Genomic DNA, 61,957 nt, shown 5'->3' on the forward strand with positions numbered 1-61,957 from the left:
ACAGTGCCTCAGTGAGGAGGGGGAGCTTTTGGAGCAGCCTGTGCTGTGAGCTGCTGCCAGTGTGTGTAGATTGCCATCCCTGTGCCTCATGGTGGGGCATGCAGTGAGGGAGAGGAGAGGTGGGGATGGAGCAGGCTGGCCTGTTAGTGAGAGGCTGCCTTGACCCCAGACTCATGGCTGCTCCCCACTCAGTTCCAGGATGGAGAGGCTCAGGCAGATGCTGTGGAAGAAGGTGCCAGAGCCAGTGGGCAGCAGCTGCCAGCTTCCCCAGGAGGAGAGTGGCTCCTCTGTCCCCGCTGGCGGGGAAGCAGCTTGTGGCCAGGCCAAGCGATGGACGTGCCTGGCATTCTGGAGGAGGAAGACACCAGCTCCCAGAGCAGGCCCTGAGGCACCTTCTGGGCCAAAATGGAGGTGGTCCAGGGTGCAGCTGTGCAGGAGGGAGCCAGGACAGGGTGGAAGCCAGGCAAGGCAGTTCTGGGGCTTCCTCTCCAGGAAGCAGAGGAGCCAGAAACCCAGCGCCAGGGCCCAGCAGGAGCCATGCCCCTGCCTGGCCACTAAAGAGCCCCCCGCCTGCCTAGGACAGGAGATGGGCAACCCCTGCACTAGCACCAGCAGCTCCACCTACTCCCAAGGGGCCAGCAGTACCTCCGAGGAGTGTGAGAGCCCTGAGGCTGAAGGCTCCCACAGTACTGGTGAGGGGAGACCCAAGGCAAAGGGAGAAGGACTGGGGTGGGGGTAGGGGGCTAGTAACACCCTGTGCCCATTGGTTCACCATGGTGTCTGGTCTCAGTTATGTGAGCCCCACTGACACCAGTGGGAGTGGCACAGCCACACCCTATGCAGGACATTCTGGACGGAGTCAGGGGAGCTCCAGCCTCCCGGTCCCCTAATGTTGTTGGGGGCCTGACTGCCATGGGAGGCTGATGGGGCTGTGGGCATTTCTGGGAGGGGCAGGGTGGGGCCCTCTCTGCCATGGGGTTCCTTACAGAGGAGGGGGGCACATTATCCCTTCTCTCTCCACTTCACCCCATCCTTCCCCTCAGCAGCAGCAGGAGTCACCCTCTCTCCTTCTCTGCCTGGTGCAGGGACCCGCAGTGTCCAGCTGGAGGACGAGGAGGAGGACGTGTCCCCAGAGGAAGCTGCCATCAGGGTCATCCAGCAGCAACTCCAGGGCAGAGCTGAGGTACAAAAATCCCGCAGCTGAGCTGGCGCCAAGTCTGTCCTGCCCTTTGTTCCATCCCCACCCCCAGCAGGGGGGGTCTTGTCCCAGAGAAGCCATAACCCCCTAAAGGGGGGCACTTCTCCCATGTTATCTGAGACCCCCCAAGAGGGGGTGTTTGTCTCACACAGCCAGGGTCTCCTCCCCCCACAGACATTGTCCCAGTTACAAACCCTGCCTTTGCAGGAGGACACTGTGGATTCGGGAAGGGGGAGCTTTTCTTGTCCAGCCCCATGGAGGACCTGGGCCATGGAACCAGTTTGGGTGGGGCAGGGAGGTCCCTACCTAACAGGCTCTCTCTCTCCCCCAACCACACTCCTAGTGGGTACAGGACAGGGCCAAGCAGCTCCACTTCCTGCACGGTATCCCCACTCTGTGCTTCTCTGCACAAAAGCAGGGGAAGGACACCCTGGAGCCCCACTGCTTCAAAGCGGCCCTCATGGGGAGCATTGCAGTGAGTGAGACCCCGTGCCCAGCCCCTGGGGGGAGGGAGCCAGACATGGGACGAAGAGAGGCCTCCCCTGGGCTTGGGGGAGGGGGGAGATGGTGGAGCTGGAGGGGGCAGCAGAGGACATGGATTCCTGGGGCTGAGGATTGGGGAGCAGAGAAGCGGGAAATTCTGGCACTGATCTGGAGCTGGCAGTGGGGGAATTGTAGGGCCGGAGGGGCAGCTGAGGCTGAAGGGAGGGAGGAATTGGGGCATCCCAGCTGGAGAGAGGGAGGGAGGGGAGTAAATTCGATGGGTGGGAGAAATGGGGGGGCCCAGCTGGATCGGGTGGGGGGGAGTGGGATTATGCTGGCTGTGTCTGCAGTGCACTTTGGCCTCCTCCCTGGGAAGCCCCTGTGGGTCAGTGGGGCCTGAATCTCACCTGCTGTTTTGTCTCCTTTGGGTCTCCCAGGAGCTGATTGAAGACCTTCCCCTGGAGTCTGAGCCAAGCTTCATCCTCTCCAGCTCTATGGCCACAGTTTGCCACCTCAGATACCAGGACCCTCCCATCCAGCTCCCTAATCCAGGTGCTGTTCAGGCCCAGACCCCAGACTCACAGAACCTCCCTCTCCTAGGTCACCCCCAATAGTGACTGTTCTCATTCTCCGGCCAAGGAGGTAGAATGTTCCCTCTTTCCTGGCTGGGTGGTTGATTTTACTCCAGTGATGTTACAGTGGCCTTAGGGAGAGGATCACCTGGGGGTGTATAACAGGAGCAGCAGGGTCCAGTGGTGAGATCAGGGGAACGAGCCCTATTCCAGCGCTGCCACTGACTGGTTCTGTGACTTCAGCTAGGTCACTGCGCTCCTTGGCACCTCTGTTTCCATTTTTGCTGGCCTGTGCCTATTTCCCTCATGTTTCATGTCCATGGTGGTGCCAGCGTTACTCTGTTGTTGCAAAGTCTAATACAGGCTCCTCTCTCCTGCCAGCAAACTGAAACAGCCTCTGGAGCTGGAGCTGGAGCTGGAATCAGGCCTCCTGCGAGCTGTCTTGTACAGCGTTTTTACCATGTGCCCAGGGAAGGACACCGCTCACTTCCGGGTAGGTCACCATCCTCCTTCTCTGTCCCAGCAGCAGGAGCAGCCTGTGGTCCCTGCTCCCTTGGTTTGATGGAGCCGCTGAGAATAGGGGAGGAGTGAGCAGAGCTGGGAACAGGCCCAGGGGTTAACAAAATGGCAGGGAGGGCCACTTCCCCCCAGAAGGGATAGCGTTACCCGTCCTTGGCAGATCCTCTCCTTCCCTCCTCCTTCTGTGCTTTGCTGACTGGACTCTGTCCGGGCGACTCGTTCCCATCCATTTCAGTTTGGATGTTCAATTCCCTGCTGGGTACCAGCCCTGTACAGAGAACTGCTAAGGGCAAGGATTGAAGAGCCAGCTGACATCCGGCCATGAACTTTTGCTAAGTGTCCCTGGGGAGATGTGAATGGGAGAGGCCAGGATGTGTCTTTGGGGTCTTGCCAGGGCTCCCCAGAGAATCCTCCTAATCATCCCCTGTCCGGTGTAGCCCCAGATCCCATGACTGATGGGTGCCCCCTCCTCTTGCAGGGTCTGCCCAAGGCCTATTCAGATAGCCTGGACATCATGCTGAGGAGCCTGCTGACGGAAACCCCCACCACGGACAAGCTGGAGCACTTCTTGGAGGTGAGCACAATGGCAGGGTCTGGGGGGAGTTTTCCCTTAACCCCATAGGAGGGCTGCAAAGCAGAGACTGGAAGAGCCACATTTCCATTGTGTCCGCCCAACTGGAACCCAGTGGGCCAGACTTTGCCAGAGCTGTCAGTGAAGTGCAATGTTGGGGCCCTTCCGCCTTTGGGAGGAAAGAGGGAAAGAGCTGGGACTGAAAGCCAGAGCTCTGCATAGTTCTGTTAAGCACTAACAGTGGGCACCAGGCCTGGCTGGGGACTGAGAGACTGAAAGTTCTGTGAGATTCGGGACGTGGGCCTCTGAGAAAAGTCACTGGCTCCTTTCTAGGGAGACCCTGAGTACAGGAGGATCCTCAGGGAATCCGCTCTTCTGTCCTACAGACACAGCAGTGCCCAGAGGGATTGTCCTCATGGCCACTCCCTCCATCCCACCAAGGCCTTTGCATCTGGGGAGGGGCCAGGACATGTGCCTTAATCCTGATGTGCTGTTCATGGATCAGGGGTTCAGAAAGGATGGACCAGCCCCAAAACCAAACATCGTCGTCTGGAGAGACAATGACAGCTTTTGCCCAGAAGGACCTGGGCAGCGCCCTGGGTGCAAGAAGCCCCTTTTAAAGTTCTGCGATTAGCCAATTAGCTATTCCACCCTGAGCACAATGTCTCAGTCCCATGGGGAGGGGGAGAGGCTCGTTTGTAGAGCGTGTGCACCTGCCTACTGACCCTCACCTGCCTCCTTCTCCCACAGAACGTCAATATCCGGATGCACTCCAGAGAGAAGCAGGAGAAAGCCAGGGCCATACGGAGCAGAACTGCCCTGCTCCAATTCGCTACCTGCCTCCCAGGATTTGATGTAAGTGACCTTTGACCCCAGCATCCTGCACAGCTAGGGCTGGCTCTGACAGGCTGTTGGATGAGCAGCTGCAGGGGTTCTAGATTGAGAGGGCCCCTGGGGAAGGCAGAGGCAGAGTCAGAACTGGGAATCAACTAGGCTTGAGTCAAGTTACTCTTCTCCTGGCTAAGTAGTTCCTCCAGGGACCATAGGGGACTGTGTTCCAGAACCCACTGGCTGGCAGATTCGTGTGTGGCCTCTTGTTATTCTGGAGCAGCTGGGGAGCAAGTCCTCCTAGAAGGTGGTTGCCCTGGTCCCTTTGCTCCAAGCTTCCTTGGGGGCAGAGAGAATGAGGGCGCTAGCTCTAGCTCTTCTCCCAGGGCCTCCTACAGATGGAGTTGGAGGAGAGAGACTCCTGGCCCAGGGCAGATGGAGAGCTGAAGGGAGAATGACGATGGATTCCCCTGTCCTTCTTCCATCAGAACTCATCTGACTTCCCCAAGGTGGGCTACCTTGTGGCACAGCTGGGTCTGTATATCACTGATCCAGCAGATGACATCAGCCGGCAAGCCAGGGGGAAATTTACTTACTCTACCAGCTACTGCTGCAGAAGAGGGGTAAGAAACACAGCGGGGCAATAGGACCCTACAGAAACAAGCCCCTCGGAGACTAACTCCAGCTGGACATTGGAACTCATATAGAACTAAGGCTTCTTGTTTTAGACCAACTGGAGCTGGGCAGAGGGACCCCAATAGAAACAAAGCCCCTCCTTTGAGACTCACTCTGCTGGATAATGGGAATCTAGAGAAAGAAGCCCCCTCCTCTGAGACTGACCCCAGCTTAGATGCTGATTCTTTCTCTTCCCCGCTCCCTGAATTAGGGAGATGAGTGTGAAAATGTCAGGGAAAATGGCTGTTTTATCTCAGAGCCCAGCTCTGTCCCCCACCCCAGGGAAATCAGCCCATCCATGGGGCTGCCAGCTGGTGAGGGGACAGGAATGAAGCGACTGAGACACATGGAGAGAAGTGAAGTCAGGGGCAGGAGCAGGGACCACAGGGGAAGGACACAAAGCTTGTAGGATGTCACCAGTTGGGTACCTAAGGCCAGATCCTGACTTCAGTGGAAGTGGGGGTTCCCAGAACACACAGACAGTAAGGGTCACTGTGATGAATGGAGCAAACCCCCCTCCAGGTACTAAAACACCTGGTGGGGACCCTGCGATTCCATTGGGGCATGGATGCTGCAAAGGTCCCAGCCAGTGTGCACCCAGCAGTGGGAACAAAAGGAGACAGGCACTGAAACCAGAATGCCAAACTTCACAAATGTGTGTGTCTTTCTCTCCCAGGGCTGAATATCAGATATGTTAACAAAACAGAGATGTTAACGGGCTCCAGGACATCAAGTGCCTTGGCTACAGGAATATGGCCAGGGTGGGGGAGGTAAGGACGCTCAGCCGGTGCATTGCAGCAGCTCAGGTGTGGAGCTGTGCCTCCCCCTGCACTAGCTGTGTCATGGATGCAAGACAAGAGCCTGCTACTTATTTCCAGCTGACTGTTCAGCTGCGAAAGGCTGAGGATCCTGGGTTTGTGTGTGTTACATGAATCCATTGCTAAGTGGCATAAAAGGAATCCCCTGAGGGGGTTGAATTAATGGAGGATTGTATCTCAAGGGATAGAATCATAGAATCATAGAATATCAGGGTTGGAAGGGACCCCAGAAGGTCATCTAGTCCAACCCCCTGCTCAAAGCAGGACCAAGTCCCAGTTAAATCATCCCAGCCAGGGCTTTGTCAAGCCTGACCTTAAAAACCTCTAAGGAAGGAGATTCTACCACCTCCCTAGGTAACGCATTCCAGTGTTTCACCACCCTCTTAGTGAAAAAGTTTTTCCTAATATCCAATCTAAACCTCCCCCATTGCAACTTGAGACCATTACTCCTCGTTCTGTCATCTGCTACCATTGAGAACAGTCTAGAGCCATCCTCTTTGAAACCCCCTTTCAGGTAGTTGAAAGCAGCTATCAAATCCCCCCTCATTCTTCTCTTCTGCAGACTAAACAATCCCAGCTCCCTCAGCCTCTCCTCATAAGTCATGTGCTCTAGACCCCTAATCATTTTTGTTGCCCTTCGCTGTACTCTTTCCAATTTATCCACATCCTTCCTGTAGTGTGGGGCCCAAAACTGGACACAGTACTCCAGATGAGGCCTCACCAGTGTCGAATAGAGGGGAACGATCACGTCCCTCGATCTGCTCGCTATGCCCCTACTTATACATCCCAAAATGCCATTGGCCTTCTTGGCAACAAGGGCACACTGCTGACTCATATCCAGCTTCTCGTCCACTGTCACCCCTAGGTCCTTTTCCGCAGAACTGCTGCCGAGCCATTCGGTCCCTAGTCTGTAGCGATGCATTGGATTCTTCCATCCTAAGTGCAGGACCCTGCATTTATCCTTATTGAACCTCATTAGATTTCTTTTGGCCCAATCCTCCAATTTGTCTAGGTCCTTCTGTATCCTATCCCTCCCCTCCAGCGTATCTACCACTCCTCCCAGTTTAGTATCATCCGCAAATTTGCTGAGAGTGCAATCCACACCATCCTCCAGATCATTTATGAAGATATTGAACAAAACGGGCCCCAGGACCGACCCCTGGGGCACTCCACTTGACACTTGGATCTGGCTCTGCTCACTGCAGTGAATCCTGCTCCAGAAAGAGCTTTGAGAGGCCCTAGTGCCTGTGACCTCTTACTGAAGGCGGTTCCCTGGGTCATGGGTCCGCAAAGGTCCTTGATGGGAATTAGTTTTCTTTGCTGCAGTAGGACTTTTACCCTCCTCGTGAGCCATTAGAGGGATTTGGAGCCTGGTTCTGGGCAATTGCCAAGGGGTCTGGTGCGGTTGGTTTTAGGTCTTCGGAGAGATCTTCTCAGAAGGCCGGAGAAGATCCTTCCTGCAGGTGGCACTGCTGGCCATCCACAACCCCCGGCAGTGTGTCAACCAGGCTGGGCTGGTCCTAGCCTTCTCCATCATGGGGGAAGCCAGCCAGCTGATAAGGAATGAAGTAACCAGGGAAGGACTGATCTAGCTTTGGGATGAGACCCAGGGCCTTTCAGCTCCAGGCCATGGAAAGTCACTGCTATCCCATCTCCATTTGCTGACCTGGCAGAAAGGAGACGAATGAATCATGGCAGGTGCTATTGTTAGGTGCCAGCTTGTTCCCTGAGCAGCTCAAAGCAGTTCAGACCCAGCTCTCTAGCAAGGCTATTTCATAACAGGCATCACATCAACAGGACAAGCTGCCATTGCTCATGCTAGGGGCTGGAACTCCCCTAGTGATCTCTGCGAGCCTTTCTTGTCCCTCAGGACTTCAGGCCAGCTCCTAGTGGTCTAGTGTCCATGTCATCCAAGCCACCATCCAGAGCTGCCCCATCACGGGCAGCCTTGGAGGCCAAGGATTGAAAGGGCCATGAAGACTAACCAGGCTGGGCTCAGGCACGTGGGCTGCGGAAAGTTCGCCCTGCTGCTGGCTGGGCTGGGCCTGCTCTGGGAGAACTGGAGGATTCAGTCAGCAGAGGCTGCCCATGTGGCCCATTCACCAGAGCTACCATCCACAGCTTCACCATAAGGACTGGGGGGTCACTTGGGGAAAGGTGTCAACTTCCTTTCACCCAACTTCCCTGCTGCCAAAAGCCTCCCAGCCCCTCATCTGGAGGGGGAGGGAGTGGCTGAGAGGATTCTGGGGAGCTGAGCTGCTTCCCCAGGTGGGTTTGGAAGTAGAACACCTGTCACAGGGGGACTGAGAGGCATGGGGGAGGAGTTCACTCTGCAATGGTGGGAGTGGGGTTGGAGGTCACTAGAGAGGAGGCAAGACTTCATCTCAAGGGTTGGGTGGGAGAATCTGTCCCTCAGACATGGGGAGGGGCTGAGTGGAAATTTTGTTGGCTCACACGTCCAGCAGCTCACTTTCCCTGCTGCAGGTACTGCTGTGTCTCACTGTACATGGCTGCGTGAAACCCTCTCCCTTCTGGGTGTGGTAGACCCTTCCCTCTGCTCCTGAATTCCCTTTGTCTGGAGCATGAGGTTCTCCTCACCCTCCGTTTTCTTGGCCTTGGCCTCTTTGCCATCGCCCCTTCTCCCATGCCAAGCTCTCCCTGCCCAGCCTGATGCAGACGGGCCTGCATGTCAGGGCCAGGGCCCATGTTCCCCAGTGGAGCATGGAAAGCTTCACATTGGAGCAGGGGGAATGGCCAAGCTCCGCATCTGCAGCACTCCCAGACCTGGGGCTGCTGTGGCAAGACCCCTCTTTCCCTCCCCCATGCCAAGGGGCCACAGGAGGAATCTACCCTCAGGGAGCCAGAGCTAGAATGCCACCTCCCTCTCACTACCACGCTCATCCCAATCTTCCTGGGGCTAGGGCCGGGCCAGATACAGTCCCTGCCCCATGCCCAGAGGCCAGTTTAGGAAACATCAGGCTGACAGGGCTGTGGGGATGGCCCAGCCCAGGACAACAACAAATGAAAATGTCCGTAGAACCAGGGTTTATCATCAATAACCACTGCAGTCTGGGAGTGGTGGCCTGATGTGATCACTGCTCAGATGTTCCCAGGGCCTGTCACTAATGAGTTTGTGAATGTCTGACCCATCCCCCACCCAGGGCCCAATCCACCCACATGGTATCTAAACCCTTCCCAGCCAGGAATGAAACTCTCCACAGGCACCCTGGGGCAGGGAACAGTCCTCCCCATCTGACAGGTGGCCTCAGACAGAGCAAGGGCTGTGGCCCAGGTCACACTGGACTGGGTCCCAGGCTAGTGCCTTCCTGCCAGGGGCAGCTTCACTTTCTGCCCTTTATTCTCCCCTCCTGCTAGGGGGTCTCTGAGTGTGAAATGAAGAGGAGTTAGGGATGGTGAGGAGCTTCTGGCACCTAGCCGGGGTGGGAACTCCCCTTGGCCTGGATCACAGCCCAGGGACAGAGACATCTTTGTCATCCTGTTGTCCTTCTTTTATTCCTAGGAAGAGAGTCCCCAGATGAGGATGTGTGGGACGTGAATCCAGGTCTCTAGGGCTCCAGGTAGGCAGTGCCTGGGAGTATCCGCAAGTCATCTGGGCAACAAGGCAGACCCCTGCCCTGATGCTGAGACAGTGCCCATCTTGCTCCTGGTTCCTGTCTGCATGCACCACCCTGCCCTGCCTCCCCTCCAGTTCCTGGCTAGTGACTCTGTCTTCACCCTCAGCTCTGGTCTCTCGCTGCTGATCTTGGCGTGACCCTTGGCTCTCGATGTGGGCTACCAACTCTGGCTCAGCATTGTCAATCCCCTATTCTAGCCTCACTCCATCCCACCACTGACCCGCTCCAGCCTTGCCTCCTCCTCCTGATCCTCCCCAAGCCCTCGGACTCTGACTAACTGGCTTCGACCTTCTTCCTGTATCTGGACTCTGGCTTGGTATCAACTTGGCTTATCTTTGGACTCTGACCATCCAGCTTCAATCTCTGGCCTGCACCTGGACTCTGGCTCCAGTTCTGATTCTGGTTTGTCTACAGACTCTGATCTCGGTTTTGACCCCAGTGTGTCCCTGGATCGTGATTCTAGCACCATTCTTAGCCTAGGCTCAATCCTATGCCTAGCTATGACCTAAGCTCCAAGTGCTAGACGTAATTATCGGAGGCAGCATGTGATACCTGGTGGTGCAACTATTTGCAGAAAAGCAGACTTCCTGGAAGTAAGTGGCCCGTACACAAAAGGGGACACATCACACCAAGTGTGAACCACGGCCTCGCTATCTGAGCCTGTGGTGCCCCTACCAGAGTGGTTCAATGGAGATGACTGAAAATGTAGGGTTTTCCTTAACCAGCCTCCGCCCCGGACCTACTCTTCCATTCTTGGCTCTGACACCCGACATTCCTGATAAATACCAGGATTATGTGGACATCTTTGAAAGAAAGGCGAACATATTGCCTCTGCGCCGAGACTATGACTGCCCTATAGACCTACAACCTTGGCCGAAAGTTGCCTTTGGCCATATTTACGCAATGTCCGAACCAGAACTAGTGGCTCTCCTGTGTGCAGCCATGAAAACTGGTCCAAAAGGTTCATTCAATAAGCATTTCCCACAGGTGCCCCAGCTGACTCTACCCCTCTGTGTAGATTACCAGCTCCTGAACAAAGTGACGGTTTGGAACCATTACCCCCTGCTCTGAATCCCACAATTGTTGGATCACATGACACCTGCAGGGGTATTCATCAAACTAGACCTCCAAGAACTCACAATCTAACCCTCATTTGTGTGGGGGACAAATGGTAGACAGATTTCAAAACATGTTGTGGACACTTTAACTGTCTGGTAATGCCATTTGGACTGACTAATGGTTCCATGACCTTGCAACACTTCATCAGTGATGTATGTGAGGACATTCTGGATCAATACATTGTCATCTATTTAGATGACATACTTCTCTTTTTGGAGAACCCAGAGCAGCATGTGCCCCACAACAGACCCCAGAGAGGTTGTGGCAGCATGATCTCTATACAAAATCGGAAAAGCAAATCTTCAGCCAACTCTCCACAGAGTTTTTGGGGTATGTCTTCTCCCCAGAAGGAGTTAAGATTGATCCAAATAAGATGGAAGTCATTCCCAACTGGGAGGAAGCTTGAAGTACTCAAGAAGAGCAGTGCTTCCTAGGCTTCCCCAGTTTTACTGCTGCTTTGGCCCAGGCTTCTCAGTGAATAACCGCCATGATAGCTCTCCTCCCCAAGACTGCCACATTTGTTTGGTCTCTCAAGGCCTACAAGCCCTCAAACCGCTCAAAATTGCCTTCACCGTTTGCACCTATTCTGGCACACCCCAATCCAATTGGAGCATTCATCATGGAAATTAACACATCTAAAATAACAATCAGGGCCATACTCACTCAGCACCTACTGGGCAACTCCCATCCTTTCATGTGCTGTATATTTATACCTGCCTACTGTTTTTTTTTTTTCATTCCATTCATCTGATGAAGTGGATTCTAGCCCATGAGAGCTTATGCCCAAATAAATTTGTTAGTCTCTAAGGTGCCACAAGGACTCCTCATTGTTTTTGCTGATACAGACTAACACGGCTACCCCTCTGAAACCTGCACCTCTGGGGATACCGCTCCTGGAGGCTCACCCCACAGACCAAAACTAGGAGATCATTGATAATTAGTTGCTTCTGATTAAATCCTCATTTGAAGACTGGTGTCAGGAGCTGAAGGGGACTTGATAACCAGCACAAGTTTTGTACTGATCACAAAAAGCTCCAGTGTCTGCGTAAAGCCAAAGTACTGAATCATGGACAATTCAGCTAGACCTTATTCTTCTCCTGCTTCAATTTCAAGATTACTTAACTGCCCACCCGGAACTAAGAATGGCCAGGCTGATGCCCCATCCCCTAAGGCAGAAGATAACCAAGATGGGAGAAAGCTAGTCAGAAACAGCCCTTCATCCTCAAGCCCTACAATGTGCTTAACACTACCATACCTCAAGCTCTAATCATTCTAATTTAAAAAGCCTCCTGGGATGACCCGCTGGCCAGGGAATGGGGGATCCCTCTGGACAATCAGGAGCTGAGAATGAGAAACAGCATTCCATGTGGGACATGATAACATTTACTGAGGGCCACCTGTATGTTCTGCCAGGATGTCCACAGTTGAAGGTTCTACATCTGAACTGGGACAGCTCCCTAGCAGGGCATTTTAGGTGCCTCAAAACCTCCTGCCTAACTTCCTGCTTCATTTGGTGGTGCCGGATGTGGGCTGAAATTCAGACTGATGTTGACTCATGTGACTTCTGCACTTGCACCAAGGTACCACTAACCAAATATCTTGGCACCTCATGCCTCTGGAGACCCTGCCCCAGCCATGGGCAGCCAGTGCCATGGATTTCATTGCAGAACTCCCTGAATCAAATGGCCACACGGTGGAACTGACTATCATAGAACAACTGACCAAGATGGCACGCTTCATTCCCTATGCCATGTACCTGTGGCTGAGAGGACAGATCAGCTCCAAATTTGCAAACCAAAATGCCAACAAGATCTTTTTTTGCTAGCTATAGATTTCCCCCTGATTTCATCCCACACTACCAATGGCCTCTCCGAACTTCAAGGCTAGCGACTTGGTTCAACGAATCCATCACATTCAAGAACCAAGTAAGCACCTCGAGGACACTAGAAAGGACTTCAAATAATATGTGGTCTGCCAATGACAGAACGGGCCAGTCTTTTCAGTAGGGAAACTATTTGCTGAAGGGAGCTACTGAGCCCTTGGCAGTCACCGAATTCCTAAACCCCATGTGTGGCAGCAGTTCCTGCCCCATCCCCCTTCCTTGACCTTCTGATCCCATCCTCCTCTCCTGGCTGTAGTGGAGCAAACTCTGGGTCCCTTCCCCTGTGGCACAATCCATGCCCAGAGTGTCTGAGCCCCATGAAGTCAATGACACTGTCCTCTCCTCACCTCCTGGAGCGGGGAGGACACTACAACCCCCATTTTACAGATGGGGAATGAAGGCAATAAAGTGACATCTCCAAGGTCACACCAACAAACATGGGGTAGATCTGGGAACTGGACTGGGTTCTACTCTGGTGCCCTCCCCACAGGGGCAGCTTCACTTCCTGCACTTCATTCACCCTCCCCTCTTGGCCTTTCTTCGATGGGGCTCTGAACAGGAAATGAGCAGGAGCTTCCTCCCTTCTCTGTCTTCCAGGCTCTGGGATCTGGTTTTGCCTCCTACATCAATGCAGCCTGCAGCTGGCCTAGCTTGGGGAGCAATGACCTCAACCTGTCAAACCAAGAAGTGCTGGCTCTCAGTGATGCTTAGATGGAAAACCACACCCCATCAGAGAGGTAGGAACCACTCACTCATCTGGGTGACTGTGGCTCTTGGGACAAAGATCAGGCTGAGAGCATCCCTTATCCCTGGATCCCAGCCCTGGGACTGAGACGTTATTCTCATTGTGCTGTGTTGATTTTATTCCTAGGAAAAGCATCCCCAAAGGAGATGTAAGAAACCTCACTCTATTGCCTGCAAGAAGCTTCAGTCACTTACACAGATAGAGGTCACTGTCTTTCTACAATGTCACCATTTCCCCCACCCCCACCCCCACCATTAGATACTTTTCCTATGGGAATCTCACTAGAGCAGGGGGGAAATCTCTTAGAATGTGTCTGCTCAGTTAATCCACCCTCATTTTAGCTGCTTTGTTTATCTGAGATTAGCGGTATCTTTTGAAAACCCTTAGTATGTGGGGGTGGGGTGGAGCGGGAGACTGAAGCTCCAGCAGATTCCCCTGAAGAATACCACCCTGTCTTTCTGTGGTCAGGCTAGGGTTCACCATCCATTGTGGCGTTGAAGACTGGATGGGAGCTGCTGGATTGGCCTTGATATGCCATGTCCTTGTGTGGATGAGGGACCTACATCACAGAAATGGCCAGGAATGGGCTGAACAACCTACATTGATAAGCAAGTAAAACCCTGGCCACATATAGACATGATGGGCATTGGTAGGGATTGAACCAGGGTCCTTCAGAACAAGCCCCTCTCACTCAAGCTAAAGGGGTTACTCTAGGAGAGCTACCGGGTGAGTCTGATGGAATGAATAGAAAGGGGAGCCCGAGCTGAAGTTGATGGGTCCTTCGCAGTAGCAGGGAGATGCTGCGGGAAGGTGTGTCAGTAAGATGGGAGTGGGAGAGGAGGGGATGACTGAGGTGGAGATGTTTGCAAGGGAGATGTTTGCATAGGGAGCTTTGCATGTGAGAAGGAGAAGTCTAAGCTGGACATGGAAAAAGTCAGCCAGAGCCAGACTTGGGGAAGTGGGGAAGGCAGCACCAGGAGAGGAAGATCATCTCAGCAGCTGCAGTTTGGGTGACTGGCAAGGGGAGAAGTCACCAGAACATGATCTGGGGTCTTGTCAGTAGGAAGAGCCTGGATACACTGTCAAAGAGATCAGCCCCATTTTAACAGAGTGAGGAACATAGATGGAGTGGTGAAGAGTTCCTCAAGACCTAGAAAGGAGGCTGATTGCAACTCTGTTCTGATTCTAAGTCCTGTGCTTGGACCACACTCCAGTGCAACCATCTGTAAATTAATGTCCCACCTGAACAACAACCAGCGCTGTTGCTGCCTGTCCTGGAGCAGAAAACTGAGAATCTTGCAGGAGCTTCCTCAGGTCAGTGTCAACCAAGGCTGGTGGCCTGTTAGAGAGTCTGTCTGACTCATTTGGGAAGCAACCTCTTAGAAATGGCTGCTCCACATAAGGGCATGGGGGTTGCAAAAACCCTCCGATGCACAGAGCTCTGACTATCAAGGTATGACATTACTGACGTGAACTGTGACCATATAGATCATTGTTGCAACAAGGCCCTACAGTTGCACAAAATCTTGTACAAAGGAGGTCAAGTAATGTGTCTACAGAAAGATTGTAATTTGCTGGTTATGATTATGCTATCTGTATGTGTGTATCATTTTTGTATTGAAGTTATGAATATTTGTTATGTACTTGTATCTCAATGTATTTGATTCTAAGTAGCCTCAGTGAAGCATTTGGTCAGCTTCTTGAGAAAGGACTATTCTGAGTTAAGTGCCCAATGAAGAAACATTTAACTGACCATGGACTTTGGGAGATGCCAATCCACATCTGAGCTTTCCTGTGAACATTCAAACTAAAATGTAAACAATGGCCTGCAAAAAGCTGAATCATTCATGGACATGTAGCTTGTTGCTGTGATTTTGCACAGAAAAACACAGAGGTTTGCGCCCACAAGAGAGAGAATATAAAAGGCCCTGGAAGCTCCTCCATTTGTCTTCAGCTGGCTCAAGAGATGGCCTCTCCACCCCAAAGAGGTGCCTGAAAGAAACTGGAACAAAGGTCTGTACCTACGGGGGTGCGAGTGATTGCTGGACCCAAGCTATAAACCACAATGTTGGTCTGAAAAGGATTGGGCCCAGATTAGGAAGAAGTCTAGTCTGTGAAAGAAGCTTATTGGGACAACTCTGAGGATGAGATTTACCTGTATTCAGTTTCATACTGTATTAGGCTTAGACTTGCGTGTTTTGTTTTATTTTGCTTGGTAACTTACTTTGTTCTGTCTGTTATTACTTGGAACCACTTAAATCCTACTTTTTATACTTAATACAATCACTTTTGCTTATTAATTAACCCAGAATAAGAAATTAATACCTAGGGAAGCAAACAGCTGTGCATATCTCTCTATCAGTGTTATAGAGGGTGACCAATTTATGAGTTAACCCTGTATAAGCTTTATACAGAGTAAAACAGATTTATTTGGGGTTTTGGCTCCCAGAAAGACTGATTACTGGGTGCTGGGAAAGTCTCTGTTAACTAAGAAGCTCCTGAGCTGAGTGGATCTCAGTTTCAGTGAACTGCAGGGGGGCATGACTCAACCTCTTGATCTCTGCTGTAGTTAATTGGAGTGTCTTACTCAGCAAGACAGGAATGGAGAGAAGCCTTCTCTGGCAGGGAGGTTTGTTCTCAGTGGTATCCCAACACATCTAGTGACAGTCTTGAGAGAGTTTCTGTGACTGAACCCATCACACAAGGCTTGTGTTCTTTCACTAGAGTCCTGATGGCAGAGACCAGATGGTTGCCCCTGAGGTTGGGCCATGGTGCTCTGCACTGAGGAACCAGTCCGGACCGTTCTCTGCAGACTGCTGGGATCTGAAATCATTTGCAGCCCCTGCTGTTGCTGTACCCTGGAGAAGGTGTAGCTGTCTGGGGCTGAATTTGTGATACCAGGGCTAGATACAGCCGACTTTGAACACTGTCACAACAGTGAATAGTGGCAGTTCTGTGTGAGTGAGGTCTGTAGGAATGGGCCTCATCTGAATGGGTGATCTCTTACCCAGACAGAACTCTGTGGGCTGGACTGTACCCTGTGTGTGCAATTCCACAGGCAGTGGAGATGCACAAGTAGTTAGCTTTGGAGAGAGAGGCAGTCAAAACCTGATACCTTTGAGAGGCTTGGGTGGAAGGTGCTAGAGTGAGGCGACACTAACTCATGACCCCTCCCAGGCTCTCCGAAGTTCATCACTATTAGATGCTAAGTGACTGGCTGCAAGGTCACACACAACATCAATAACAGAAGCAGAAGCCAGTCCCAGTACGAATTACCAATCCAGCTCCACCCACTAGACCATGCCCCTTTCCAGAGCCACAGAACCCAGGAGCCCCAACTCTCAGACCTGTGCCTTGCATCACGAGGCCAAACCTCCTCCCGTTAAGGGAGCTATAGACAGGGCCATCTGCAGAGCCCCCCTCCACTATCCCACTGTCAGGGACAGTTGCTATGGGTGAGAAGCGCATGAGCAGAGATCTCCCCTGTGGGAATCCTAGGGGCTGCACACATGGGTTTCACAGGGAAAGCCTCTGGCAGCCACTGAGGAGATTTTCCATCTCTAACAAAGGGTTTCTGTTCTCCCAGATCAGCGGCCAGGTAGCAGAATGCATGGAGATGGGCTAGAGGAGTCATAGAAGTCATCATGTGGTGGTGCAGCAGGTGCAGTGCCTGCCATAGCCACGGGCCAAACCCTGAACTCCGGACAACCCAGGCTCAGGTTCCCTTGATTGCGAAGGAGACTTTGGCTTGGGGAATCGGTCGCTGGTGCCCATAGACAGAGAACTGAGATATTTTCATGAGGCTACTCAGTGGTACATGCAGCTCCAGCCAGACAAGTGGCAAATGTACGTGAAAGAGCAAGGCTTGGACCTCTGCGGAGTAGCTGCACTCAAGCATCCACAGCCAGGAGAGAGAAAATGGGAAGCTCGCTAAGATGGCTGGCCACAGTGCTGAAAAAAAGCAGTTTCGCAGCTAGTTCATTAGAATTAAATAGGAACTAAATATTGAAGGCTTTTCCCTGTCCAATAAAGTGTTAAAAATGTGTTTCTTTACAATTGCTCCAACCTTTATAATATCCTGGTATAATTTAAGGCAGGGGGGCGGGGAATTTCTAAATGTAATAGGTCATTTTAGGAGCATGAACTATCAGGTTCAATCTCTAAGCACCTAATTCTACAACTTGAGCTGAACCAAATAAATGCCTCGGGGGGTAGCAGTAGTCAGCTCCCATCCTCTTTGTGGACTTACCTCCAGGGAGGCATTCAGTACATCAGGTCATAGAGCAGCATGAGGTTCCCCTTGCAGTTGCCTGTTGGCAATGCCCTTGTTGGGAAGCACATCAGGGTACTGTGGACTGGGCAGGAGAGATGCCTCCAAACCTGCACAGCCTGAGGATCCAGAGAGCTCTGTCCAGATCCCAAAGCTTCCTCAGAGCAACTGAGGAGACAGACGGCACCTGGACTTTCCCTCTCTCCGTATCCGAGCAGCACAGAAGAAGCTGTTTATAGGCATGTCAAGTGCCATCTCCTGTGACACTCACATGTGGGTCACTGATATATTTGTAGAGTCCAGGCTGAAGGCCACACACTCCTCTGGGCTCTGGGAAGCAGAAGGACTTGTGCTGCAATAAATCTTTCTGTGCCCCTGCTGAGCAAGCAAGGTTTGCTCCGCTTGATGGTTTCCAGCTCCCAGAAAGCACCGAAGGGTAAGGAGACAGTGATACAAAAGTGGGTGTAGGAAGAAGCAGAGCTAAAGGGTAACAGACAGTCATGCTATAGTGTCCCCTCTAGATTCACTCGATCACCTCATTCCTTCCCATTGTTGAGTCAGGTTCCCCCACTACAAAGCTGCCTCTGGCTCACTACAGGCTCTCCCACTGCCCTGTTGTGAGAGAGGTAAGGAATGCCTTTTGCACCTGGCTTTTAAGTGGGGAGCCATGTGTGACCCCAGCTCCTTGACAGTCACTTGAGAGTATATCTACATTGCAATTAGACACCTGAGGCTGGCCTATGCCAGCCGCTTTAGGGCTTGCAGGGCTTGGGCTGCAGGGCTGTTTCACTGCAGTGTAGACTTCTGTGCTCAGGTTGCAGTTTCAGCTCTGGGACTCTCTGACCTCACAGGCTTGAACATGGGAGTCCCAAATCCACTTCACTGAGGTTGTAGGGAGGTTACTGAGGCAGAGTTGGTCCCCAAGAATGCTGCCTTGTGTTCTCTTTCTTTAATGTCTGTTCCTGGTGTCCCCTTGGTATGTGAGGCTGGGGATGGCAGGCTGTAAAGAGTTCATTTCAAGGTCACGCATATCCTCTGCTGGGCAAATTTGTAATTATAAAACTCACCTGAAACATCTTTAAAAGCAAACATATCCATTTGATCCATGATGGGTATGGGTAAGATCCATACCCATCCTGGGAAAACAAGTAGAAGGGCATTTGGGGTGGTGGTGGGGGGGAGAACCATGAGATTCTCTCATCCAGTCTCCTGATCTTCCATCTGTGGGAAGGGCATGGACCTACAAATGGCCTATCCTGGGACCCCATTTAAATGGGGATTCCAGCACAGACAGCTGTGGAGTGACCACTTTGTGGCCATGAGATGGAAAGCTACAGTATTATTGGTTATTAGTGGTTTCAAATCCAACAGAAGGACTTCCATTGATTTCAAGGGGCTTTGAACTGGCTGCACATGTCTTGACGGTTCTGCTAAATAAGATTTGCTTTTACATATAACCTTCTCATAGGCAACATGGCAGAAATGAGTTTTTAAGAGTTGTTCCCATAGGCCTCAATCCCACAAACATTAAAGCATACACATAGCTTTAGTCACAAGAAGTTCTGATGCATTCAGTGGGACTACTTATATGAATAACATTAAGCAAGTGATTGGACGTTTGTAGGTTCAGGGAGTTAGTCCTTCACCTGAAGGCAAAATAGGTACGGTTTCCCCCCTCCACTGGGTCACAAAAGTCAAAGACAAATCTCTCCTACCCTGTTGCTAAACTGCTTTCTCACTGGAAGAACTGAATTAAAATCCACCCTCCCCGCTAAGACTCCAAAGGTTTTAGAAACAGAAAATCACAAAAACTTGTCATGTCAAAAGACTTAATTTTATATCTCAGTTGAATTTTAATCAACAATTTATCCACATGCTTGCTTTTTTAACAAAAACCTGATCTTTAAAATAATTTTAGCAATTTTTCTTGGAAGCAGAGAAGAATCTGACAAACATGCACATGGCAGAGACAGGATAGTTGACTAATGTATGCATCAAATCATACCATATCATACAGAATATTTTTTCATGTGCATAAATCAGTGAACAGCCTATCAAGATTATTGTGCAACTGTTTTCTTTCCAACCTCAATCCTTATCTATACTCTGTGTCTCGTTGTATTGTCTGTGTCAGAGCCTTATTCCAGAGCCCTTGCCTTCATGAGCAGCGCTATTGAAGCCGGTAGGACTACACATGTAAAGGCCGCAGGTTTGGGCGATAAATCAGACATGAACACAGAATTCAGTGGCACTCAAATAATAATCAAACCCCACCGCATCACATCTTTTTTTAAATAAAAAAGGTCTTCCCTCTACATCCAATTTTTCAGTGAGCTATTTTGCATAATGCTGTACTCCTTTCCTTCCCCGCTACATACCTGATCTCAGAACCAGTGTACACGTCCCATTGCTCTTCCAGCAAATTTGTGCAACTTTTAAAGGGAAAGTCCAAATGTTGAAAAATAAAATAAAAGCTGTTCAAAGCCACCTTTCCCCCAACCGGTCATCAGTGCTGTCCTGTTCAAAGTGAGCCGCAATTGTGCCATTAAAGCATAGTTCTGCTGCATCAGATTGTAGGACGGCACAGCATGTTCCCACTGTACACCACGGGGGAGGAAAAATCGCGGCCATCTCCCCAGCCCTGGGGTCCTAGGAGGGAGCAGTCCCTGTGTGCCCCCCAAGTCCAGATCTGCAACTGTGCTGTCCCATTGTGTGGGAGAGCGAGGCAGAGAGGCCACAAAGGCTCCTTGGACACATATTTGTTCGCTAGCCAGCTACAATGTGTCCTTAAACTGAAAGCACCTCAGGGCAGAGCCCTGTTCATGGTGCTTGAACAGTACCATGCACACACATGGTGCTGTATGTAGACTTAATAAAAAACAGCCTATGACTAGCCCAATTTGCAGAAGTACTGAATCACCACTTACCATTTCATACAGATCTTGTTCAAAGTGTTGCAATTGTACCCAATTTTAAGACTGTCTAAAAGGCTGGACTAAAAATATTTGTTACTTGCTAACTGTGAATGGCAACAGCTCTTTGTGGGCATTGCCAAGAATTGCATTGGCAGATCTCGCTCAAAACCAACTCTTGAAAGCAGTAGCTCCATAAAGGTTATAGTGATTGGCTGGTAGTATTTCTGACTCTGCAATTTCATTTGAGCAAATAATACGTTCAGGGCAGTGCTGTGCAGAAGCATAACAAGAAATGGGATTCTTTGTAATTGCTCAGATTACTGCAGCCCCTTCTTTTTATGTCTCTTCTTTTGAAAATCTGTTTTTCGGGTCTGTACTGCCTTTGCTAGGATTTTTTTTTTATAAACATAAAACGATTTTCCAATTTCCAAAAAGTGCAGATTGGACAAAATCTATTATAAACTTCATGTGGTACAAAAAAATCCTTAAACCATTTAATGTGTCATTATTTGTTCTGGTCTCCCATGTTTAAAAAGGATGAATTCAAACTGGAGCAGGTTCAGAGAAGGGCTACTAGGAAGATCCAAGGAATGGAAAACTTGTCTTATGAAAGGAGACTTAAGGAGCTTGGCCTGTTTAGCCTAACTAAAAGAAGGTTGAGGGGAGATATGATTGCTCTCTATAAATATATCAGAGGGATAAATACAGGAGAGGGAGAGGAATTATTTCAGCTCAGCACCAATGTGGACAAAAGAACAAATGTGTATAAACTGGCCACCAGGAAGTTTAGACTTGAAATTAGATGAAGGTTTCTAACCATCAGAAGAGTGAAGTTTTGGAATAGCCTCCCAAGGGAAGCAGTGGGGGCAAAAGATCTATCTAGCTTTAAGATTCTACTCGATAAGTTTATGGAGGAGATGGTATGATGGGATAATGGGATTTTGGTAAGTAATTGATCTTTAAATATTCAGGGTAAATAGGACTAATCCCCTGAGATGGGATATTAGATGGATGGGATCTGAGTTACTACAGAAAATTTTCCTGGGTATCTGGCTGGTGAATCTTGCCCATATGCTCAGGGTTTAGCTGATCGCCATATTTGGGGTCGGGAAGGAATTTTCCTCCAGGGCAGATTGGAGAGGCCCTGGAGGTTTTTTGCCTTCCTCTGTAGCATGGGGCATGAGTGACTGGAGGGAGGCTTCTCTGCTCCTTGAAGTCTTTAAATCATGATTTAAGGACTTCAATAGCTCAGACATAGGTGAGGTTTTTTTGTAGGAGTGGGTGGGTGAGATTCTGTGGCCTGCGCTGTGCAGGAAGTCGGACTAGATGATCAGAATGGTCCCTTCTGACCTTAGTATCTATGAATCTATCTATGAATCTATTTGGGAGAGGAGGGAGGGATACACAGAGTATCATCATACTGGAGTGCAGGTTAATAATATAATCAGTTAACAGCTTATTGATCTTTATGGGTGGAAAATGGACAGAAGGATCAGAAAAAGAGGATAAGAATTCTTGTAATAAGCTACAGGGAAAATAGGGAGCAACAGCCACATGGGGCACAGCATCTGTTCCCTCTTCTTATTAAGTGAAAATATGAGAATTTCATCTTCTATATTGCAACCTATGATTTCTGTTCTATTAAATAAAAATGGCACTTCCTAGTATGGTCACGGTGATTGTGGTTCACCTGCTGGCCAGGTGAGGGCATGATCAGTAAAGATCTAGGAGGCCTGGGTCAGAAAGTTTCTGGGCTGCACCATGCCATTCTGTTGGTCTCTGGAAAAGAACAATCATACACAGAACATTTTAAAATACTATTTCTTAACCTTTACACATCACAATGAAACACTGGCTGAAGAAGAAAAGCACCACGGAAGAGCTAAGCATTATTGTACTCTCAGTCAGATGAGGGGGAACTGTGCTGTGCTGTCCCTCCACTGCACTGAAAAGCCACCCTCCTCCAATAGTGACGTGTCCCCAGAAGGCAAGAGGGCTTTGGGTGAGTGTACATGTGGTTTCTTAGTTTCAAAATAAAAGAGGTCTTGATTATCTCAACACCCTGACAGTATGAGTTGTGACATTTTGGAATGCACAATAGGAACAGATCAATAGCCAACTGAGCCTAGTATCTCTAGCAGTGACCAAAGCTGAATGGTTCAGAGGAAGGCATAATCACCCCTCCTCCACCATTCCATTATGGCTAGGTCTACATGTAAGTGAAATAAGTACCATCTCGTAGGAAGCTTTAGATGAAAAGAAAGCATTTTTACCCATTGCTGGTGTCGAAGCAGTTATGAGATCAATAAAGCCCTAAGACCCACATGTCACCTTAACAATTGGGGGAGGGGAATGGCCTCTTTTGACAGTAAGGTCATAGTTTCTATCAGCTTCTATAGCTTCTTCTACCTTTGAAATATTTTCCCCTTCCTAACAGCTTTGCCTCCACCTTACTAAGCAATTTGCCTCAACAATATCCTGCAGCAATGAGTTTCCCAAGTTAATTATACAGTGCATTAAGAACTTCTTTTATCACTTTTAAATTTAAGAACTTTTTCCTTTCTCATCACTGCTGATAGAGGATGTTGGTTTAATAAAAATGCCTTTTTGAGCATGACTACACTGCAATTAGAAACTCACAGCTGGCTCATGCCAACTGACTTGATCTACGGGGCTGTTGAACTGCGGTGTAGACCTCTGAGCTCAGCCTAGAGGTCAGGCTCTAGGATTCTGTGAGGTGGGAGGGTCCCAGATCTTGGACTGCAGTCCAAGCCAGAATGTCTACACAGCAATTAAGCAGCCCCAGGAGTCTGAGTCAGATGGCATGGGCCAGCCACAAGTGTCTAACTACAGTGTAGACATACCCCCTATTCTGCCTACTTCGCTCATCTGTCACTGATTAGTATTGGTGAGGTCTAAATTACTGCACTACTGAACCATACACACACATGCTTTTAAAGTTTATTATATGGTGGCCTCTGTGAAATGAGCTGTGGTTTTTTGGTTCAGGTCCTGGGTCAAAAAAAAAATAGAGTTCACCATTTGGCTCTTTGTGCCAGTCTCAGGGACCTGTTAGAGAAATAAATGGGCCTTGAGAGCAAACTACCTTTCACACCAAAATGTGATCTCTCTGGGGTAAGGTTAAAGAAGATGTTTCAGAAGAACTGGGTTTAGCTTACATTACATGCACATTGGTACTGCACCTGTTCCCTGCATAGAGGATGAATGTTCATGCTCATGAAAGGCACTGGACTAAGAAGTCACTTTCAAAGGAAAGGAACATATGTCCTCCTGTGATGCCTTATGAGGGTGTGTATGCATTTAACCAGGATTATGCAATAATTTGTGTTTAAATTAAACTAGGCTTATCACTGCAATGTATTCACAAAGAGGGCAGTGCTCAGTCCCCCCCAATGCAATGTATAGATCATAGATGTAAACACTGACCTTTATCAGGAGTCATCATTAAGGGCTACATTTAGACAGAGAGGATGGCAGTCTAAATTCAGAGACATAAAAGAAGCAGCTAACTTAGAAACTGAAGATATGTATTTCAAATAGAAATCTCCTAAACAGGACAGTCTGGGATCAGAGTTACAAGCTAGTTAAATGCTATTTCCAGAGTCAAGTGCATGTTTTTTACTGGTATCTCCAGGGCAATGGTAAAGCATATAATAATTCGTATTTCCATATCTTGAAGGTTTTAGCAGGTGGAGACAAAGGAAAGAGTTGGGTACTTATTTCAATACTAAACACGGGGCTGCCCTAACTTGCACTTCAGGCTGACAGTTCTATCACTAACTAAAAGTATAGCCACAAAGCAGTGATGAGATCCTGGAGCCTGGAGTACCTGTTTTGTTTCACAGAGTGGCTTGATACAAACTACTTGCAGATCAGACTTTCTTATCTAAATCCCAGATTCATGTTTCTCTTTCCTCCTTATTGTATCTGATATTAGCTTAACTAGCAGAGGAAGGACAAAGGCCCAGTAGTTAAATAACATGCGTGTGCATGTTCACAGCGCTAGCAGCTCAGTGTAGGCACTGGGAAGTTCACCCCTTAGAACTCTGGATATTTCTATAACAGTAAGAGGGAGGAGGTAGGTAAATTATAGACAGAGTTGAGATGGGTAGAGGGAGTTGCTGAGGTGAGGAGCTCCAGTGGGTAGCACATACCCTGCAGCCTCACAAAAAGAAAATGAGAGCAATGTAGAATCCAATGGGGTGAGGTGTGGGGTGTCAGACTCCCTTTCTCCACCCCCAACAAAGAGCTCAGAAAAGTTTCAGTCTTTCTTCCCTGGAAACAGATGAACATTAGATCATGGGCTCAAAATGGGGAGTAAAATTAAAAAAAGACTCTGGCTCTATGTTTTCTTTCCCTTTGCTTTTCCATTCTCCCACATCAGTCCTCTATAACTGTCAATTCCTTTTGAAGGTTTTATTTTATTTTTGTCTTTCCCTCTCTTTGTTCAGAGGATATGATTTTTATGTAAGTCAGCCTCTCTTCCTTCCACATTCAAGCTTTGCTCTTTTCTGCTGTCCCCACACATCCCATCATTGGCCCGCTTCCTCTTTTCCCCTTTCCACTGCTGCTTTCTTTTTCATTTCCCTTCACATTGGTGGTGAATGAAGGAGGACCTCCGATACACTATCTCACTCCTCATCTCACACCCATCCCCATCTCATCTTCTCTGGTTCTCTCCCACCCCTTGAATCTCTCAACTTCCCTTTCCCCAATCTATTATTTCCTCAACCAGTGCTCTCCACCTCCCTCCTGAGGTTTTCCAGACAGTCTCTTCTCTTTCCAGTGGTGGGGTCATGGCTCTTGTGATGAGAAGAAAAGGAGCTCAAAAGACAAATGCACTTCTGAAACTAACTTTGACATTGTCACAGTATTACTACTTAAGCAGAGCCACAGCTTACATTAATGTAGCTGCCTAATTCTGTTTGCACGTCCAATAACAGCATCATAATTATTGGGTTACAGCACGTAAACCAGCACGTAATTAATCATTAAAAATGTTTCAGATACAACACTTTAAAAAGTATTTGATTTTTAAAAAAGATGTGTTAAATGCTTCAAAAAGAAACGCTTTATTGGAGTTGGCTGGACAATAATCCTAGTGACCACAGATTAGTGGATACTCGTTTGAAATCATGGTTTGAATAGCCAGACGACTACAAAACTCTAGCTAGGACTCAAGGGATAAAACAGTTACTAATACTCTTGCAAAGATGATTCATCACTACCACTCCAACTTCTTGTTCTACTAGCCCCAGATCTAACCACTCCCAATCCCTAAACCATTCAATATATATTCTTTGTTAGATGTCCCATTGTTTACATGTTATTTATTACACAATATGTTGCAGAATTTATTTATTTATTTATTTACACAATATGTTGCCTGATAGTTCAGGTGTTAAGGACTAAAATGGATATCTGAAAGAACTGGTGGCCAGTTGTACATATAACATTTGATGTAGAGCCATGCACATTTGTCTTCAACTTTCTGCACAAGGTTCTAGATGGTTAAACCATCATGCAAAGCCCTTGGCATCCCTCTCTGTCTTAGAATCCTGAACATCTGCATATTTCTACTTTTGTTACTGTGTGTTCACAGAGTCTATGAGCTGGCATGCTACTAACTCCTGCCCAGCTGATAAACATGCTTCATAAACATGAAAGGTTCCTCAGCTCCCTGATAAACTAGTAGGATGCTCCATTGCAGTCTCTCATATGACAGACTGCTTGGCACAAAGCTGGATTCAGTAAAGTGTATTGCAGTTTAAGGCAGAAGGGGTGGCTGTATTCAATCCCTATTAGTCACAATACATTTTATTTAATCAAGTAATTAGTAACAATGAACATTTAAACTGCAGTAAAGTTAAAATTATTCCGAGAAAACTGGGACTTCTATCATACAAAGTAACAACAAATGCTGAATCGGCATTAAGATAAACAAATTGACAATGAGTGCTTGAGTGTGGCATAATTTAGAGAAATAAGGTGACCATATTTGGCATAAGGTGACCATATTTTCTAAATCAAACACTAGGACCCTTTTGTGGCAATGACTTTAAGGGTTGTGAAATTCACATGAAATTGATATTTCAAACTATATGCACTCTGATTTCATGTTTTTATTGCAGATAGTTTCAGATCTGTATGAAGCTACATTCATGTGAAATTGTGATGTAAACCATATATGATTTTTGTATGAAGTCCATATAGTTTTGGTGACCATCTAGAGGAAGGAAGCAAAGGACAGACTGACCACCAGGTACCCATCTTCTCCATCCTCAATGCCACTGAGTTAACATCACTACAATAACTATTCCACATTTGGTGACAATGTATACCTTCAAATCAGCGGCACTGCGATGGGTACCCGCATGGCCCCACAGTATGCCAACATTTTTATGGCTGACTTAGAACAACGCTTCCTCAGCTCTCGTCCCCTAATGCCCCTACTCTACTTGCGCTACATTGATGACATCTTTATCATCTGGACCCATGGAAAAGAAGCTCTTGAGGAATTCCACCATGATTTCAACAATTTCCATCCCACCATCAACCTCAGCCTGGACCAGTCCACACAAGAGATCCACTTCCTGGACACTACGGTGCTAATAAGCGATGGTCACATAAACACCACCCTATATCGGAAACCTACTGACCGCTATTCCTACCTACATGCCTCTAGCTTTCATCCAGATCATACCACTCGATCCATTGTCTACAGCCAAGCGCTACGATATAACCGCATTTGCTCCAACCCCTCAGACAGAGACAAACACCTACAAGATCTCTATCATGCATTCCTACAACTACAATACCCACCTGCTGAAGTGAAGAAACAGATTGACAGAGCCAGAAGAGTACCCAGAAGTCACCTACTACAGGACAGGCCCAACAAAGAAAACAACAGAACGCCACTAGCCATCACCTTCAGCCCCCAACTAAAACCTCTCCAACGCATCATCAAGGATCTACAACCTATCCTGAAGGACGAGCCATCGCTCTCTCAGATCTTGGGAGACAGACCAGTCCTTGCTTACAGACAGCCCCCCAATCTGAAGCAAATACTCACCAGCAACCACACACCACACAACAGAACCACTAACCCAGGAACCTATCCTTGCAACAAAGCCCGTTGCCAACTCTGTCCACATATCTATTCAGGGGATACCATCATAGGGCCTAATCACATCAGCCACACTATCAGAGGCTCGTTCACCGGCGCATCTACCAATGTGATATATGCCATCATGTGCCAGCAATGCCCCTCTGCCATGTACATTGGCCAAACTGGACAGTCTCTACGTAAAAGAATGAATGGACACAAATCAGACGTCAAGAATTATAACATTCAAAAACCAGTTGGAGAACACTTCAATCTCTCTGGTCACTCGATCACAGACCTAAGAGTGGCTATACTTCAACAAAAAAGCTTCAAAAACAGACTCCAACGAGAGACTGCTGAATTGGAATTAATTTGCAAACTGGATACAATTAACTTAGGCTTGAATAGAGACTGGGAATGGATGAGTCATTACACAAAGTAAAACTATTTCCCCATGGTATTTCTCCCTCCCACCCCACCCCCCACTGTTCCTCTGATATTCTTGTTAACTGCTGGAATTAGCCTACCTGCTTGTCACCATGAAAGGTTTTCCTCCTTCCCCCCCTGCTGTTGGTGATGGCTTATTTTAAGTGATCACTCTCCTTACAGTGTGTTTGATAAACCCATTGTTTCATGTTCTCTGTGTGTGTGTATATAAATCTCTCCTCTGTTTTTTCCACCAAATGCATCCGATGAAGTGAGCTGTAGCTCACGAAAGCTTATGCTCTAATAAATTTGTTAGTCTCTAAGGTGCCACAAGTACTCCTTTTCTTTTTGCGAATACAGACTAACACGGCTGCTACTCTGAAACCTGTGATTATGCAAGGCACTGAATTTAGCCGTATAGAGTGGAAATCTGTCAACTTCATGAAAAAACTCGCACAGATACAGACAGACATCATCTTCCTCTCCAAATGCAAACAGATGGACATCATACCGAAAGGACTGAAGGTAAAAAATCCATTACAATCTACATACCACACAGACTATGCTGACAGCTTGTGCCACACACTCTCAAGGAAACTGCGGAACCACCTGATCAACATCCTCTACAGCAAACAGGGAAAGATTAAGAATGAGCTCTCAAAACTGGATACTCTCATAAAGAACCAACCTTCCACACAAACTTCCTCGTGGCTGGACTTTACAAAAACTAGACAAGCCATTTACAAAACACACTTTGATTCTCTACAAAAGAAAAAGGACACTAAGCTATCTAAACTACTATATGCCACAAGGGGCCACAACAATGGTTCCCGTAACCCACCCAGCAATATTGTTAATCTATCCAACTATACTCTTAGCCCAGCGGAAGAATCTGTCCTATCTCGGGGCCTCTCCTTTTGCCCCTCCACCCCCACGAACATGATACAGTTCTGTGGTGACCTAGAATCCTATTTTCGACGTCTCAGACTCAAGGAATATTTCCAACACACCTCTGACCAACATATTAACCCACAGAGACCTTCCTGCCAACACTACAAAAAGAAGGATTCTGGGTGGACTCCTCCTGAAGGTCGAAACAGCAGCCTGGATTTCTACATAGACTGCTTCCGCCGACGTGCACGAGCTGAAATTGTGGAAAAGCAGCATCGCTTACCCCATAACCTCAGCCATGCAGAACACAGTGCCATCCACAGCCTCAGAAACAACTCTGACATCATAATCAAAAAGGCTGACAAAGGAGGTGCTGTCGTCATCATGAATAGGTCGGAGTATGAACAAGAGGCTACTAGGCAGCTCTCCAACACCACTTTCTACAAGCCATTACCCTCTGATCCCACTGAGAGTTACCAAAAGAAACTACAGCATTTGCTCAAGAAACTCCCTGAAAAAGCACAAGAACAAATCCGCACAGACACACCCCTGGAGCCCCGACCTGGGGTATTCTATCTGCTACCCAAGATCCATAAACCTGGAAATCCTGGACGCCCCATCATCTCAGGCATTGGCACCCTGACAGCAGGATTGTCTGGCTATGTAGACTCCCTCCTCAGGCCCTTCGTTACCAGCACTCCCAGCTATCTTCGAGACACCACCGATTTCCTGAGGAAACTACAGTCCATTGGTGATCTTCCTAAAAACACCATCCTAGCCACTATGGATGTAGAAGCCCTCTACACCAACATTCCACACAAAGATGGACTACAAGCCGTCAGGAACAGTATCCCCGATACTGTCACGGCTAACCTGGTGGCAGAACTTTGTGACTTTGTCCTGACCCATAACTATTTCACATTTGGTGACAATGTATACCTTCAAATCAGCGGCACTGCGATGGGTACCCGCATGGCCCCACAGTATGCCAACATTTTTATGGCTGACTTAGAACAACGCTTCCTCAGCTCTCGTCCCCTAATGCCCCTACTCTACTTGCGCTACATTGATGACATCTTTATCATCTGGACCCATGGAAAAGAAGCTCTTGAGGAATTCCACCATGATTTCAACAATTTCCATCCCACCATCAACCTCAGCCTGGACCAGTCCACAGAAGAGATCCACTTCCTGGACACTACGGTGCTAATAAGCGATGGTCACATAAACACCACCCTATATCGGAAACCTACTGACCGCTATTCCTACCTACATGCCTCTAGCTTTCATCCAGATCATACCACTCGATCCATTGTCTACAGCCAAGCGCTACGATATAACCGCATTTGCTCCAACCCCTCAGACAGAGACAAACACCTACAAGATCTCTATCATGCATTCCTACAACTACAATACCCACCTGCTGAAGTGAAGAAACAGATTGACAGAGCCAGAAGAGTACCCAGAAGTCACCTACTACAGGACAGGCCCAACAAAGAAAACAACAGAACGCCACTAGCCATCACCTTCAGCCCCCAACTAAAACCTCTCCAACGCATCATCAAGGATCTACAACCTATCCTGAAGGACGAGCCATCGCTCTCTCAGATCTTGGGAGACAGACCAGCCCTTGCTTACAGACAGCCCCCCAATCTGAAGCAAATACTCACCAGCAACCACACACCACACAACAGAACCACTAACCCAGGAACCTATCCTTGCAACAAAGCCCGTTGCCAACTCTGTCCACATATCTATTCAGGGGATACCATCATAGGGCCTAATCACATCAGCCACACTATCAGAGGCTCGTTCACCTGCGCATCTACCAATGTGATATATGCCATCATGTGCCAGCAATGCCCCTCTGCCATGTACATTGGCCAAACTGGACAGTCTCTACGTAAAAGAATGAATGGACACAAATCAGACGTCAAGAATTATAACATTCAAAAACCAGTTGGAGAACACTTCAATCTCTCTGGTCACTCGATCACAGATCTTAGAGTGGCTATACTTCAACAAAAAAGCTTCAAAAACAGACTCCGAGAGACTGCTGAATTGGAATTAATTTGCAAACTGGATACAATTAACTTAGGCTTGAATAGAGACTGGGAATGGATGAGTCATTACACAAAGTAAAACTATTTCCCCATGGTATTTCTCCCTCCCACCCCACCCCCCACTGTTCCTCTGATATTCTTGTTAACTGCTGGAATTAGCCTACCTGCTTGTCACCATGAAAGGTTTTCCTCCTTCCCCCCCCTGCTGTTGGTGATGGCTTATTTTAAGTGATCACTCTCCTTACAGTGTGTATGATAAACCCATTGTTTCATGTTCTCTGTGTGTGTGTATATAAATCTCTCCTCTGTTTTTTCCACCAAATGCATCCGATGAAGTGAGCTGTAGCTCACGAAAGCTTATGCTCTAATAAATTTGTTAGTCTCTAAGGTGCCACAAGTACTCCTTTTCTTTTTATAATAACTATAGTAACCTAACAACAATAAGGAAACAATTAGTAAAAGAGCAACAGAATCACAGTGTGTGCAGAGAAGTGGACACTTCCAGGATTCCATCTCACTGCCACAGCTGTAAGAAGGAAATGAAGGATGGGTGGGCCTGTGCTACCCTTTGTGTCCAGGATGGGATGGGTATGTGTGTTCACTTGTGCAGGCACGTCCCCAATAGTCACTGCTATTCAAAAGAATCTGATCTCCTGTGCATGAGGCACATGTGAACCACAAGTGGAATACGTGTGGACAATTGCATGAAGAACAGGCTATTTCAGGTGTCCCAAAAGTATTTGGGACATTAGGACATATGAAAAAAATGGGACGTCTGATTTCTTCACTCAGGTAGACCAAACAATATAAATAAATGGCATAGCTTCTTGAGGTTCTTTGAATATGGCCTTCAGATAAAAGAATCTTGATCAATTTATGGAGGTAGATACCACTCTCTGTGAAAAACAATTTTTTTTTACCTGACATAGTAAGTTTCACAATATATCAGAAAATGTCCTAAATCACTAACTCTATTAAAAGTTTCTATTTATCTGCAGAAATCTAAAGCTAAAATTACACGTCTATGAAAACAAATAAATCCTAAGACGTATCTCTTACTCAACTTTCATAAATAAAAATCACACTGCATATGGTATATTGGTAAATCAAAGTCTATATTTTGTGGTGACTGCTAATGCTGAAGTTTATGTATGAACTTCAATAAAGTTCTGCTTTGAATTGGTGGCATTTACTTCCAGTAAATCCTTTTCATCTTTCTCTTAAATCTTCTTTGATGGAATGAAGAAATCTGAAATTCCAACCAGATCTCCTTTAAGCTCCCTAAATTTCAAGAAAATAAATATCCTTTCATTAAAGTATTTATTTTAATAATGACCCAAGTGGCTGAAATTTTTAAAGCTACACTTAATCTCCCCCCAATATACATTTTCTTCGTGAGGATTTTTCTCTTAAACATTTTTCTTTGTAGCATAGTTCAGAATTACTTCATTATAACAGTTGTAAAGACAATACAATCTGGTTCTGGAACATTACACATTTTACAAACATTTTCCTCCTGGGGGAATTCTGTGGCAAAAAAATAAAAATTCTGCACACAATATTTTAAAATTCTGTAAAATTCTGCATATTTTATTTGTCAAAATAACACAATATAATCACATTAGTTTAAATTCATTTTGGTCATTCATTTTGGTCATTCATTTCAAAATACCTGTCAGCAAGTATGTCTGTAACAATACAGACAACAAAAAGGATTCAGGAAATGTTTTTTCACAAATAGACTCATTACTAGGCATATTAATATAGAACTCTGAGTAATAATTCATTTAAACTACAATACAGAGACGTATTTCCCACACCCCTCAGAAGCAGTGCACAGTCTTGGGGGAGTCAGGGGTAATGGAGAAGCTGAGGGAGAAGGAAATAAATTGCTTGGAAGGAGCCTGGGTGTGAACTTGGAGGGTTATTGGGTATGGGTGGGAAAAGTATGGAACAGGTTTTTTTGTGGGGTGTGCAGGAATTGTTAGGGAGCTTCCCCCATGCAGACCCTGGCTGATCCCTAGCCTCTCCCATTCAGTCAAGCACATCTGCCCCAGTCCCCAGTTGTTCCTGAACTCCCATGTGTACTTGCACCCCCTGTCCTCATGTGTCCCTCCTCTCCCACTCAGATACCCACTCCCTCCATTCCTATGTGTCCCTGTACCTCCTCCTCCTCCCCGTGTCCTTGTACCTCCTCCTCCTGTCCCCATGTGTCTCTGTGCCCCCACCCAGCCACTCCCCAGTCCCTATGTAGCTCTGCACCCCCTTCCCCATGTAGCCCTGCACCTCCCTCTCCCCAGTGGCCCTGGACCTCCACTCCCATTCAGCCCCTGCCCCAGTCTGCCTCCCCCACTAGCCCTTATGAGCCTCTGTATGACACCCCCCCCACACCCCATGCTGTCTGTATCTTTATAAGCTTTGTCTTCTGACCTGGCCAGCTCTGAAGAAGGCTCTGCAGGCTCTTTTTTTTCCCCTAGCTGGCTGGGAGCTGCTGCTTTCTATAACCACCGCACCCTCTTGTGGGCAAAAGGTAGAACTGCAGAAATTATTTCCCACTGGGAGCTGTTGCTGTTCTTGTGCCACAGCACCCTCTGGTCGGCAAAAGGCAGAACTGCAGCAACATTTCAGCAGAAACTTTTTTCTGCCCAAAAATTTAAAAATATGTGCAGCTCATTAAATATGCACACACGCAATAGCGCAGAAATCCCGCAGGAGTAAACGTGTTTCTTGTACCAAGTAATCTATCAGCCAAATTTTATTTTATTTAAAATATAGAATTTAGGACTTGTACCAGATGAAGTTGCCCTATCTCTTAAATCCACTAAAGTCAAGTGCACAGAGGCTCCATAAAGCTCCATTCGATGGACTCAAATTAAAAAAAAGGGTAAAGGCAGAGTCAAACCTAGGATTCTGGAAGGGTTCTTGGACGTGAAACCTAATTTAATACTATAAAAGCCAAACAACTTCAAAAAGATCTGCCAATAGCACTGGAGTGTCTTATATGGGCCATTTCTTTATAGCTGCTACAGACTAGGTAAAACAGCAATTTAATAATGTACCTTTAAAAGTGAAAGCAATCTCCCAAGAGGCTATTATCTCAACTTTTCAAAAAATTAACAAGGGAAGGTAAATAAGGGTTAACAGTTTTAAACAAATTACTGTATAACACCTTACCTGGGATCCAGTCAAACCTAAATCATTGTATTAAACAAAAGAATAATATAATCTTAACCGTATGTATGATTGCAATTCTATAGTCATCTTAAGTGGTGAAAGTAAAGCTTATCAATTTGTTAATGTAAATAGATATGGCATTAGTGTATTTATCTTCCCACCCAGGATGCTCCAGAGACAAGAAAGCTCAAAATAACACACACTTAGGTTCAGGTAATTTAGGGCAGCGATTATGTTAATCCTACTGGCACCTTCAGCAGGAAGGACCTCAGGACAAAAGCTAAGCACAGGCACAAATGAAATAGGTAGTCTCCATACACTCACAGCTCAAGAAGTGAGCAAGCCATGTATACCATATTCTTGTCCTCCTCCTGCAGGAATGCATTACTCACATACTCAGGTACAAGAGATATGCCCTTTCAGGGATCAGGAATAAAACAGCATACAAGAGAAATAATATTACAAGGATTGGGGATCTGAGACACCAAAGAAATGACAAATAAAACAAAAAAAAAATCATGCCTCTTACATATACCCCAAACCCCAGTCCTGATGGGACTGAAGCAACCCAAGACAAAAAGACGCATCCTCAGGATAGAACAGACACTTAGTGCATATCCATACATACAAACCACGCATCACCCCTGCAGTCATGGTAAGAAGGACAGGATTATATGATAGAGTTGCCTGCAATAGCAGGGGACTCGACTTGATGAGTCAATAGGACCCTTCCAGTCTTATGTCCTAATGATAAGCTCAGGCTGATGAACACAAGATTGGTTAAAAATAAAGTCTGCATTACATATGACCTGATTGTGGAGGAGGCAACTGACCTGGCCTACCTCACTGAAACCTGGGTTGAAGACCTTGTCAGATGCATTCTGGTACAACTTATTCCAGCAGGATATATAACATATCATGGGTGAAATCCTCATTCCACTGAGGTCAATGGAAGTTTTGCCTTTGACTTCAGTGGGGCCAGGATTCCACCCCATGAGTCCAAAGTTTGATAGGGAGGCAGGATGGCTATCAGATAACCCAACCAAACCCAGATGGAAATGAGATCTTAACCCAGAGACCAAGTCATTCAGATACACCAGATGACACAGAACTCCAGGAAACAGAACCAATATAGGACATTCTAGCAGTATACAGACCACTCAAGAGCTCTGCAAGTTTCCTCTCAGAGCTAATCTCAAACCAAGACATCAAAATTTGTCTTGTGAGACTTTACACTTACAGTTCTGTCTCAGTGGCCCAGAATCTAACATCCATTAAGACAAACACAGCATTCTCCCACATAGTATTCAATCCCGCCCTTACATTCTGTTGAAATACACTACACCAGCCAGAAGCATGACCAGTGTGCTAACGGACTAGTCAGACACTCTCTAACAACAACCTCAAAACAGACCCTCCCTCCTCACCCCCAGAGATATCTATTGTTTACCAACGATCAGCACCAGATAAAGTAGAGGCAAGAACTAGTAGCCTGGAACATACAGTGTTTATAAATACCAACATTATAAAGGAAACCAACATCTAAAATGTCTGATCAACATAACTGTTCTTGATAGCAGAACTCCTGACCAGCCCAGACTGTCTTTTCCTTTACCTTGCACCTGAACATCTCCCACTGTGAGGAATTGCCATAATACTTTGCTGAAAAGATTCATAAAATCTATAAAGGTAGCAGGAGCAGCAGAGAGATAGAACAAACCCTGGTAATGGTAAATGAATGCCTGAGATCATGCCTAAGGAAGAGCAATTTACCAGTGCCTTGGAATCATGGGTAATACTAAAAAAACAAACAAATAAATGGAAGGACCCAAACAATTCTGCTAGTTATGGCCTAGTCTCAAATGTTCCTTTCCTGAACAAGGACACTGAGATGATAGTCGTAGATCATCTCCAGCAATCTCCAGCAGAATCCACCTTCTGCCATTATGCTGGCTACCAGATTTCAGACCTGGCCAATGCAAAGACAGTACAACAGTCACACTAGTGAATGATCTCCTTATAAAATCTGCTGCCTTCAATAAGAGTTGGTCACAAGTGTATTCCACTTGTGCCACCTAGCAGGCATCAGTGGATTGCCCTCAAATAATTGTATCCATTGCTCTAATAACAAATCTCAGAAGGCTGTGATGGGCAGCTGCTCCTCACAGAGAGTCCTCCTCCACAATCAGGTCATATATAATGCAGACTTTCCGCCTACAGGGCTTGTTTACTTCCCTACTCCTGTTCAACATCAATGGTAAAACATAAGAGGAAACTTTAAAATGCGGTGGGTTCAAATAATAACATACTGATGTTACAAAGCTATAAACATAATTTCTATCTGAAGTAGAGAACACCATAATTCACCTATCCAAACATCTGGAAAAAATAAACATGTGGGTGACAAACTCTGACATTGAAGCCAACAGGAGTCTAACTTTAGGCACACATTTTTGAAAAATCTTCTCCTTAATGTTTATTATGCTTTCTACTAGCAAGTACAAAGAGAAAATGAAGTGAAAAGAGAGATTATCTAACTAAAATTAGAGATTTATGAAACCAGAATGAACTAGCATAGCTGATGCATGCTCCAGGTCCAAATTTATACTTACACTTGTCCCTTAAGAGTGTTGAGGAAAGCTTCAACTGTGTAGTCTGGCATCTCATCATCTATACTGGCCAGGTATGTGTAAATAAATGAGAATGTATCAAATGGAATGCGAGCAGGTCCACCCTCCGGATCAGTTGTTAGAATTTCACAGGCATACTTCATAGAAGTCATTAAGGACTACAGGATCCCAATCAAGAAAAGAGAGACATAGTACCAGAAGGAATTAGCATCCTTTGTTCACTATGGTGTAATATCGCACAAAAGCTTCTGAAATTCAGTGTGAATAGAACCAAGACTTCATTTACATTTGCAAAGTTTGTACCTGCAGATACCCACACTCCAATACAGCTCCACTGGTAATAATGGTGGTGGAAGCCGTAGTGTAGACAGGGCTCAGGCATTCTTATTATTGTGGCATCTAATTTGGTTTAAGACTACAGAGAGGTAAAAATGCCTGAGCCCTTTTCACACTCCACCAACATTAGGACTGGTAAAGCTACACTATTGGTGAATTATGGCTAAAAATGTTGTTAGTATAGAAAAGGCCCTAGTGTGATTCTGTTACTCTTTTAATCAATGCAAAAGAGAAAGGTAGCATATAACTGAGCAATTACTTGCATCATGTTAGACTACAGACATCAGTCTACTGCCATATTTACTAATACATCACCAGGTAAAGAACTGTCCCTAATTTGTTACCATATAAAGGCCTCAGTTCATCTGTGAACTATCATTTCAATTTATCCGAACCTGGCCCTAGTGAGGGCAGCACTAAATTGGCTAAGATAGCTAAATTTCAATAAATCTGAAAAAAAAAAGCTTGTCTGTATCAATGTTGTGGCAGCTGATATTTTGGCATGATGCTGTGAATGTCATCATTCACAACAACCAAACAATATCCAATACTGGAAAAGGTCCTTTTGGATACATCTAAACCAGTGGTTCTCAAACTATTTATCATTGTGGGCCATATCCAATACTACCTGTATGGCCCTGAGGGTGTCACATGGGCCTTAGCTCTGTGCTGATTGGGCCGGCCACAGGTTGAGAATCACTGGTCTACACATTCTGTGGCAGCAAGCCTCCCAGCCTGAATCAAGAGACACGGGCCTGCAGGGCAGGACTAGTGTTCTAATAATAGCTGTGTAGACAGCACTTCGAAGCTGCAGTTCAGGTGGAGCTCGGGCTCTGAAGCTTAGGGATGGGGATGGACTTCAGAGCCCAAACCAAAATTTCAAAGAGCTGTCTACACGGCTACTTTTAGTGTGTTAGTGTGAGCTCTGCATGCCCAAGTCTGTCATCTCAAGCTTGGAGGCTCACTGCCACAGGCTATCTAAATATATCCTAAATGGAGTAAACTTAAACTGAAGTTAAGGATGGCAATAATTTAAGTAAGGCACAAAAATCTTAACAAGAATGTTGCAGTTAAAAAATACACCAAAAAAATAGAAAATTCAGAGTTAAGATTACATTTTAAAAAACAAACGCATCTCCAAGTGTTAGTTAAGGATACACTTTAAAAAAAAAAAAATCTCTGTAACTTCAACGGAACTCCTCACAGATGCTGCAATCTGAACTAGTGGATACTAGTGCTAGATCAACGCCATAAATACTAATATTTATAAAAATTCAGTGAGGAGTTTTGCTCAGTAATAGGCTAGTTGGGATAACAAAGATCATGACTAAAGACCCTAAAAGTAATGGCAGTGACAAAAATTACAGTTTTAGTAACGAGCAAACAATGGATTTTCTAAAGATAAGTATTTCTTAGAGATGGAATGGTGAATTTTTAAAAAAAAAGTCTATTCAAAATCTAGAGTATATTCCAAACCCTATTATTCACAAATTTAAGGTAGTTAAAACTGGAGACCCAAACTGATATACAGTGCCACTTTTTAACTGGTACACCTGTCAGCCCTCTCATACAAGAACTTTGCTGAATCTGCCAACGTTGGGGAAGCTGGGAGAACCTTCTGCAGAATTTCTAAAGGCCTCCTACACAATTTATAAACTCTGCAGGGCCTTCTGGCCCTCAAGTTTTGGCCTAGCCATAACTCTCTCTCTCTTATGTTGTAGCAAGTTTATTCACCTCAAGTTTTCACATATCAATGTTATACAAATTGTTTCAAAAATAAGGAAATTTCCACACCAAGAATTATTAAACCAGAGGTTAGACTGCAAAGACATAACAATATTTTATGAAACAAATGTATTAAATCTTTGTTGTTTTTAAAAATTAGAAAGCCAGGAAATTCTAAGTTAAGGCTGCACTTAAAATATAAAAAAATTCAAAGGTAAGGAACTGCAAGCTACCTTAACTCTGACCCTGATCCATGATCATCTATGCATATCATTTACTCAGTGTTATGACTAATGGAGATCGATAAATGTGCTAACTCTTCTATTATGCTCTATGTACTGTCAGGTATAAGAGAATATGGGTATAAATCTCTTATCACACAGAGTTAGAGTCAAATCAGGAGACAAATAAGAGAGTATTAGAGCTGTTAGATACTTTCAAGGGCGGATGACATACATTGTACTGTCCAGCTCATAGGGATATGATGGTCATGTGACACTGTTTTTTGGACTGCGAATGACAAATCAGATATGAGATGTCAATGTTTCTTGTTAGTAACACTGAAGTGGGCAGCTGAAGTGGAGCACATCCACTGATTGCCACTAAGCACCAATTCCTCACGGAGAGATGATGTCTCTCAGATAGGCATGTCCCACATTTAGGGTGTTGCTTGTAAAAAAAATTATCCTCAAAGCTGCTTTTTAAATATTTGTATATATTTTTATATTATCAATACTATATTTTATTACTGTTGTCTAAACTAAAAAAGGTATTAAACATCTCATATAAGCATTATTTAGCTGCCTGTGGAACTGTATTCAGAACACAGCTGTTTTAAAGCATGTTCGTGGCCAAATTACTGATGGGATTAAAATACCACAGAACTAAGAACAGTCACTGTCATGTTATTTTTGAAGTTCAAAAAAAAAAAAAAAGCTGCCAAAATAGGTTAACAGTGAATATATTCAGTCTTCTCTCCCTCTCTTCATTCATTTGCTACTATTTCTATGACAATGAGTGGCACTCCTGCATCATCTTAATTTTCACGTCTCCTCCTGGTACACATGCTCGCTATTGTACTGACATTACAACCAGCAGTGGTAGCACTCTTATCCCCCCTTCTTCTGCCTGTCTGAATCACACACACCCTCAGAACGAAGGTTGACACCAAGTGAACATGAACAAACACAAATACGTGACCTGCCTTTGCTGCACAAAAAATTGGGGTTTTAAAGTGACACAATAGTATCTAGATCTACAATCTATTTACTGTAGTTCCTCTATGGTCTGCTTGGTACATAGTCATTTGATTATGAAAGATTTTAACATGCCTACATACCCCACCAAGTATACTACACCCAAGTGCAAGAACTTTCAACCATTCCACCTCTTCACCGAAGTTGTCCAATTGTAGAAGGGCTCTCAGCTGCTCCACTGGCAAACATAGATGTTTCCATTTTTTCTCTAGTTCTATCACACTCACATGGCCCTTCGGAGAAAGCTTTAAAAAACAAAACACAACACCACAAGTAAAACTGGAAAACACCATGGGGATTATCACACAACTAAGAGTACAAAACTTTAGGATCACTTTTTTCCCCCCAAAAAAGAAATTGTGGCGTACCCTTTCTCTGACAGATAATCTGTAGAACCAAACTGTCTATGAAGAGTTCTACTGACATTTCATCTCATCTATGAGCCACGTCTATGAAAATTTCCATTGATATCACTCAACAATACTGTGTGTTCAATATGGGTTGGCTTGTACCTGCTTGTGCAAAACTTTAAGGAGGCCTGGTGTGAGCCCAGTATCTGTTTTCTGTGTTGCTACTGGCATTTCAATCCTGTCCTTTACAGGAAGGGGCTCTCCTTTCGACAGAGCTGAGAAATACCTAGATTAATAGGAATATCAACACATTTGAATGCTTATAAGCAAATAAAAGTTAAGCAAAACCAACTTTATAAAAATCTGCTAGTGAATCTAAGTGCTCATGAAAGTGGGAAATTGGCTTCAGTTAGCTCCTGGTATGGAGACTTCCTCCCCTCTCTGTATCCAGTTTCCATCTTCCTTTTTAATTGAAGCCACAGAGTTTAGTTTTAATGATGTTTATTTGACACTATAATAATTATTATTGTGTTTTAATTGTGTATTCGATGTTCTGTGTTCCTTGGTGGCAGTGGAGAATGATTTATAAATATTATTAGTGTGTTCTGGCAAATAGCAAACGTCTAAGCTTTCCACACACATCTCTAACAATGCACTTTAAAGCAGATTTTTATAATCCTCTAAAAGAAAAAGAGTACTTGTGGCACCTTAGAGACTAACAAATTTATTTGAGCATAAGCTTTCGTGAGCTACAGCTCACTGCATCGGAGCTGTAGCTTACAAAAGCTTACGCTCAAATAAATTTGTTAGTCTCTAAGGTGCCACAAGTACTCCTTTTCTTTTTGCGAATACAGACTAACACGGCTACTACTCTGAAACCTATAATCCTCTACTAGTCTAATCTGGTGATAGGCCATTGTCAAGACAGCCCAACCAGCAAATCAAAACACAATTCTGGAGAATTTATATAAAAAGACTTACAATGGTCATTATACTAATTTATTTTATAGCTGACCATAACTTAAATACAGCAAGAATTGAGTTTGATGCAGATATTAGTAATTTTAAGGATGCTGATACAGATATTTACCTCTTACAGCCAATGTCACCATCACAACTGGCCAAAAACTAATATACAAGAGACTTATTCTGCTTCATTCACTACCATATACAGTGCCTTGCTCACAAGATAGGAAGAAACACTCAACTTTAACAACTTTTCCTAAAAACTATCCACACAGCTATTTTCAAAAAGAGAACCACAAAGAGTAACACATTTCAACAATACAAACATGGTACAGTACTTATGGTAAAGCTAGAGTTCACTAACACACAGAACTTTCAGATTCTGTTCCTTCCTATGAAATATCACGTCTTTCACTGATATGTAAAAGTGATTACCCCAGAAAATCCTACCAAATACAAGAATCTAAAGATGGCAACACCCTGCACCTGCTTTTCAACCAGGAGTATTTATGAAATCTATTGGGAAAAACTAATTATGACATTCAGTACAGATCAAAAATTAACAGCACCAGAAATGTGAGCCAGTTCACAGGGTAGCAGTCCCTGTCACTCTGCCGAGATTCCAGGTCTAAAATTGCACCACTAAATATAAATTCAATAAAGACCACATTATCTTTAACAAATTAAAAGAATACATAAAAATATATCAGCATATGCACCACAAAATACTTAATATCCAGACAACTTAATTAGGTCAATATATGATGCAGCAATATTTTGTTGTGAGCCTATATATAAAGTACTACTTACCCAGCTGACCACTGCAGTACATCATGAGGCTGAGTCCTGATGGCAGCTTTGGTAAACTGTTTCAAAATATCTGGGAGTTCAGGGGGTATGTTAATCTGCTGAGCACAAAACATGGTGTCTGGAAGAGGCATGATTCTTGTAACATCCAATAACAAGATCCTGAAAGCACCAAACATATAAATGAATTCTAAACATATGAGATTAGTACGGTTCTATATAAGTTCTCTTAATTTTATTATTCATCTCACCTGTATAAAAACCCCAAACTTACTTTAACTGTGAGATCCTGTTCCAGAACAGAATGCAGATGTCCATGTGTTGCAACCAGTTTATTTTAATGTTGTTTAATTAAATTAAAAGATAAAAGGAAACAAATACAGATTTTTAGTCACAGCATCAGTTTTAGCCTAGGCAAAAATAAATGAGGCAAATCCATGGCAATCAGCTAAACCCTGAGGATATGGGCAAGATTCACCAGCCAGATACTACAGAAACTCTGTTACAATTTTTTGATACAGATTTTGTGCACAATGAGATATAAAATAAAAAGGTAAATCTGAAACTAATTTAGATTCTCCTAGTTCTGTAACAGGCTAGCTCAGGCAGTGGGGTAATATGCACCAGATGATGGAAACAGATAGATTATACCCCACTGTTTTTCTTTATTTCCTATTAGAAGAAAAACAGACTCCAAATTTCAATCAGTAACTTTGATGAAAAAAAACAAAAGCGAGACTAAAGCACTTCTGAACTTGAACATACTCATGACAGTGAGCTATCACAGACCGTTCAGAACTGAGAGGTCCATTCCAGTTTCTAACAGTGACAAGGAGGCTTTGGGAGCTCTTCAACTGGTGCTTAAAGGTGGAAAAGCGCTCCATGAGGAAAGTACAGGAATTCATAATATAAGAATAACATTGGTATATCTTGCCAGGCAGAACCACAGAATGAGTTGAGTGCATCATCACCAGACTAAAAAGAAAAGGAGTACTTGTGGCACCTTAGAGACTAACAAATTTATCAAGCATAAGCTTTCGTGAGCTACAGCTCACTTCATCGGATGCATTTGGTGGAAAATACAGAGGGGAGATTTATATACACACACAGAAAACATGAAACAATGGGTTTTATCATACACACTGTAAGGAGAGTGATCACTTAAGATGAGCCATCACCAGCAGCAGGGGGGGGAAAAGGAGGAAAACCTTTCATAGTGACAAGCAAGATAGCTATTTCCAGCAGTTAACAAGAACATCTGAGGAACAGTGGGGGGTTGGGTGGGGGGGAGAAATACCATGGGGAAATAGTTTTACTTTGTGTAATGACTCATCCATTCCCAGTCTCTATTCAAGCCTAAACTAATTGTATCCAGTTTGCAAATTAATTCCAATTCAGCAGTCTCTCGTTGGAGTCTGGTTTTGAAGCTTTTTTGTTGAAGGATAGCCACCCTCAGGTCTGTAATCGAGTGACCGGAGAGATTGAAGTGTTCACCGACTGGTTTTTGAATGTTATAATTCTTGACGTCTGATTTATGTCCATTTATTCTTTTACGTAGAGACTGTCCAGTTTGACCAATGTACATGGCAGAGGGGCAGTGCTGGCACATGATGGCATATATCACATTGGTAGATGCGCAGGTGAACGAGCCTCTGATAGTGTGGCTGATGTGATTAGGCCCTATGATGGTGTCCCTTGAATAGATATGTGGACACAGTTGGCAACGGGCTTTGTTGCAAGGATAGGTTCCTGGGTTAGTGGGGTTCTGTTGTGTGGTGTGTGGTTGCTGGTGAGTATTTGCTTCAGATTGGGGGGCTGTCTGTAAGCAAGGACTGGCCTGTCTCCCAAGATCTGTGAGAGTGATGGGTCGTCCTTCAGGATAGGTTGTAGATCCTTGATGATGCGTTGGAGAGGTTTTAGTCGGGGGCTAAAGGTGATGGCTAGTGGCGTTCTGTTATTTTCTTTGTTGGGCCTTTTTGTAGTAGGTGACTTCTGGGTACTCTTCTGGCTCTGTCAATCTGTTTCTTCACTTCAGTAGGTGGGTACTGTAGTTGTAAGAATGCATGATAGAGATCTTGTAGGTGTTTGTCTCTGTCTGAGGGGTTGGAGCAAATGCGGTTATATCGTAGAGCTTGGCTGTAGACAATGGATCATGTGGTGTAATCTGGATGAAAGCTAGAGGCATGTAGGTAGGAATAGCGGTCAGTAGGTTTCCGATATAGGGTGGTGTTTATGTGACCATCGCTTATTAGCACCGTAGTGTCCAGGAAGTGGATCTCTTGTGTGGACTGGTTCAGGCTGAGGTTGATGGAGGGATGGAAATTGTTGAAATCATGGTGGAATTCCTCAAGGGCTTCTTTTCCATGGGTCCAGATGATGAAGATGTCATCAATGTAGCGCAAGTAGAGAAGGGGCATTAGGGGACGAGAGCTGAGGAAGCGTTGTTCTAAGTCAGCCATAAAAATGTTGGCATACTGTGGGGCCATGCGGGTACCCCTCACAGTGCCGCTGATTTGAAGGTATACATTGTTCCCAAATGTGAAATAGTTATGGGTGAGGACAAAGTCACAAAGTTCAGCCACCAGGTTAGCCGTGACATTATCAGGGATACTGTTCCTGACGGCTTGTAGTCCATCTTTGTGTGGAATGTTGGTGTAGAGGGCTTCTACATCCATAGTGGCTAGGATGGTGTTTTTAGGAACATCACCAATGGATTGTTGTTTCCTCAGGAAGTCAGTGGTGTCTCGAAGATAGCTGGGAGTGCTGGTAACGTAAGGTCTGAGGAGGGAGTCTACATAGCCAGACAATCCTGCTGTCAGGGTGCCAATGCCTGAGATGATGGGGCGTCCAGGATTTCCAGGTTTATGGATCTTGGGTAGCAGATAAAATACCCCAGGTCGGGGCTCTAGGGGTGTGTCTGTGCGGATTTGTTCTTGTGCTTTTTCAGGGAGTTTCTTGAGCAAATGCTGTAGTTTCTTTTGGTAACTCTCAGTGGGATCAGAGGGTAATGGCTTGTAGAAAGTGGTGTTGGAGAGCTGCCTAGTAGCCTCTTGTTCATACTCCAACCTATTCATGATGATGACAGCACCTCCTTTGTCAGCCTTTTTGATTATGATGTCAGAGTTGTTTCTGAGGCTGTGGATGGCACTGTGTTCTGCATGGCTGAGGTTATGGGGCAAGTGATGCTGCTTTTCCACAATTTCAGCCCGTGCACGTCGGCGGAAGCACTCTATATAGAAGTCCAGTTTGCTGTTTCGACCTTCAGGAGGAGTCCACCCAGAATCCTTCTTTTTGAAACCAGTCGGAGAACACTTCAATCTCTCCAGTCACTCGATTACAGACCTGAGGTGGCTATCCTTCAACAAAAAAACTTCAAAAACAGACTCCAACGAGAGACTGCTGAATTGGAATTAATTTTCAAACTGGATACAATTAATTTAGGCTTGAATAGAGACTGGGAATGGATGAGTCATTACACAAAGTAAAACTATTTCCCCATGTTATTTCTCCCCTCCACCCAACCCCCCACTGTTCCTCAGATGTTATTGTTAACTGCAGGAAATGGCCTACCTTGCTTGTCAGCATGAAAGGTTTTCCTCCTTTCCCCCCCCCTGCTGCTGGTGATGGCTCATCTTAAGTGATCACTCTCCTTACAGTGTGTATGATATAGATATATAGATACTAAGGTCAGAAGGGACCATTCTGATCATCTAGTCTGACCTCCTGCACAGCGCAGGCCACAGAATCTCACCCACCCACTCCTGTGAAAAACCTCACCTATGTCTGAGCTATTGAATTCCTCAAATCGTGGTTTAATGACTTCAAGGAGCAGAGACTCCTCCATCAAGTGACCCGTGCCCCATGCTACAGAGGAAGGCAAAAAAGCTCCAGGGCCTCTTCCAATCTGCCCTGCGGGAAAATTCCTTCCTGACCCCAAATATGGCTATCAGCTAAACCCTGAGCATATGGGCAAGATTCACCAGCCAGATACTACAGAAAATTCTTTCCTGGGTAACTCGGATCCCACTCATCTAATTTCATGTTCTCTGTGTGTGTATATAAATCTCCCCTCTGTATTTTCCACCAAATGCATCTGATGAAGTGAGCTGTAGCTTACGAAAGCTTATGCTCAAATAAATTTGTTAGTCTCTAAGGTGCCACAAGTACTCCTTTTCTTTTTGCGAATACAGACTAACACGGCTGCTACTCTGAAATCTATCACCAGACTACTAGCTCTAATACTGTCCTGCAACTAGTGGAAAACTTTCCACTTTCAGTGGACAACAGCTATGTTGTCAAATCTGTGCTGTGAGGAGAGTCTGCCATTTTTGTGCAGACAATTAAGTGTGAAGATTATAAAGTTTCTACTATATCTGTTTATATGCTTAAGCAGAGCAAATATTAAGTATTAACCTCTGCTCTTAGCTCTGTACAATACCACCAGAAAGCAATTTTACATGTAAGGCTTGCTATTACATATATGAGTAGTTAAAAATCCACAGAGATTTATTTTAAAAACACTCTAAAGGCATTTTAAAATCACAGAGCTCTCAAGTTCCTTGGCTTCACAGCCAACAGTAGGATGGACTGTTTTATAATTGGAATAGGACAACGTGAACTAGCAGGTAAGAAACATGTCTTTGTCCAAACAGGCTAATTCAGAAAATTGGAACTGTTATAGCATTACCCAACATCAGCACAAGAATAGATAGTGTGGGTAAAAATTGATTGTGCTAAAAAGTGATTCTCTCATACCATTATGCACCAATCCTTTACAAAAGAGGCCTACAGTGAAAAGCAAAAGGACAGAGAAATATTTAGTTTTTAAAAGTTTTTCTTTCAAATAACTCCACCTTCTGATCAAATTTTCCTCGTCTGTAAAAGATTGGTTGTCTATTATAGAGGGAAAGCTGCTTGGCAGGGAGTTTCTTTTCCTGTGTTTTGTTTATGCTTAAATAGCAAGCAGGCCAAATGAAGATCCTACGATATCCTATGTATCACCATAGCATGAGCACGCCTATACAGACAGCTTGCCCAGGGGCTCCCTGCCCCCGCCCTTTGCCCAGGCATGGAGGGCACCAGCCACTCCCCAGCCCATCACCTGCCTTTGCTACGAGTCAGTCCACTCAGCCAGGAGGATGAGTCCTGGGCCGGCCTGTGGCTGTTCCCCAGATCAAGGACTGTTGCTGCCTTGTCCCACTCTGTGTTAGGGTTGCCGACTCTGACTGAAGCTATTCTAGGAGATTTTCTTAAAATCGCCTGTGAAAGCCTCCTGGGTTGCTTTCACGAGTCACCAGGAGATCGATGCCGATTCCGGGAAACTCCAGGCCAGGCAAGGCAGCCCTGCGCCGGATTGGCCCGCAGTCTCCCGGAGTCCCAGAGGAGGCCATGTGATGACATCTCCAGGAACGCCTCCCACCAGAGTTGGCAACCCCCGCCACAAGCGAGGGCGAACCCGCCTGCGCCGGCCCCTCGCGCGGTTCCCCGCGCTCTCGATCAGCCGCTGCCAGGCCCCGACCGGGCAAGCGCCGCGGGGCGATCCGCACGGCAGGTGTCCCCGAGAGCGGGGGAAAGGGGGGCGCGGCCCTTGGTGCCCCGCCCGGGCCGGCGCTTTGGCCCCAGCAGGCGGCCCGGCTTCGCGTGTGGGGGAGCTGGCCCGGAGGGCAGGTCTCTCACCTCCGCGCGGCGGCTCGCTCTGCCGGACAGCGCGTAACCGCCGCTCGCCTCCCTCTAGTTCCCGGGGCAACGTTTGTGTTTCACCGTCGCCATGCAACCGGCTCGAGCTACCGCACGCGCGGCGCATGCGCCGGACGAAGGCGGGTCCTGTTCAAAGAGTGAGGACCGACTATCCTGGGCGCATGCGCTTTTAGGTGCCGGGCTATTCAAGACCGCGAGCTGGCTGCCGCTTGTCACTGAGCCGCTGCTCGCGCACAGCGCACGCGCAGGAGCAAGGACACAGGACCTGGCCGCCCCCCGACACCCCCCTCCCCTGTGACCGGGCCCAGCTGCCGTAGGGAGCTGTGGGGGCGGGGCCTGCAGGTGCAAGCTGCGCGCCTGGCCGCCCCTGACCCTAGGAGCCAGGGGGGTCCCACGGGCCGCTTCCCGGGAGCCGCCCCCGGCCACTGCTGCTTGGGCCTTGCTCCTGCACCCAGCAGGTCCCTCTGGCTGCTAGGGTCAGGGGCGGCCAGGGGGCTCAGCAGGCTGCTTGTGCCCCCAGGCCCCGCTGCCACAACTCCCATGGGCTGTGGTGCCCTGCTAATGGGAGCTGCAGAGCTGGCGCTTGTGGCGGGCACAGGACGTAGAGACCCGAGTCTAGGCGCCAGAGGGCCCTGCTGGCTGCTTCCTGGGAGCCACCTCAGGTAAGTGCTGCCCAGACCCTGCACCTCCTCCCCCAGCCCCAATCCTGAGGGGAGGAGGTGAGCAGGGGAGCTGGCCAGGGGCAATGCGGCAGGCACGGCCTGGCCAGACGCTCATTGGTCCGCCTGGTACTATGCAGCCAGCGAGCCCCTTTCTGTTGGGGGCTGGCCCATTTCGCACTACACAGCTGCCCTGCCTAACATCCCCCAGACCCGCTACACCCAGCGCCACACCACAGCCGCACCGTGTCCTGCACACCACCACCTCCACCCAGTGCCCCTCTGCCCGCAGCCCTCCCCACAGAACCCCCCAATCCCTAGTTCCCCAACACACAGCTACTCCCCTCCCCCACTACCCTTCCCCACCACAACTACACAGTGCCCCACACAGGCCCCCACTACCCAGCTCTCCAAAACAAACAAAGCTCCCCCATTGACCAGCACCCTCCACACCAGCACCCCCCCCCACCGAGACTTCTCAGACACTCACTCCTGCATGCGTTGCCCCCCTCCCCAGCCCCATTCATCTGCAAGTTTGTGGATGACACTAAGCTGGGGGGAGAGGTAGATATGCTTAGGGTCCAGAGGCAAATTGGAGGATTGGGCCAAAAGAAACGTGATGAGGTTCAACAAGGACAAGTGCAGAGTTCTGCACTTTTAGGAAGGAAGAATCCCATGTACTGCTACAGGCTGGGGACTGACTGGCTAAACGGTAGTTCTGCAGAAAAGGATTACAGTGGGTGAGAGGCTGGATATGAGTCAGTGATGTGCCCTTCTTGCCAAGAAGGCTAACAGCATATTGGGCTGCATTAGTAGGAGCATTGCCAGAAGATTGAGGGAAGTGATTATTCCCCTCTAATTGGAGAGAGTCCAAAGGAGGACTACAACAATTATTAGGGGACTGGGGCATATGACTTACGAGGAGAGACTGAAGGAACCAAGTTTATTTAGTCTGCAGAAGAGAAGAGTGAGAGGGGATTTGATAGCAGCCTTCAACTACCGGAAGGGGAGTTCCAAAGAGGATGGAGCTAGGCTGTTCTCAGTGGTGGCAGATGACAGAAAAGGAATAATGGTCTCAAGTTGCAGTGGGGGAGGTCTAGGTTGGATATTAAGAAAAACTATTTTGCTAGGAGAGTGGTGAAGCACTGGAATGGGTTACCTAGAGAGGTGGTGTCAGAGTAGCAGCCGTGTTAGTCTGTATTCGCAAAAAGAAAAGGAGTACTTGTGGCACCTTAGAGACTAACAAATTTATTAGAGCATAAGCTTTCGTGAGCTACAGCTCACTTCATCGGATGCATTTGGTGGAAAAAACAGAGGAGAGATTTATATACACACACACAGAGAACATGAAACAATGGGTTTATCATACACACTGTAAGGAGAGTGATCACTTAAGATAAGTCATCACCCACAGCAGGGGGGGGAAAGGAGGAAAACCTTTCATGGTGACAAGCAGGTAGGCTAATTCCAGCAGTTAACAAGAACACCATACAAAGCAAAGCTGCAGCGATTAGCAAAAGATCTTCTAAAGCAGTTCCAAGTAAAGAATATCAGAGGAACAGTGGGGGGTGGGGTGGGAGGGAGAAATACCATGGGGAAATAGTTTTACTTTGTGTAATGACTCATCCATTCCCAGTCTCTATTCAAGCCTAAGTTAATTGTATCCAGTTTGCAAATTAATTCCAATTCAGCAGTCTCTCGTTGGAGTCTGTTTTGGAAGCTTTTTTGTTGAAGTATAGCCACTCTAAGATCTGTGATCGAGTGACCAGAGAGATTGAAGTGTTCTCCAACTGGTTTTTGAATGTTATAATTCTTGACGTCTGATTTGTGTCCATTCATTCTTTTACGTAGAGACTGTCCAGTTTGGCCAATGTACATGGCAGAGGGGCATTGCTGGCACATGATGGCATATATCACATTGGTAGATGCGCAGGTGAACGAGCCTCTGATAGCGTGGCTGATGTGATTAGGCCCTATGATGGTATCCCCTGAATAGATATGTGGACAGAGTTGGCAACGGGCTTTGTTGCAAGGATAGGTTCCTGGGTTAGTGGTTCTGTTGTGTGGTGTGTGGTTGCTGGTGAGTATTTGCTTCAGATTGGGGGGCTGTCTGTAAGCAAGGACTGGTCTGTCTCCCAAGATCTGAGAGAGCGATGGCTCGTCCTTCAGGATAGGTTGTAGATCCTTGATGATGCGTTGGAGGGGTTTTAGTTGGGGGCTGAAGGTGATGGCTAGTGGCGTTCTGTTGTTTTCTTTGTTGGGCCTGTCCTGTAGTAGGTGACTTCTGGGTACTCTTCTGGCTCTGTCAATCTGTTTCTTCACTTCAGCAGGTGGGTACTGTAGTTGTAGGAATGCATGATAGAGATCTTGTAGGTGTTTGTCTCTGTCTGAGGGGTTGGAGCAAATGCGGTTATATCGTAGCGCTTGGGTGTAGACAATGGATCGAGTGGTATGATCTGGATGAAAGCTAGAGGCATGTAGGTAGGAATAGCGGTCAGTAGGTTTCCGATATAGGGTGGTGTTTATGTGACCATCGCTTATTAGCACCGTAGTGTCCAGGAAGTGGATCTCTTGTGTGGACTGGTCCAGGCTGAGGTTGATGGTGGGATGGAAATTGTTGAAATCATGGTGGAATTCCTCAAGAGCTTCTTTTCCATGGGTCCAGATGATGAAGATGTCATCAATGTAGCGCAAGTAGAGTAGGGGCATTAGGGGACGAGAGCTGAGGAAGCGTTGTTCTAAGTCAGCCATAAAAATGTTGGCATACTGTGGGGCCATGCGGGTACCCATCGCAGTGCTGCTGATTTGAAGGTATACATTGTCACCAAATGTGAAATAGTTATGGGTTAGGACAAAGTCACAAAGTTCTGCCACCAGGTTAGCCGTGACAGTATCGGGGATACTGTTCCTGACGGCTTGTAGTCCATCTTTGTGTGGAATGTTGGTGTAGAGGGCTTCTACATCCATAGTGGCTAGGATGGTGTTTTTAGGAAGATCACCAATGGACTATAGTTTCCTCAGGAAATCGGTGGTGTCTCGAAGATAGCTGGGAGTGCTGGTAACGAAGGGCCTGAGGAGGGAGTCTACATAGCTAGACAATCCTGCTGTCAGGGTGCCAATGCCTGAGATGATCGGGCGTCCAGGATTTCCAGGTTTATGGATCTTGGGTAGCAGATAGAATATCCCAGGTCGTGGCTCCAGGGGTGTGTCTGTGCGGATTTGTTCTTGTGCTTTTTCAGGGAGTTTCTTGAGCAAATGGTGTAGTTTCTTTTGGTAACTCTCAGTGGGATCAGAGGGTAATGGCTTGTAGAAAGTGGTGTTGGAGAGCTGCCTAGTAGCCTCTTGTTCATACTCCGACCTATTCATGATGACGACAGCACCTCCTTTGTCAGCCTTTTTGATTATGATGTCAGAGTTGTTTCTGAGGCTGTGGATGGCACTGTGTTCTCCATGGCTGAGGTTATGGGGTAAGCGATGCTGCTTTTCCACAATTTCAGCTCGTGCACGTCGGCGGAAGCAGTCTATGTAGAAATCCAGGCTGCTGTTTCGACCTTCAGGAGGAGTCCACCCAGAATCCTTCTTTTTGTAGTGTTGTGGTGGAATCTCCATCCTTAGAGGTTTTTAAGGCCTGGCTTGACAAAGCCCTGGCTGGGATGATTTAGTTAGGGTTGATCCTGCTTTGAGCAGGGGGTTGGACTTGATGATCTCCTGAGGTTTCTTCCAACCCTAATCTTCTATGATCTGCCCTGCAGGGAACTGAGGTGACTGTCAGCTGGGCTGAGCCAGCAGTGTGGCCTGGACTGGAACTGGGATCATGCGCTCGTGGCTTGCAGCAGGGGCCGTACACCCCCTTCACAGCTTCCCTTTCCCATGGCGCCAGTTCGGGATGTGACTGCTCTCACCCTCCCCCCTCCCCGCCCATGTGTCTTGATATTTTGCTTTTGTGATCTGATCACCCAATCCCCAGCTACCTTTGAATTTATCTTCCTTAGCACCCAGCTCTCTCTGGTGTGAAACTGCTCAGTCAACTATATCTGCTACAAACGCCAGCATTGCTCTTGGCTGGAGTAGATGGGAGGTAGTGGATCTCCTGGGCCTGTAGGAAGAGGTGGCTGTGCAGGCACAGCTTTCGACCAATTAAAAACCATGCACAGCTGTTGCACAGGGGATGGAGGTGAATCGATACAACAGGGAGCAGCAGCACCACCTGAAAGCAAAGGAACTGTAGCAGGCATATACTATAAGGACAGGTAGACCATTGGCTAACAATCAAGCTGGTGCTGAGCCACAAACCTGCTGCTTTTACAATGAGCTGCATGCCATACTTGGCAGAGATACAGCCCCCCACCCCCAGCATTATGGATACCTCTCAGGAGCCTGAGACACAGCTCTCTACTGTTAACAGTGAAGACAAGGAGAGGGAAACATGGGGGACAACTAGCTGTGCCTCAAGTCAGGAGCTTTTCAAAACTCCACTGCAGTTTAGCCAGTCCACCAGCCAAGCATGGATGAGCCTACAGAAGAGAAAAAGAATGTCAGGTAAGTGTGTGCGTATCTTTTTCCTCACAATGTTTAAATGTGAAGTTGGTGCCTGGCTCAACCCCAAGTTAGCAGGACACGTGAGAAGAAATAGTAGTACAACATACAGGTAGATTTGGATCTGCTTTTCTTTCCCATATAGGGGTAGGTTGCAGGGGCAGGGAGAAAGCAGAATAGTTTATGTACATAGGGATGCCCCTTGAATCCTCCTAAAAGATCTTTAATGAAACTTTCATGGATGTACTCTGTAATCCTCTCCTGGAGGTTTCTAGGGATAGCAGCCTTATTTATTTCTTCATGTTATGACACTGTCCCACACCATTCTGTGATGACTTTTACAGGCACCATTGCAGTAAACAGGCTAATGGCATAGGAGCCTGCGCTGCTTTGGGACATCAGCAGCACCTGTGCTCTCTGTGCCTTTGTTACACTCAAGAGTGAGATATCAATTAAACTCACCACCATTGGTGGAAATTAGTGCCAGCACTCAGTGCCATTGCCCTGTATTCGTACTCATGGAAATAGGGGCCAACATTATATTACTTTTTATGTAATCAAACAATCTCCCACCCCCTGGGTCCCTACTGGGCAATACTCCCCATGGCTGGGACTGGAGGGGGTGCTATGCACAGGCACTACAAGGCTGACGTGTCAGTAAGCATGTCTTGTTTAAAACTTTAGAGGAGCAGGGGAAGGGATTTCTGAAACTTAATTTTTGCTTTCCATTGTGACTATACTGACAACCATACCTGTTTTCTCTGTAGCTACTGCGGTTGCAGCCTTGAGAGGTCCCCCTCCACACCTATGAAATGTGTGAAACACCTATGAAACACCTGACCTTAATGAGGGAAGAGAAAGAAGTGGACTAAGGAGGACATGTTGTCAGCAAAATCCTGCAAGTCAGTGACGCATCGGACTGTGAAAAGAGGGCCTAGAGGGTGAATATGGTAGACAGCCTGTAGAAAGACTCGGGAAAAGACCCAGCAGGAAAAAGAAACGGAGATGCACCAGGACACAATGCAGATTCTTAAGCAGCAAACACATGCTGCAGACTTTTGTTGATGTACAAGCAGAGGCAATACTAGAATAACTAGTTTGGAGAAGTGAAGGAGTGGTGAATACAATTATTGGGGGAGCAAGAATTTTGCTACACATACTTCATAGAATGGGGATAAATAATATTGATAATTTGTTTACCTTATTGAAACTCAATACGCTTGTGAGCAGCAACAAATGTCAATGACTGTCTTCAGATCGAGAAAACTTTTTTCAATACCAATGACAGCCAAGTTCCTTAACCAGTCACTTGTCATGCAGTTCCTTGGGTAATCTTTCACCCGTGAAAGGCATGAGAATGTTCTTTCATGTGTAGCACTTGGAGAAATACTCACATGAGTCACAAATAATTTACTCAGTTCATGAAAGACAAGTTTGTATTTATCAAAACAATTAGCAGCTGCAACAAACGGTCAATCTTTGATTTCTTCATAAAATTCAATTACTTTTGACAAGAGTACCTTGGTCTATATTGCATCCATAGTATTCTGCAAGTGGTTTTAATTTTAGGAAAGTCAAGAAAGTTATCAGACTGTGGATTAAGGTAATTGATACCAACAAGAACAGATTTATTTTCAGAAAAGCTTTGCAGTTCTTTTTCAAGCAATGGCAAAAAGGCATGTTTCCTGAAGTCTCTATCTAAAAATGTTCTCCACTTCACACTTCTTCAGTCCACATGTATTCCTGATGGTTTTTAGGCAACTTTCGTACATGACTGTGTAGTCCCCAAACTTCAGGTGGCTTCAGACCATTTTCTGATGTTATGTTAACAGCTTCACTCCATATTTCATTAAATGCCTCTTCCAAATCTCTCATGTTCAGAAATTCACTGATGAGGGTGTCCACAGAAAAGCATGCCTGAGACAAGTCATAGTCCTGCTTGCAAATAGTCAGATATAACTTTAAGCAGTTGAAGTATTTTTGTGAACCTGCAAAGGAGGACAATAAACTCAGTCTGATACTGAATTAAAGACCTTGAGCACTCATTGCCCTCTTGACATATCTCAAGATAGTACAGTAAGTGTCACAAGAATGGATGAAATTGTCTTTTTGACAGAAACTTGGCACGCCCATCAAGTGTCACAGAGCTTCTTCAATTCAAAGACTTGATGTTTGGGTTGTATTTTCTTTGGAATGGCTATGAATTTAGCATGTATAGCTGATCCAGAGAGAAAAGTGTACAATTTCTCCAGGATAGTGAAACAATTCAGCTCGTGTTTCCTTTACATATAAATGTAACCCTTCTGCCCATCAGAGTTGGCAGCACCAAGGACCGGGTTCAGTATCTAGGGATTCCATTCCAATAATTCAATGCAAAACCGGCTCGAGCCCCCACCCGGTGACCTGGGACAAATATATACCACCCCTGCTGGGCGCCTCCAAGAGGCAATACTTCCCCTCTCGCAAGCACATAGTCTGAGTGTAGCAAAAAGCCTTTTAATAACAGAGAGAAACAATGTGGCATTATGTTGGGGAAACACCACCAACAGGATTCATAACACAACCCATGAGCAAAAACCCACCCCAAGCAAATTGGGGTGTGTCGTTTCCCTTTGGTTCTAGAGTCCAGCAACCTAAAGTCCCAAAAGTCCAACGACCCAAAAGTCTCTGTCCTTGGTCAGGGCAGCCCCAAAGTTTATCTGCAGCGTTTTACCTCTCAACCTGGGTGGAGATGGGGGGCGGGGGGTTAAGGGGCACCTTATGTGGTCCAAAGCTGATTGCCCCACCTCTCCATGGGGCTCCGCTCTGCCAACCACCCCAGGCATCCGACAAACTGTTCTGCTCCACCAGCTGCTCTGCTCGCCGTCCTGTAAACTGGAATGCTCTGCTCTGCTCACCGGCCTGTAAACTGCTCCACTCCACCAGCCGCTCTGCTCACTGTCCCGCAAACTGCTCCACCATATATCTTCAGGCTCCCCACTACACAACACTCAGTGATTTCAGCTCTTAGTAAGGGAACCTCAGTGCTGGTGCATTATTAGCCCAAAGTGAATTCAGCTCAGCAGCCTGTAACTAGACTCCTAATGGAATCAAAATTAGCTCTGATATACCACAATAGAGAGAGGAGGAAATACAATTAGCATATAAGGTCCTCACCAGGGGGCCCATACCACCAAGTATTAATATCTGTTCCCAGCCTCTCTCCATTCACTGGGTTTTGGAACCCATGACCCTTGCCTAGCGAGTGCTGCTTAGTTGATGGTGAGTCCCTACATCATAACAAAAGGCTGAGTATAGTTCCACTGTCCTTGATTCACATAATTAGGATAATAACAGTTTATTCCTGTCCCAATAACAGAGAAACTGGGGCTCCTACAGCAGCAAAGTGACATCTAGGCAGGGTGGGTGTGCCTATGCAAATGAGATCAGCCCCGAAGTTCTTTTCCACAAGTCACCATGACTCGCCGCCAGATGTCAGGGTAGAGGTCATCCTGACTCTGCTTACATAAACAATAACTAAATTGGGCCTGTGGTTGAAATAGTATATGCACAATGCTTGAGGTACTTCTTCCCGTAAGAGCGCTTGCACACAATTAGGATTTCCACTCATAAAAAATTGGCACCATAATAAGTCTGGGCACTACAGTTCTGTATATCAATTCCATACCATGACAATGTGTTCATGTACTGAAAGTGAGACTTTGCATCAAGTGAGTTGGCAGGATGGAAGCCAAGAAATCTTTTATATACAGTGCCATGCAAATAATACTTCAACAAAACTGGCACTTGTTCTACTTTGCAAATATCTTTAGTTTCATCGACCATTACGGAGAAAACATTCAGCTCTTTCCCTTCTTGGCTTTTGCTTTCAAGTACTATGTCTGACGTGAATGATTTCAGTTTATATTGATGAATGGGTTCATGATACAATGCGTGGCCCTTTCCATTTTTTTTTCTTACCATGTTGTTGTATTTGGCTATTAGAGTCAGGAATGCCAGGAAATTGTCCTGGTCACTGCTGCTTTCATTCTCTTCTTTTCCTCTTTTGAGCAATCCCCAGGACCAGAGGTAGCAGGTTTGTAGAAATTTTGGTGGTGCCCAGAACCTGCCCCCCCCAAATTCCGCCCCCCCACCTAAGGCTCTGGGAGGGAGTTTGGTGGGGGGGGAGGAGGTCTGGGGTGCAGGCCCTGGGCTGGGGCAGGGGATTGGGGTGCAGGCTCTGGGAGGGAGTTGGGGGTGGGAGGGGGTGCAGGGGTGAGGGCCGTGAGAGGGGCTTCGGGCTAGGACAGAGGGTTGGGGTGTGGGGGCGTGAGGGCTCTGGTTGGGGGGTGCAGGCTCTTGGATGGGGCAGGGCAGGGGATGAGTTTGGGGTGCAGGCAGGCTGACCTGGGGTTGGAGCTAGAGAGGAGGGTTCCCTGTAGCCGTCTCCCCGCCGGCAGCAGTGAGCTCATACGTTTTCGGCCATATCTGTGATTCTACGATGAACAGTGTTATTTGAGAGGGGGACATAATCTATAGTTTTGCTAGCCTTGTCTCCAATCATCACTTGGCTGCAGGTTTTACTAATTTCTCTCCAATCACTTCAGCAGCTCCAGACTTTGCAATTAAGTACGCCACACTATATGAAGCATCCAAAGCTTTCATATTTTCACCTCCTGTCACATTACAAATTGTTTTCTGGGACTTTTGGAGATCTTTGTGCCTATTTTCGAAGAATTCTACAGGTTTTCCCTTGTATTCTTTGTTTGCTATCGAAATGGCGTTTTAGGTTGGATGGTTTCATACTTTCATTTGTGAGAGTCTTATAACAAATCACACATAGTGGAACAGACTCCACCTCATTGCCAGTCCACAAAAATCCCAGTTTAAGATATTCTTCAACATATTTGTGGGCTTCTTTCATTTTCTTTGCAGCTGATACATTCAATAAACTTACAGATGGTTCACATGGTTCACTAATTTTGTCATCACAATTGTCTGATGTAGCCATATCACTGCATTTTTTGGCATAATTATCACTAACATTCATATTTCCTTCATAATTTTCTTTTATACGTTTCAAACTTCCCATTTTTAGCCAGCGATCCATTGTAAATGGGTTTAACAAAAACAAAAAGAGAGAAATTTTGTATATTAATACACACCAAGTATGTACTTGCTACGATCTTTAGATTACTAAGAGTAGTTATTCACTTTTATCATTTATCCGTCAGTATGACTTCTGCGCATGCCACAAAGGCAAGCGTATTGCCGGAGCTGCAGTAACACACACACGTGGTCAGCTCTGCTGTGCTATTAGATGTTACTGAACGTGTTATCATATTAGTAACAATGTAAACCTGTGTGTATTTCTACTGTACAAGTGTACACCATTCTTATATATTAAATTTTAGTGAATTGTTTTCTGCTGCTAAAAAAAAAAAACTATGATAAAGTAAAATAAATTCTGCTGCCTACCCCTTGAAACCCTTTCACGTACCACCAGGGGTACACGTACCACACTTTGGGAAACACTGCCTTAGATAATGACAGAAGAAGATTGCATCATAGAAGAATCAAAGTGGAACATTCAGCATCACATTCTTCATCAGAAGTGGAAGAAGGAAATGACTGGGTGATACAGTACTGTGATTGGAAACTGGAGAACCCACCTTCCAATAAGGTAGTGCAGGGAATAGGGTTCCACCTGGACAGAGGCACCCCCTTTCTCATTTCCCTGGGGATGCTCAATTGCTGTTCTGCCACAGGCCCCACTCCACCCCTTCCCCCAAGGCCCCACCCGCCTCTTCCAACCCCACCCTAACCCATGTTACCCCTCCCCTGAGCATGCCCTGACCTTGCTCCGCCTCTCCTGGCCCCGCTCCTCCCCCTCCCCCCCAGCACCTCCTGCACACCATTGAACATCTGATCACTGGTGGGTGGAAGTTGCTGGGGGGGGGAGGGAGGAGCTGATCATTGGGGCCGCCATTGGATGCTGAGCACCTACTATTTTTTTTCCGTTGGTGCTCCAGTCCCAGAGCACACATGGAGTCAGCGCCTATGCACGAGGATGAAGTGATATTCAGCAAATTGTATCTGATGACCTACATTAAGGACAGCTCAGATCTTATCTTCAAACAAAATACAAGAACAAGTTGAGAAGTTTCAAAAGAGAGTGGGAGAGTTCAGTTTATATCTATGGGTTGAATTTAGAGAAATAATGAAATCAGCTTCCTGCTTCCCATGCAGATTTTTTTCCAATATCCATTGCTGGAGAAATATCTGTGTTTATTGGTAATGGCTTCAGAGACTAGAAAAAAACTATGGCAAAGGATGCAGGATTCCAAGAGCATGAAAATAGTCTGAATCGTAAGAGCCATCAAGTACTATAGGCCTCGTTCAAAGATATTCAGTCAAAAGAAGATGGTCTTTCAGTTCAGTTGCAAATTACTGATGCATATTTTGCTCTAGAACATAAGAATGGTCACATACTGGATCAGAACAATGGTAAATCTAGCCCCATATCCTGTCTCCTGGCAGTGACCAATGCCAGATGCTATAAAGGGAATGAACAGAACAAGGCAATTATCAAGTGATCCATCCCATGTCATCCAGTCCCACATCCAACAGTCAGAGGCTTAAGGACACCCAGAGCATAGGATTGCATCCCTGACCATCTTAGTTAATAGCCATTATCCTCCATTAACTTATCTAATTCTTTTTTGAACCCACTTATACTTTTGACCTTCACTGCATCCCTTGACAACAGGTTCCACAGGTTGACTGCAGACAGTGTGAAGAAACACTTCCTTTTGCTTGTTTTAAACCTGCTGCCTATTAATTTCCTTGGCTGACCCCTAGTTCTTGTGTTATGTGAAGGGGTAAATAACACTTCCTTCCTTCCTCACTTTTTCCACACCATTCATGATTTTATAGATCTCTATCATATCCCCCCTTAGTCATCTCTTTTTCACCTGAAAAGTCAGTCTTTTAAATTTGTCCTTAGAGCTTAGATGGAACCTCTTCCATGACCTTATTCATTTTTGTTGCCCTTCTCTGTATCTTTTCTATTACTAATATATCTTTTTTGAGACAGGATAGCCAGAACTGCAAGCAGTATTCAAGGTCTGGGAGTACCATGGATTTGTATAGTGGCATTATGATATTTACTGTCTTAATATCATAGAATATCAGGGTTGGAAGGGACCTCAGGAGGTCATCTAGTCCAACCCCCTGCTCAAAGCAGGATCAATCCCCAATTTTTGCCTCAGATTCCTAAATGGCCCCCTCAAGGATTGAACTCACAACCCTGGGCTTAGTAGGCTAATGCTCAAACCACTGAATTATCCCTCCCCTCTAATGGTTATCTATCCCTTTCCTAATGGTTCCTAACACAGTTAGCTTTTTTGATTGCTGCTGCACAGTGAGTAGATGTTTTCCTAGAACTATCCACAATGACTCCAAGATCTCTGTTCTTGAATGGTCATAGCGAATGTAGACCCCATCATTTTGTGTATGTATAGTTGGGACTGTTTTCCAATATGTATTACCTTGCATTTATCAACACTGAATTTCATCTGCCACTCTATTGCCCAGTCATCCAATTTTGTGAGATCCCTTTGTAATGCTTTGCAATCAGCTTTAGACTTAACTGTCTTGAATAATTTCGTATCATCTGAAAACTTTGCCACCTCATTGTTTACCCTTTTTTCCAGATAATTTATGAATATGCTGAACAGCACTGGTCCCAGTACAGATCCCGGGGGGGGGGGGGGTCACTGCTATTTCCCTCTTTCCATTCTGAAAATTTACCATTTATTTCCTGTCTTTTAACCAGTTACTGATCCATGAGAGGACCTTCCCCCTCCTACCCCGTGGCTGCTTAGTTTGCTTAAGAGCCTTTGATGCAAGAGTACGCATATACATCAGATGGCAGACATCCTGAAACTCACTGAAGTCCTGGGCAGGGGCCTGGAGTTGTATAGGCCCATGGTGCCTGGGCTCCAGCAATATTTAGGGCCCTAGGGCCCAGCTCCACTAATGTTTGGGGCCAGGTCTCTCCCCCGGCCCCACCTGCTGCCGCCCCCGTGCACCTCCCCCGGAGCTCCCTGCCTCTCCCCTGCAGCTCCACACTGCCTCTGCTCTGCTGGCTCCCGGCATCAACTGCCACCACAGGGTCGTAGTGTCCCCCCCCACATCCACTAGTGGCAGGGCAGGCTGACCTTACCCTACCCTTCCCCCTCAGGCCCTTTTATTTTCTGGCAGGAACCTCCACCAGCACTGCAGTCACCGCTCCTGCCCCACGCTGGGCAAGGGGCAGCCCCCTCCCTCACCCCCAGTGAGGGGCAGCAGCAGGGGAGGAGGCGCACATGTAATGGCAGCCCCCCCGGCACCCACCACAGGGAAGGCGAAGGGCCTCCCTGGACTGAAGAGGGGCCCTAGGAGCACATGCAGTGACAGTGGTGCGGGGTGAGTGTGCTTCCGGCTCACTTGGAGTGGAGTCATTGTGTTGGAATAAGCACAAATGGCGCCAGAGCCATGATTGGTTCGAAGAAAGGAGGTGTTGCACATATTCAAGCTGTTGCACCAGAAGCAAAATCGACTCATCGTTGTATTCACAAGAAAGCACTCGCCACCCAGAACATACTGGGAGATCTAAAGCAAGTACTGGATGAAGCTGTGAAAATAAACTATTTTGTGAAAGGCCGCCCTCTGAACACCCAGCTGTTTTCTCAGCTTTGTGATGAGATAGGAGTTGTGTGTAATCACTGCCCATTTCACACTGAAGTATGTTGGCTTTCGCGTTGAAAAGTTCTGAATCGCCTGTTCGAGCTGCAAGAAGAACAAGTTTTTTTAGATGAAACCTTTAACCTGCGAGACCGTATACACAAGTGGAAATGGCTATGTAAACTAGCATATATTGCAGATATCTTTGCTCATTTAAACAATCTCAATCTATCCTTGCAAGGGAAACTCATATCCATATTCCATGTTCACGACAAAGTGAGCGCCATGGTCGCAAAATTGAAACTGTGGCATAAATATCTTAGATGTTGTGAACGTCGCTTCCATCTCTTCATGATTTAGTAATAAACTCGACTAACAA

The 61,957-nt window shown here is 46.3% G+C and overlaps 1 protein-coding gene and 1 long non-coding RNA gene across 6 annotated transcripts; one reads left to right on the forward strand and one right to left on the reverse strand.

Annotated features, from left to right (window-relative positions):
• Positions 1-21,611: 21,611 nt before the first annotated feature.
• Positions 21,612-54,186, reverse strand: ROPN1L (rhophilin associated tail protein 1 like). 3 transcript variants are annotated; one of them, XM_043508468.1, is made up of 6 exons: positions 54,073-54,186; positions 41,984-42,142; positions 40,370-40,493; positions 39,941-40,102; positions 36,523-36,698; positions 31,156-32,017 (listed from the first exon to the last, which is right to left on the reverse strand). In XM_043508468.1, exons 2-6 carry the CDS (start codon positions 42,112-42,114, stop codon positions 31,957-31,959), a joined length of 654 nt encoding a protein of 217 aa, XP_043364403.1. In that variant the 5' UTR covers positions 42,115-42,142; positions 54,073-54,186; the 3' UTR covers positions 31,156-31,956. The 3 variants fall into 3 exon arrangements, with proteins under 3 accessions (XP_043364402.1, XP_043364403.1, XP_038244168.1); XM_038388240.2 differs by lacking the exon at positions 54,073-54,186 and adding an exon at positions 47,657-47,794; XM_043508467.1 differs by lacking the exons at positions 31,156-32,017; positions 54,073-54,186 and adding an exon at positions 21,612-22,009.
• LOC119851516 lies at positions 47,952-54,897 on the forward strand. 3 transcript variants are annotated; one of them, XR_006279101.1, is made up of 3 exons: positions 47,952-48,339; positions 52,502-52,875; positions 53,640-54,897. It is a non-coding gene; the product is annotated as an uncharacterized LOC119851516 (long non-coding RNA). The 3 variants fall into 3 exon arrangements; XR_005291276.2 differs by having other exon boundaries at positions 47,960-48,339; positions 52,089-52,875; XR_006279102.1 differs by having other exon boundaries at positions 48,319-48,339; positions 52,336-52,875.
• The last annotated feature ends 7,060 nt before the right edge of the window (positions 54,898-61,957 follow it).

The sequence above is a fragment of the Dermochelys coriacea genome, chromosome 2, assembly GCF_009764565.3.
Source record: "Dermochelys coriacea isolate rDerCor1 chromosome 2, rDerCor1.pri.v4, whole genome shotgun sequence".
Lineage (NCBI taxonomy): Eukaryota > Metazoa > Chordata > Testudines > Dermochelyidae > Dermochelys > Dermochelys coriacea.

Coding starts and splice junctions, on each gene's coding strand:
- ROPN1L (XM_043508468.1), bottom strand. CDS start 42,114: ATGCCTCTTCCAGACACCATGTTTTGTGCTCAGCAGATTAACATACCC. Junction 40,494..41,983: donor GTACTGCAGTGGTCAGCTGG/GTAAGTAGTACT, acceptor CTATTAATCTAG/GTATTTCTCAGCTCTGTCGA. Junction 40,103..40,369: donor TTAAAGTTTTGCACAAGCAG/GTACAAGCCAAC, acceptor TGTTTTTTAAAG/CTTTCTCCGAAGGGCCATGT.